The 72,089-nt window shown below is 35.1% G+C and overlaps 1 protein-coding gene and 1 pseudogene across 1 annotated transcript; both read left to right on the forward strand.

The window, feature by feature from the left end:
- Window positions 1–9,818: 9,818 nt before the first annotated feature.
- LOC149578331 (origin of replication complex subunit 6-like) lies at window positions 9,819–12,602 on the forward strand (annotated as a pseudogene).
- A 990-nt stretch (window positions 12,603–13,592) lies between these two features.
- Window positions 13,593–14,015, forward strand: LOC149578332 (6-phosphogluconate dehydrogenase, decarboxylating 1-like). Its single transcript, XM_089800096.1, has one exon. The coding sequence runs from the start codon at window positions 13,593–13,595 to the stop codon at window positions 14,013–14,015; it is 423 nt and encodes a 140-aa protein (XP_089656222.1).
- The last annotated feature ends 58,074 nt before the right edge of the window (window positions 14,016–72,089 follow it).

A 72,089-nucleotide genomic window follows, 5' to 3' on the forward strand; every position in this document is an offset into this window, starting at 1 on the left:
ACATGTATTAAACCATTTCGAGTGTTGACAAATTAATAGATGACGAACCAAGGAGAAAATGTTCCAACTGGAGAACAATATCACAGAAAGAAAATGTTTTTCTAAACCTAAATAAATGAAACTCTTGAATCCAAACAGCTATACACAGTTTCAAAACATGACCCAAGTAAGACAAACCAATGAAAATAGTAACACACTCAACTCCTCTAATTCATTAATTCACAAAAACTGCTCCAAACTCTCACATAGTGATGCATTAACAGATGTTGTCCATACATCTAAGTATCCAACCCTTGAACTAGATTGAGAGATGTTTAAATTGTCTCCCCCCTCCTTCTTGGTCATTTAACTAATCCATAACTACTCCAAGTAGTTCACTTCCAAAAACTGCCTGAAAAGTTTTAAGCAACTTTGCAAAATTGAAAAGTTATCAATGAGCAACTTTTTGACAACTTTTACAATTATTCCAAACCAAGACTTCAACCTTGACTAGTTTGGTTCTAAATCTCTCCACATGGATTCATATCATAAAATGACCATTTTTCACCTAGGTTTAACCACTCATTGGGTCTTTTCACCTTATTTTTTTTGTTTAAGCACTTTGATCAATTTTTGCTTCCTAGGACCTACTTGACAACTTCTAGCTCCTATATTCAAATCAACCAAATTAACTTTCCTACACTCACCTTGGGACTCTAAAAGTGGTCCTTATTGCTTCCGTGGATGGTTAGACCATGTACAAACCAAAATGCTTTTAGGGTTTGACCTTACCCCTAGGTGCTCCTACAATAAGTAAAAGGGTAGTGGGAAGATGAAGATATAGGATGATAAGGATATATGAGGTGATAAATAGAGCTAAAAATAGAAGAAAAGAAAGAAGGGTAAGGTAAGATGAAGATATAGAATGATAAAGATAAATGAGGTTATTGAAAAATAGATAGATTGAGAAGATCAAAGAGAAATAGAGAGTACAATAATGTCAATTGAGATGAACTTTGCAGATTAGTCATGCTTAAAATATTATTTCTTAAAATAAAAAATAAACATAATTTTCACACATAGAGAGTAACATACATATAGAATAATAAAGATGAAATTTTCTAACCAAATATTTTACTATATACCAAAAAAAAAATGTGACAAGTAAATCCATAAACAAATCTAGTGACACAATTTAACATCTACAAAACTATAGGCTTAACCCTTATAGCTCTCAAAGATGCAAGTGCTAGTATAAGAAAAATCAAGAACATTTTGTAGGGACAATATACCCTATCCAAACAAAGCGTGTGTTGCTTTAGTTCGGCACAACCACTCCTACACTGCACATTATACGGTGGGGTTTTTGTCCTTAGTCCAAGAAAACAAATGACCACAAGTAGAATGAAATTGGAGAAAAACAAGTAGAATGATAGTATCTTATGCTTCAAATGTGGTGGAAGCTATCCCAAGCTATAGAATAAACTACACTTAATTCAACTTATGGCACTTTCATGAAGAAAAATAACAAGAAATTTATTTTAAAACCCTTATGCAACATAATAAACTATGCTGTTGAACTCTTTCAAGAATTTTGGGATATTATCAATCATGATCTTTTGGATGTGGTTCAGGAGTCCTATTCCAACAAAGAAATACTTCAGGCCTTGAATGCTACTTTCTTAGTCCTTATTTTGAAGAAGGAAGAGACTAATCAGTTGGACTTTTATAGGCCCATTTCTCTTTGTAATGTGGTCTATAAAATCATCACTAAGCTCCTAGCAGAGAGGATTAAAGTTTTCCTTCCCATGGTTATCTTTGAGGAACAAGGGGGTTTTGTGGCAAGAAAACAAATTTTGGATGGGGTTGTTATTGCTTCTGAAGCTATTCACTCTATGTGTACTTCTAGGGAATGTGCTATGTTTATTAAGCTTGATATGGCTAAGGCTTATGACAGAGTCAATTGGGATTTCTTGCAGAAAGTTCTTCTTGCTTTTGGCTTCAATCAAGAATGGTTTAGATGGGTTCTTAGTTGTGCTACTACTCCTTCCTTCTTGGTCCTTCTTAATGGTGAACTAATGGAGCTTTTTGGGGCTTCTAGAGGTCTTCGTCAGGGAGATCCCATCTCTCCTTATTTGTTTACATTATGGCTGAGGGACTTGGTAGACTTATCAAGTTTCAAGTTTCCTAAAATTTGATTCAAGGATGGCAATAGAGAAATGGTTTGCCCACTCTTTCTCACCTCTAGTTTGTTGATGATACTACCCTTGCTGGGAGAGCTCAGATTCGGGAAGCTAAAGCCTTTTAGCTCACCTTGGATACCTATTTGGCTGTCTTTGGATAGAAAATTAATGACCACAAGTCCTCTATTTTTTTCTTCAACACTCCTGAGCTGATCCAACAGAGGATTGCTAATATCCTAAGATTTCAGATTGTGTCTCTCCCTCTAACTTACTTGGGGGTCCCTATTATGGTGGGTAGATAGCCTAGGCTTTTCTAGCAAAGCTTTCTTGACAAACTTTGATAAAGGGTCAATCATTGGACTCATAGGTGGCTCTCTACTGGTGGTAGGGTAACACTCCTTCAATCTATAATTTAGGCTCTTCCCATATATAGAAGCATGGTTTAGGCTGCCCCAGTTATTTTCTTAAGGAATTTGATGCCCTCTCCCACCAATTTCCTTGAAGTGGAAATTTGCAACATACCAAATGGAGCCTCATCAATTGGGATACTATTTGCAGGCCAAAAAGGAAGGAGGATTGGCCTTTGGTCTACTATCTTATGCAGTCAAGCTCTATTGGCATTGGTGTACTAGTCAGTCTAAGCTTTGGGCCTGTATCCTATCACACAAGTATTTACCTAGTGTTGAACCTTCAGATATTTCTAGGTTTTATCTTGAGGGAAGGGGCTCTATGGTGTGGAATACCCTGAAGATTGGTGCTCACCTAGTGAAGAAAAGTTTATTTTGGATCTACAACAGAGGCACCGAGGCTCTATTTTGGAGTGATTTTTGGAATGAGCATCCTCCTCTCCTATCCTCTCATCCTCACTTGCAGGCTCTTTGTGATTCTTTCCTTTCTTTTGGATCGAATAAGGTGGCTCATTATAAGGAGGCTTTTAACTTGGGCCTTTCTATGGGTTATAGATAGAAGAATTCTTCTGATTGGTCGCTGGGTGGCTCACTGGGAGATCGGTTGGAACTATCTTAGATATTGGCTTCTAGGGAGTGCAACTCATTGTAGGAACCTAATGTTTTGGTTTGGGGAGGAGCTTCTTCTAGAAAGTATTCTATTTCTTCTGGGTACCTTGTGTCAACGAAGCAACTTTTTGGTGAGGTGGAGGTCTCTTAGTGGAAGAAAGTTTGGAACAATTTTTCATGGCCTAAGCGTAACTTTTTCCTCTAGATTCTGGTTTACAATCATTGTCTTACTTGGGATAATCTCTACAAGTGAGGCTTCCAGGGGCCTTCCATCTGTGTTCTCTATCGCAACAGTGAAGAGACTGTACACTAGTACATTTGACCCTATTTTTTGACCAAAATTTTTGACCATCTATTAGAATGTTTTAGATTGGTCAAAAATATGGAAGGAAAAATATGTTTTTTTAAAAGTCCATGCCTGTGCTGGTCAAAATTTTGACCAACACGAGCTTAACATGTCAAAATGAAAAAGGTTTCCCATTTCATTGTTATGTTTTGTGCGCACGGGAGCTACACAAGCATTCACTTTGGTTTAGAAATGAGGGCTAAAATTCCTCCCATGATATGCAACAAGTCCCCCATGCTTGCGGGGAACAAAGAGAATGAGGGCAACAAGATCAATGGTGAGAGTGTGGAGGGGCTTCATATCTCTACAACGCAACGGTGAGGGCGAGCTGCAACTCCCCCTTCAACAATGGGCAATGACAGAGGACGAAGGCCTCTTAACGATCTCCTGTCCACTTCCAACTCTAATCCCAACCCCAAGCAAGGGAGAGGGAGAGGGATTGAGCAACATCCATCACCTCTACTCGACCATAGGTGTAGTCCTTCTCCCACTCCGAGCACCAGAACTCCAAGGAGCACCAGCTGCACTCGGAGCTCTAAAATCAACAAGTTGAAGGAGTTACATAGATCCAAAGGCTTCGTACAATCTGAAGTGAAGGGCAAGGTGCTTTATTAGACATTCTTTCAACTTGGAAAAATGCCATCTCAGAATGGGAATGGGATGAAGAAGAATTATGGTCTAAACACTGGGAATCTGCCTAGGAGCTGTAGCGAAAGTTTTGGATCGGCTAGCCAAAAGCGGCTTGATGATCACAAGGAAGGACATGATGGCCTATGTGGAAGATCTTAAGAAACTGGACTTTGTTTGCCAATGGTTGGATCGCCTAGGCCCACGTCAAGTGCTACTCTCCAGAGAGTTGACATCTCTCCTATACAAAAGGTACATTTTAATAGTTGTTATGCAATCCCTTCTCAAAAATTGCTTGAGAAAGTCAATAATTATCATTATGTGACTCCTGCAACTAGATATAAAGGAAGGTACCAAGATTCCATTCCTACACATGTATTAGTGGGAAGAGAAGATGCAGTTTTTACCCCTCCCACAATTGGAAATGGGTGTGATAACACTTTTGCGATTTTACCCCTACTTCCAATCTAGATGGAAAAGGGAGAGCTACTCCTACAACTATATTCAAAAGAAGGTAACAAGATTTTGCCCCTACACATGTATCAATGGGAAGAGAAAATGCAGTTTTAATCCCTCCCACAATTGGAAATAGGTGTGATTTCACTCCTCCCACCATATTGAGGAAATGAAAAGATTTTACCCCTGTGATTTGGCATTTGATCTAGGTTTAGAAACTATAGTGAATGTCTGGCCGATTATCATATTCAAGGAATATGTTAATTATAGATTTCATTTGAATGTTGAAGATCATTGTATTGCATTTCAGGGTTAATTAAGAATGTTGCCAGCATGGTTTATAGAGTTCTCATCTGTGAAATGCATTGATGATTTTAAGACCACTGGTTATGTGTTTGTGATATTGTCATGGGGAGTTATTTCATTTTGACTCTACTTATGGATAAGGGATTTGTCTGATCTTTTTTCTTGTGCAAATTTTGGAAAGGCCCAAACCATAAATCTGAAATATAGTTTACTTTTAGGCATGGGCTTGAGTATTGTTTTACTTCTTGACTCTTATTAATACTAATAATTTGTAATCAGAGTAGTCCAATTTTGAAGTAATTCTTAACTGGAATACCATCTTTCCCATGTCTAAAAATTGCATTTCCAAGTGAGGGTTGCTTCTTGGATATGACTACAATAAATGACTGATTTTCTATTTTGAACTCCTCTTCCATTAACTATTCATCAAACAAGTAAGATTTCAGGTTCCCTTCACATTGCTTGAAAACATTGTATACCAAGTTATAGTAGTTGTAGGAATAATTTGTATTTGGTTTTGAACAGCCAATAACAAAGATATGATAGGCTAGGAAATAACATCCCTTTCAGTAATAATTGAAGCCAGAACGATCCTCCTGTAATCATGAATGTATTTGTCATGATCCTCCTGATAGCAATGAGGAAATTATGAAACATCTGATGTCACCTAACAAATAAAAAATTTTGACAATCAATTGAAAGATCTCCCTTATTTTATCATCCTTCTCAGGAACCCATGGAGTTGTAGTTCTTATAAACTCACTCATTCAGTGAGTAAAAACAAGTCCCACCTTCTTATCTTTGTGATTTAGCAACCTATTCTCACCCAAGAAGGTCAGTATTGGAACCATTGTTGTTTGAATCACTTTGGAAGGTGATTGATCCACTATATGCAAATAGTTCACTAGATCCACCACCGATGTAAGTAAAACATCTTTTGAAAAAGACATGTCACCAAGTTTATCTCCTACAGTGGAGAGCTCTTTACTCCACTTTCTGTCATTTTCCAAACTTGTAAAATGATTCATCTTAGTATTTGTTCTTTTTTCTTCTTTCATTAACATTTCTTCAAGGCTAACTTCTAATTCTTCTTTCATTATTCTTTTGATGTACTGCATCAAGTTCATTTATGATGCCTCAAGATTACGACCACACTTAAGAATTTGTGAAAGGGAATTTGTTTCTTAAACCCCTCTTGCTTTCTTTTTGGTACTCTTCAAAGATTTGAATAGCTTCATATTTGTAACTTCTCTTTTCATTTGTCTTTGGTTTTAACATTTTAATTTTAGACTCTAATGTACTCTTCAATGCTTCAAGTCCCATTATCTTGGGTTCTTTCTCTTTCAAGAACGAGTCTTTTGACTCTGATTAAGTGTCTGATTCAAGATCCATTTCCTTTCTCCTTTTTCTTATGTAGTACAGTGGTACCTATCAAAAGATTTAGTAGCCTTGACCTTCTCTGGTTCATTTGTGTACTCATCAAAGACTGCGATGACCTCATGCATAGGTATAGTATTACCTGACAAACATAAATATTTGGCAAAAGTTAACAAAAGTTAAAATATTTTTCATCTTTTGATATTTGTTATACCATCTAGCAATTTTAGAGGCTGCTATTTCATTATCCTTTTCTTCCATTTCTATAATCATCCTTCACATCCTAGACTGGTAGGATTTTGTCTTTGGTACCACTATAAAGACCTTAAGGTCTATATGATTTGAAATTTTTTTTTCTAAACTATTTAAACCTCAAAACAAATAACTATACATAACATCGATTCAAGAAAAGAAACAGTCAATTATGCTTATGCAGTCTCAAAGAATCCCATTTTTAGCGAACATCTATAAATTTAAGAATATATTTACTCTTGAAATTGATATAGAATTTCTTTACAATGCTAATTTAAGCTTTCAAATTACACAAAACTCAATAGAGAGAGTTTGAATAGTAATGCACAATAGATGAGAACTCTCAAGGGTTTCATCCCAAGACCATGTAGAGCTCAAACAACAACATACAATAGAAAAGATGATCTCCTAGGAGTTTCGTCCCAAGATCCAAATTGTGCATAGATAATAAAAAATAAAACAAAATAAAATAAAGAATAATTATAACTTTTTTCAAGAAGAAAAAATTGCATAGTTGGCAGCAATCTGTTGTTTGCTTCTCGGAGACATCTGTCACTACAAGACAAAATTGGGCTTCTTCAAGAAGTCAGTGGTTCGTACTAGAAGATTCAAGACTAAAATCTATTTCTTTACTTGCTACACTAGATAAGACCACATGGCTAGTAGCAATCTAATCTTTTCCTACTTTTTCTAGAAGGAGATGAAACTTCATAGTTGGCAAACAACGCTGCCATCTATGCCAGGTGCTTGCCAGCACTGCCATCAAGGCCAGGTGGACTAAACTTTATGGGTTCATCACATACAAGTTTGAGCACACAATATAAATGGGAAGATTCTCAGTTCCAAATCTACAAGTTTGTCAAGCTTGGCTAACTCGGCTAAGTTTGGGTCCTGCTAGAGCCGAACCGACTCTACACTAACAAAGTTTAGAGAAGATTCTATGAGTCTTAGAATGTTGGGATTTAATAAATGGTTATAAGAAGGTATTAATGGCTATGGATGAACTACCCACCAAATAGCATTGTCATTGTCATATTGTGGTGAGCATTCATATCTGTAAACAAATTGGGCACCAAGATTAGTAGGAATGATCATGAGGGAGTCCCATTATTTAGCATGCTCTAGCAAAAATACTTTTTGGATGGTTGGACTCTCGAGAAGACTTGGTTTACCTTATTGTGCTGATTGATACTAAGTGGTGTTTATTTTTTGCCATTTTAATTCCACTACATCACTGATATGATCATATCCTAATGCAGTCAATGACAAGTAGAACATTCAACCTCACAAGAGATGGTCTCTTGTGAATCATTCCGTGTGAAACTATGCATCATATAGATTGATTTAATTCCATAAACATGTAGTTGATTCCCAAAAAATTGACATATATATCTTTCAAAAGTTATGCTACTAAATGTTGGGCTCGATCTGGCATAATGAGCTGCTTTACATTCCTCCTATGACCTTATTCTAAATCTCTCTAGGATAGATGTTTATTATTAAATCCATTCTCTACTTTGCATGTTATATAGCAGCTTGAGGTGTCCCTTATTACTTGCATTGTGGTAATAGCTAGTGTTTGTTTGTAGAAAAAGAGTGAAGTTGAATTCCTTTTTCTAAAGAGATGAGCTACTTACTACAAACTCTCACAAGGAAACAAGAAGTTGACAAGCACATTAGGGATACATTGGACAAAGTTCTGGTTCTTCATTTTGGAAGGGCCACAAATATTGTCTGCATGTAGCTTGATGAAATTGTAATGTTTCCTCTCTAATGGCTACCCTATTTTTTAATTATAAGGAGTTTTTGATGGATTATGGACTTGTTGACATTAATTTTATTATTTTCTATACAAGCTCACTGTGTCTATAGCTTGCAAAATGTGCACGTGAAGTGTCAAAGTTTGCATCAATAGCTTTAGTGGATGTGGATGCTAAGGAAATCTAAGTTTATATCAAGTATTTTGACATTACTTTGATACCTGCTACAATCTTCTTCTTTAATGCACAACACATGAAGATGGATTCTTGGTATTTCATACATCCTATTTGAAATCAATTTTGAAATCAAGTAAGAATTATAGTAAAATTATGTTGCACATGTTGGTGGGAATAAATTTTATATTTTGGACTGAAAAACATATTTATTATTAGTAATTGCACTATAAACTTTAGAATTCTGCTTTGGGAAAATCTCATTATAAAATTCATCTACAACCTAGTTATTAAATTCATTAATATAAATATTGACTGTAAGGTACACAGGAGCTATGTAAGTATACCCTCTACCATGCTTTCTTTGTCTAGTTTCTCTTCAAGCAAGGTAGGCATTGTTTTATTAAAATTTTAAAATGAGATGATTTTTATTAGAATATAAATTCAGAGTGATGTAATTGAAGTATTCAATGGTTGTTAGCTTTGTCACATATGACATAAATTGCATCAATTATTTTCCAAATGGGAAATATGCTATGACATGGAGGGAATAACCAACTATGCATAATGTTCAGCTAACAAATTTTTCAGACCCCAAATGTTTGCACACTTTGTAGTTTCTTTAATGTTTAATACTATTTAGAACACAAGTCAGCTTGTGTAAGATATGTGAAGTTAGTACACCAAAACGGTAGGTTTTTAAATTTACTATGGAAGTTCATAAGAAACTTAATATCATAAAAAAAATATCCGGTTGTAAGTTACTAAATAAATGGTTCTAAGCATAGTTTAAAAACTTTATGTGGAGATGAAGTGGATTTTAAATGCTCGTGTTGGTGTGTATGGAAGACAAGCTACTTATGATATTCAACATTCTCAATTGTTGAAGTCAACCCATAGATATTGTAGGCACATTATTAAATAACACATTGATATGTTAGGATTGTGATTTTTCCCATTTGTTTACTTCTTAAGTTTATGATTTTTGGACCATTCCTTAATCTTGTGCCCAAAGACTACGTACTCTTAGGCATTGCCTTCATAGATGACTATTCTAATGATGTACTCTATAAAGTGGCCACTTTTATGTGTTCTATCAAAGATTTGGTGCCTCATGTAGCTGCTTTATCTAGAAATTTTAATTAAGAGTGTGAAAATTGGGGATAGAATTAAAAAAAAATTCATGGTCAAATTAGTGAACAACAAATGGATTTGATGGGGGTTGCATTGTTTGGTAGAATGTAGAGGATGGTCTCGTGGGCTGCAGAGGGTGAGAAGTCCTTTGGTTGGAGTGGCCGAAGGAGGGTAACATTCATTTCCCAGCCATACATTGCAAAGAAACATGGACATCGATGGGCTAGCAAGAAAATTGGGCCTTATAGAAGACAACAAGGTTATCGAGAAAGCCAAGGATCTGAGACGTAATGTGCATTTTAATTCTTCCACTTTTGGTGTGGTATGTTTATCTAAGCAATATGTCAAATTTAGTGCAATTTTGATCATCTGGAAAGCAATTTATTGGGAATATTCATCATTGAGTCCTTTTTTAACCCCTTTCATCCACAGTACGAGGTTTGCAAATTGGTTCTCTACTTTGAACTCGGTGCTACAAAGTAATTTTTATTGAACCTTATTCTGATGGGTTCATCTGATTTTACATTGAAAAGGATCGGGTCATTTCTCAAATTTATAGTATAATCCTTACAACAAAGATCATGCCACATGCCGACAGTGAGATAATATAACACTGGGTCGAATCTTATTAATGTCATCTATCCTTGCCATTACACTACATTCCTCAGGACTAGATCTATGTTGCCCAAGAAGAAATAATTTAACAAGAGGAGAAATTATTCCTTGAACATTAGATGATTCCCATTGCTTACACTTCATGGATTTCTAGTTCTCATTCTTTATGATTTTATTAGAAAAATTGCAACAATGATATTTAATTTGCAATGATTGAATGCATTGTTTATATAGATTACAAGTTCCCTTTGATAGACAGAAGGCCATTAGGCTAAGTGGCATGTCTGAGAAGGCATATACCAGATCCTTGAATGCAATGCAAAATGCACTTGGAGTCAGGTAGGTTAATTATCTAAATTGAATCAGTTGCAATTCTTTGTCTATTTGCTCTTTTGACATTAATGGATTATATTCAAAAATGATGATGAGTCTGCACTTTTAATTTGCCTTGCAGGAAAAGGCTGGACATCCGAGAACTTGGAATCTAGTTTGGATTTCTTAGATTGATTGGGTTTGCCCAAAGAGTCTTGTCTTTGTAAGTTCCATTTTCCTTGACTCAGTTTTCAGCTCTCAAATGGTCTATTTACTTAAACTTTGGATCTTTTTCAACTTACTGGTCAAATATTTATATAGTGCTCTATGGAACTTGAGAAACCAAGTTTCCTTAGTTCAAATTTCAGGACCCAAATGGTTTGTTTTCTTGGATTTCCAATCTTTTGAAATTTATGGCTCAAAGGCTTACAGTATGCTCTGTGCTTGGGGAAATTATTAGGGTGGGTATAATAATTTCATCGGAGTATGCCTAAGGGCATACCAAATGAAATCCTATGCTCTTATACTTTGACCTTGAGCTCTCTGATAAGTGTGGGGTTAGCATATGATCTCCAAGTCTTGTCGGCCCAAAATCATGATCGAATATGCAATTCTAATATTAACCTTATACAGATACAAAGAAAGATTTATAGCTGCTCTACCAGAGTCCCAGAGATCAAGTGCTGATTTTGGTCATCCAGTGTTCACTGTAGTAGCTTTTTACCTATGTGCAAGAAGAAATAAGGTTTGTTTGTACTTGCATATTTCAAGCTTGTTATTAGGCCACTAATAATCCTTTGATTCGGTAGTCAATATGAATGAAGGATATAACCTAGGAGCAGTTTTTTTCTCTTTTTTCTTTTTCTTTTGGGTGAACAACTTAAACAAAATTCAAACCCTTAATCTTGTGTTCCTTTTTATCATCACACATATGACAATGCTACAATAATGGCCTCAAGTTAGTCTTCTCTAAACTTTGGTTTCTTGTTTATCCATATACCCACCCTAAGTTCTGGAACTTGTTGTGCAAAAAACTAACTTATTTATCTGGATGCAGTTAAAAGTTGATAGGATGAAACTGATCTAGATATGTGGTACATCAGACTTTGAGTTTTCAAATGTGAGTGTTCTTTTTGGGTGCATAGAAATCTTGAAGGTTTTGTAATATTATTCACATTGTCAATTTATAGATGCTAACTAAATCAAACAAGGAAACCCTCTCGATGATTTATGTTTGTTCCTAACTACACACACACACACACACACACACACACACACACACACACACACACACACACACACACACACACACACACACACACACACACACATCTAATTGTTTGTGCTAGGTTGCAACATCTATGAATGATCTCTGTTTTGATGTTATGGGAATTGCCAAAGAAAAGAAGGATCCAAAATCTATGAAAAACAATAGAGGTGTGTTTTTGTTAGAGACTATTTTGTTTATGTGATGACATTGATTTTTTAACCTTTGCATATTTTTTATATGGAAAGTTCTTTTCATTAATTATAGTCAAGTTTAGACTAAGTTCATTCTTGTTACTTAATAGACACATTCTTATATTTTTGTGCTTGCTTGGTACTGAAAAGTTTGAAAGATTATTTCAGGCTTGTTTACATTGTAGTGATTGTGGCCTTTACAAATTTTTTCTATATAAAATTCATATGGGCTGGCACAGCTCAAATCCTTATTGTTAAAGATTTCAAAGTGCATTGTACTCTTATGTCTTAAATTGGTTTGACAGACTAGCTACATAATCATTTTTTTGTTCTTTACATAGTTGAATTTATTTTCACACCATCTTTAACTATTTCTTAGGTTCACATTGATTTAGTATGGAAAATTAGAACAAAAGCTTGGTCTAAATTCTAGTTGTTATGATTGTTGTAGGCAACTAAGTGTATTGGGTGTGTATGGACATAACTTTTAGATGCATTGCCAAGCAAGAGAATGCGTGAAGACGAGGCAAAATATGACAATAGTGGTGAATTAATTGATGATGAATATGAACTTGAGGTAACTCGGTTCATATATTATACCTAAAAGTTTACGAAGTTATTTTTATATATTTTATGTTATTCCAATGTGGATAGACATGCACTGCATTTCTCATATAATAATTAATAAATAAGGATGCAAAATCAACTTAGCTGCATTGTTTTATGTGAAAGAACGTGTTTCTTAGTTAAGCATTGGTACTTGAGTGTTTCTTTTATTGATGATTGGAAGCACAAGCTTATATTTTTGCATGGTTGAAGGATGTTGTAGTTAAACATAATAATATTTTATTGTGACTATAGTAACATTCCATTTGCATGGTAGTGAAATGGTGTAGGAAAAGTGTAAATGGAATTCAAATATTCACATCCAATTAAAACACAAGGCAAAAACTTCAGGGTTAACTAAATAAAACACTAGCTCTTATAAAAAAGCTACATTATGTTCTGAGAGCTTGAGAGAGCTGATCTAACTGCAGTGTTTATATCCCTTGCCTACCTAGTTTCCTAGTTTAAATTGCAATCTGGATCACTATGAAATTTTCATATGTTGCCTTTATTGTGAAAACCTTGCTCTTGGATGGTTTAGCCTTTTTGAAGATGACACCAAAATAGTCTGGTTCAATAGTTGATGCTGAAACAGTTAAACTTAGAGCTCTATACAATGACATTGCTGCAAAAATCCAAGGAAATTTGTTTCAAATGTCCTTTGTAAGCTAAAATTTCTAAGCCTCCCTTGGATGTTAACCTTACTCTTGATTTTGATTATGTGAATACAAGAAAAAGAGATGGCTGAATTGTCAAGAATAGGATTGGCTGGATTGGCTGTGATGGGGTAGAATCTAGCTCTCAACATTGTAGAAAAAGGCTTCCCCATCTCAGTCTACAATCAAAGCCCAGAAAAGGTAGATGAGATGGTAGATAGAGCCAAGTTGGAAGGCAATCTACCAGTAAAAGGCTTCCATGATGCCAAGGAATTTGTACTCTCAATCTAGAAGCCCAGAGTCATAATCCTTCTAATCAAAGCAGAGCCCCCATGGAAAAATCAATTGAGACTCTGGCTGCCCATATGGAAGAAGGGGACTGTATTGTGGATGGTGGGAATGAATGGTATGAAAACATGGAGAGAAGGCAGGAGGAGGCAAAGAAGAGGGGGCTTCTATATTTGGGCATGGGGGTTTCAGGGGGTGAAGAGGGTGCCAGGAATGGCCCTTCTCTTATGCCTGGAGGGTCATATGAGGCTTACAAGTATATTGAGGATAAAATTGTTAAGATCATTGCACAGGTGGATAGTGGCCCTTTTGTTACCTATATTGAAAAGGGTGGATCTAGAAATTTCGTCAAGATGGTGCAAAATGGGATCGAGTATGGTGACATGCAGCTTATTGCAGAGGCTTATGATGTGCTAAATTCTGTAGGTAAGGAAATTCAAGATTCAATTATTTCTCACTTTCTATGAGTGCTTTTTCTTGGTGGGTGATATGATCTGCTGAAGTCTGTAGGTAAAGAAAATTAAGAGTCAATTTGGTTTCAATTTTGCAATCCTCTCATTTGTAGTCATTATTTCTGACAATTTGGAGTTGTAACTTTCCAACCCATCATCCTAGGTAGAAGATGATTAGGATCATCCTTCATATTTAGATGAATTTATAAAATGTAAATCCCAATTATCAAGGAACTCCTGTCTAAAATTTCATCGAATTGAACTGATGCACGCAATTCCTCACAAATAATAAAAAATAGTTACAAAAGTACCCAAGAATCTGAGTAGATTTGGATCAAACTTTGATATAGTTAAATTCAATATTCTGCCTTAACATTCACCACTTTCTTCTCTTATTATAAGATTCAAAAAGGCATCCTTTGTGTGGTTGCAAATTTTTTACATACAAGACAAGTGGAACCTACTTTATGATAGCAGCTATACAATCTCCATGAAATAAAAACTGTATTGCAATCTTATCAAAATAAAAATGTTATTCCAATCTCAATTATCTAGAAGTAGTTTTTACAACTTGAACCCAATTTCTAACTAAATTCGCCTTTAGAAACACCATATTATGATCTTCAAAACTCTGCATTGGATAACTGCTACCAACCTTAATTGTGACTGAAAGGAGATAGATGCTTCTATATCGAATCCTCAAAATCTTGAAGTATTGAACTGCTTGGTTTAAGATACAATTATTTTTTGTTTAAGATGTGCCAACTTGACTAATTACTGTTTCTTGAATCCATGCCAAGATAGCCAAACTTAAACTCTTTTATATTCTAGTATTTTTTCACTTTCTTTATTTTGAATTTTTTTGGACATTTGGGTGGTCCAACTCAAAAGTTGGATTAGCTGCCTTGCTACATGATTATATCATGCTTTTGTCCTCTTTCTATTCATACATATCAACAGTTTTAAGATGTAGAAGATCTTTTGGCAAATCTAGAGGAAATAAGTATATTGATCGATTTTCGTGGAATCTTGTATTGACAAGCATTCTTCATTGTAATTTGTTACATTGGCCTTTTTCAAATCAATCCTTTTGCACATACACTATAGTAGATCACCAACTATGTTCAGCCTTTTTAAGCATCCTCCTATGAGCCTTCTCTTCACAGGTTTCAGTATTTGGTCACTTCTAAATATCTCTTTTCATGGTTTCAAAGAAATTCTTCATCCCTTAAAAAATAGTTCTACTGTGTGAACTCTTTACAAGAGTGGGTATACACCATTTTCAAAGGGACATACTTAGTGAAGAAATTAACTAAATTGTTAAAGCAAATTATGCATACAACCATTGCCACAGTCTTCATTTGTATCTGAGGAAATAGTGTAACAACTTTCCTAGCATTCAATGAATTAGTTTTCATTTCTCTTAAGCTTGAGAATAACATCCACAACTGCACTGTGGTCATGCTCATGGCTTCTTCCATAAATTATACCAAGCATGACTCAGAATTTCATTTCTCCTTATAAGATGAATCTTTGTGGTAATCAAAAGCTATAGTGTGAGCAATCTTGGAAAATTGATCCATGACAATGACCAAAATATACCATCAAAACCTCTGTTTATGACTCAATATAAAATCCATGCTAATACATTGCTTATTTTAAAAAATTTCCAAGATACTAAGTATCAATATTTTGCCTAGTTTTAGTTGCCTAAGCTTGGAAAGTTTTCAAATGTAACATCTATTCACTCAGATCACAATATCTCAAGTCTTAGAAGACAAATATTTACACTCTTCTAGTTGTTGCAGGATTTTATTTCTCCCATATTATTCTGATAGCTAACTAGCATGTGCTTCACATAATATGGTCTTCCTTGTGGTAGCTTGAGGATAGCACAATTTCTTTTCTCTAAAATAAAATTGATCATGCATCATGAAGTCCAAATGGGAACTCATAATGCCTATATTTGATTCTTTACAAGGATTATTAGTGGCTTGAAGGGCTGGATTTTAGTGTAATACATCCTTGAGATGCTTCAAATCTGCCACCTCATTAGTCATAGCTATAAATGAAATCCTTTGAGAACTAGAGAACTGGTAACCACATTTATCTTCCCTACCTTATACTTGATTATAAATGTGAAAGTCTACAAATAACTAGACCATTTAATATGGGAGCATGTAGTTGTTCTTGAGTTTGAAAGCATTGTAAAGCTTGATTATCCATATTTAATGTGAATATAAATGTATATTGATGCCTGAAAGTTGGATTTGTTGGCCTCGCTTGCAAATGATTGATATAGCTTATGTTCATTGGGTTCTTTGTTAGGAGGACATCACTTGGAAATGTTCAATATTTGGATCTATATTGTGTGGTCCTCTCATGGGATTTAAGTTAAAATGTGTTTTTTAGAACTTAACAAAAGCTTTAGCTTAATCACTTTATAATAGTCAATCATAGATTTTCTTAGTTATGGCCCTTATTATGTCCACAAATTTTTTATTGCTTGGACAAATGATTTTTTGGTCTCTGATCTGTAAGCATGAAATGCCAATTTTGACTTGAATTTTTACACCAGCCACTAGTAAATAGGCCATTCCTATCTGCAATGCCACCTCTTTTGGTTATGTGGTGTAGGTCAAAGTGGATAAATTTTAATTAACTTGTTCTTATTGCCAAGTTTACATAGAGCTTTATATTTCATAGGATCTCAAAGACTTCAGTAATATGTAAATTGATGGTAGATACCATATTAGAGGGCTTTGGATATCCATATTATGTGGCAATGAACTCAAAGCTTAATTGTATATTTGCTCAACTTAAAGCAGTCTCCTTCCACAAGGTTTCACAACTCTCAATGCAAGTTGTTGATCCTTATGTTGCTAAAGGGCTCAAGTCAAAGTCAAACATAATCGGTTGAATATGGTGGTATAACCTCTGGTGAAGTTTTTGAAGCCATGCAAACTTGATGTTTTGTGCAACATCAAGGCAATTTAGGAGTCAAATTTTGACCATATAGAACTTCTTAGTGTTATGCATGCTTTTCTGCAACAACATGAGAAAAATGTTTTCAAAATTTAGGGAACCCTCTTAGGATTAGATGTTTCAACATAAACTAGTATAAGTAATGCATGTCTTAAATTTTCTAAATTTCCAATTCTTAGGTTCCAACATCTCCACATATTTATATTCATCTTATTTCACTCATTATAAAATGGATAAAACATGAATTTTTTAGCATCTGTACATGAAAGATTTTGTCATTTGTTGAAAGTCCAATAGTTGGTGGTCCAATGTGCTAGAAAAACAAAATATTGTGAATTTCTATTTTAGAATTCATTGGTTTGTAAATGATAAATTCATAGATTAGCAAAGATTTCTTTGGGGCAAGTGTAAATATAGCCTCAAGATGTTTTCACCAATTTTAGTCAACCAACACGATTTTACATGCACCCAGTGATTGTAAGTGAAGTCTTTTGAACATTACAATATCAAAATTTTATTGCATATAGAAATAAAATATTGAGGCTATAATATATGTTTGAAAAAATGCTTGTTAGCTGGATAGATAGTGGCCCTAGAACCCTTCCTAAAGGCTGTAAATAGAAGGAACCTCTGTGGATTGTTTTTGAAGTGTCAGGAATGATTAATCTTTTGTCTTATTTGAGAGTTTCCTCATAGAAGACAATTGATGGACATGGGCATCGAATAAAGCTGGTGGGCAATGGCTTACAGTTAAAAGAGTGTGAACATATCATTATAAACAATTTAGGATTTGAAGGTGGCCGAGGGCCTGATGTTGATGGAATTCAAATAAAGCCAAATTTATGTCATATATGGATAGATCGCTGCAACCTTAGTGATTATGATGATGGACTTATTGATATCACACGCCAAAGTACTGATATAACTATCTCAAGGTAAAGTAACATTTTTTTAGTTTAGTCTGATTCAAGTAGTGCTTTAAAGAGCTATTAGCTGCCATAGGACCTTGAAAATAACATATATATTAATAGTCTTAATTATGTAACAAGCATATATAACTACATTTCTACTATGCTTCTAGTTAATTCGTAGATGCTTGTCTTGGACTGGACAAACCTATAACTGGATCTTTGTTTGAGAAAATATTTTCTCTTATCATGATCTAGCTTGCTTCCAAAATACCCTGGGATATAATTATCATTCAATCTTCTTACAATCATAATTGATTCCTACTTTTAGTAGCCTATATGCTATATGCTGGTATGATTAGTATAGAAAAAAATAAGGCCTTAGAAAAAAATATTTGCCTACTTGGCCTAGTTGTGGCTTGTGGCTATACACTTATGATACTATTCAATTAAGTTTCACAACTTTCATGGAATCATGTCTAGAATCATGAAGGCATTGGCTAGTTGCCCTAGAGCAGCACAAAGTCTAATTGAAGATGATTCACTTCAACTTTTATTTCAAATGGTTGCAAAAGGGGAAAATATTGGTACACTTCCTTTGCACATAATTCAACTTCACTAACATGCTGTGCAAGTTAGATATAGCCATAATTTATGCCAATTCTAGGAATAATATGAGGGTTTCCTTTGAAATTTTGAGCTCTCTTAATTATAAGATTTTAACTGCCATTTCAGTTGTAATGCAGATACGTGGTCTCCTTTTGGTCAATGATAATGGAAGCACAGCCAAGTACATTCACACTCGGCATTTGGTGTGTTTTTTGATGACTAATTAGGCTTATTAATTCAATGTATTGAGCAGTCAAATAATGATTCAGTGGATGAATGGCCTTGAACTTATTATGGTTTTATAACTTGTTAAATATTTGATTTGTATGGATTTTAATTTTCTAAGCTAAAGTGCATGTTGATCTTTGTTACTATTAGAGTTGTTTCTTTATTTAGGGGCAAAGATAAAATGATTGTTTTTTATTTCAAGTTTCAAAATTATTTTTATTAGTCTTTTACTTCCTAGCTAGATTTTTCTTTGTTGGTTCTTGGTCATTGCTGTCTCGAAACCATTCCATTAATTCTCAAAATACATATAATCAAATGTCTAATGTAGATAGTGAAAGAAGAGAAAGGTCTCTATATTGTTGCAAATATTATGAATTTGAGGTATACTTTGATTGTTATTCAGGCATTTGATGCTAAATTTGGCTCATTCATAATATTTCTCCATCAAAACTATTCCACTTTTTGCTATGCCATATTTTAGATTCATAAAGATGGATACAGTTTCTAGCTCAAGTGATTTATCTTTAATACACATGCTATTCTTATTCATTACTAGCAGAGTGACATGGATCAAGCATCTAATTGGATGGGGCTAGGCCAAGTTAAAAATATTGGTATTGTTGAAAATAAAAGATACAATCAAAATAAGCTTGCTAGAGATCAAGTCCACCTATAGTAGGGGATAAAAATGACCTGGAGAGTTGACCTAGGGGGTAGACTTGGTGAAAAAACTTAAAGAGTCAACTTGGTGAGTGTACTTGAATTTTTAGCTTGGAGAGTTGACTTGGGCAGCTGGATTGGTGATCTGACATGGTCAGTGGGCTTAAAGTGGCAACTTGGTGGGGCAAGTTAGTGAGATAACTTAGCAAGGCCAGTTGGAGAGGCAACTTGGCGAGCTGACTTGGTGAGCGAACTCAAAGACTGACCTTGATGAGGCACTTTGGTGGGGTGACTTGATGAGCAAACTCAAAGTCAACTTGGTGAGCGTACTTGAATAGTCGACTTGGTGACATGATTTGGTGGAGTGACTTGGTGAGCCCACCTAGCGAGCATACTTGAATAGTTGACTTGGTGAGTTGACATGGTGAGTGGGCTTAGAGAAGCAACTCAGTGGGGCAACTTGACAATCACACATAACGAGCCAACTTGTCAAGGCAAGGTGGTAAAACCATTGGGTGAGCCAACTTGGTGAGTTGACTTAAAGAGTCAACTCATTGAGGTGACTAGGTGGGGGTGACTTGGTAAGCTGACCTAGGGGGTGGACTTGGTGAGTGAACATAAATAGTCAACTTAAAATGGTGAGTTGGTGGGGCAAGTGGGGGTGACTTGGTGAGTTGACCTGGAGAGTTGGCCTAGGGGGTGGACTTGGTGAGCAAACTTAGAGAGTCAACTTGGTGAGCGTACTTCAATTGTTAGCTTGGCAAGCTAACTAGGGGACCTAGCCTGATGATCTAACATGGTGAGTGGGCTTAAAGTGGTAACTTGGTGGGGCAAGTTGGCGAGCTAACTTAGCAAGGCCACTTAGAGTGTGACATGGTGAGTTGACTTGGTGAGAAAGCTTGATGAGCGAACCTAAAGAATGACCTTGATGAGGCACTTTTGTGGGGTGGCTTGATGACTAAACTCAAAGAGTCAACTTGGTGAGCATACTTGAATAGTCAACTTGGTGGGGCAAGTTGGTGAGCTAACTTAGCAAGTCCACTTGATGAGGCGAGATGGTGAGTCAACTTGGTGCGGTGACTTGGTAAGCTGACTTGGTGAGCACACTTAAAGACTGACCTTGATGAGGCACTTTGGTGGGGTGACTTGATGAGCAAACTTAAAGAGTCAACTTTTTGAGCATACTCAACAATCAACTTGGTGACATGACTTGGTGGGATGGCTTGTCGATCTGACCTGGTGTGTGTACTTGAACAGTAGACTTGGTGAGCTACCTAAAAGAGTCAACTCATTGAGGTCACTGGGTGGGAGTGACTTGGCGAGATGACCTAGAGAGTTGACCTAGAGGATGGGCTTGGTGAGAAAACTTAAAGAGTCAACTTGGTGAGCACACTTGAATTGTCGGCTTGGCAAGCGAACTTGGGGATTTGGTGGGACATGTGGGACTTGAATTAAAGAAACTAGAAAGAAACTGTGTACAGATGAAGGCATGAAATGGATAGTTTTGGAGCACTCAGCATAGACACTCAACATTCAGTACATATCATCATTCAAGATCAAATGGGTGTATGGGATTATATGCATAGTGAATAATAAAGGAGGGAATTGAACCCTCCCTAAGGCTCATAGTTGTTGAGGTCCACTTCAGAAATGGCCCTTCCTGTGGAATAACCACCTAAAACCTTTCTAATGAGATAATGTGTTATGAGCTCTTCATCAGTGGGATGGAACGTGAATCCAGGAGGTAGTTGTGCATCACCCATATCATGAACCATGATATGGGTGATGCACAACTGCCTCCTATGGGTGATGCACAATTGCCTCCTAGATTCACGTTCCATCTCGCTGATGAAGAGCTCATAACATATTATCTCATTAGAAAGGTTTTAGGCAAAAATTCCACAGGAAGGGCCATTGCTGAAGTGGACCTCAATAACTATGAGCCTCAAAAAAAATTTGACCAAGCATTGGTCAAAATTTTGACCAATGCCCTATAGTTTTCTACCAAGCATTGGTCGAAATTTTGACCAATGCCCTGCAATTTTCTACCAAGCATTGGTCAAAATTTTGACCAATGTCAGTAGTTTTCTACTAAGCATTGGTCAAAATTTTGACCAATGCCCTGTAGTTTTCTACTAAGCATTGGTCAAAATTTTGACCAATGCTTGGCAGAAAATGTGCTGCCAATTTCAAAAGTTTTTGAACAACATATTGTTCCAAATTTTGACCAATTTTTTTTTGACAAATGTGTTGGTCGAATTTGGTCAAAGTTTGGTCAAAAAATGGGTCAAAATTTTGACCAATAAAGGTCAAAAAATGAGCCCAAATGTACTAGTGGTATCTCACATTTTTTTCCAATGCCCCTTTGCCAAACAAATTTGGCACTTCTGGTGGAGTGTGTGGGGATGCACGTGCTGGCATGTTTCCTCTTTGTCTAAATTCTGGGACTATTTGGGACATTCCCCTTCCAAGACTTCTTTTCTTTAGGTTGCTTGGACTATTGACCCTTCCTTTATTTTATGGCATGTTTGGCTTGAGAGGAATAGGAGGATCTTTCATGATTTTTAGTTTTAGATCAAGTACCTGTGGGGGAAAATTGTTAATTCTCTTTAGGAAACACTCCTAGCTAAATGTGACATCGATGGGGGTTTGGATCCTATGGATGTTGTTATTTACTCTCGCTTCTCCTTTCCTCTTAAGGGTTGCATTCCCTCGATCCCCCACACCCGCTCTAGGAATAGAGCTAAGCAACACTCTTAGTGTGTTAATCATTAGAGACATTGGTCTCCTCCTGACGTGGGCACTCTTAAAAACAACATTGATGATTCTTCTTGGTGAAATCCTTGTCTGGTTGGTATTTGGGGAGTTGGGCGTGATAGTTCTGGTGATATTCAGTTTTTATTTACAATATACAAGGGTTACCATACTAATAACCTCATGGAAGCCTTGGCTATCTTGGTTGTAGTGGATTAGTGTTGTCAATGTGGCTAGAAAAGAATCATTTGTGAGGTTGACTCGTAGGTGGTTGTGAACTTATTGCATAATAGGAACCTTGTGCATGTGGATTGGCATTTGGCTTTGGTTATTCAATAGATCATTCAGTTATGCAATTCTCTAGATTTTGTGTCTTTTATGCATATCCCTCATGAGTGGAACAGTGTGGCTGATTGTCTAGCTAAATAAGCCTCTGAGTAGGGGCTGACTTGGAATATTCTTGATCATAGGATGCTTCCCCTTGATTTATCTTAGATGTTGGTTCAACTTGTGGACTTGGATAAAGCTATGTAGTTCTCTTTATTTCTTGTGTTGTTTAGCTCTCTTTGATATTCAATAATTTTTTTACCCCTCTTTTAGTAAGAAAAAACATAATAAACTATGCTAAGTTTAGTTCTTCGCCCTTTGTAGTATGAAACCAAATGACATTCCAATTGAAAACCTCATAATTATATTTTTTACTTCAACTAGTAAAATGTTCAAACACAACTCTTTTCCAATGCTCCATGAGACTAGATTATACCCACATAATTCTTGACCTTTCTAACAGGAAAGAACAAATTAAACATAACCAAAAAACAATCAAACCTATCAAACCAACTAGAACAAAAAAAAAAACAATCAAATCTATCAAGAAAATTTTAGAACTATGGCTGTAACAAATTTAGATTTGTCAATAGCAAACATAATTTAATTGAGGAAAATAAATTTTTAGAATTTCAAGTTCAATGGTCTACTGGATAGACTTTGCTGAGGAAAGGTACTTGAGGGGTAGAGGTAGGGGTTTCTCTATGACAGTTTGCAACTGATGTATATTCTGACACATTGGCTATTGCTTAGCATCAAATGACATGAAATAATGGGTCAAAGGATGAGATTTTAGCTAATAAGAAGTGGGATTGATTTGTTGTATCAGACAAAGTAATGAGTTCATAGAGCATTATCATTAGAGAATTATTAGTGTTTATACATAAAGATTTCATTGTTGGTTGATGATTTGTAGGGCCAACACTTGCAACTATTACTATCATATAACCTTACTTAGCCTGGGCCTTAGGTATGCACCCTGCTACTTTTGCTCTACAAAACTTAGAGATAGGAATGATTTAGGAAAACAAATTTAGGGGTTTTGAAAGAACAAAAGGTGTGAAATAGATGAAATAAACAAGATAATACCATAGGAAACTCTCAAGTATGAAGGGAGCATTCAAATTTTTACTTGTTCAAAACACTTCCCCTCTATGAAATCTCAACTGTTATTTCTGTTTGTACAAAAAAATTGGATTTCTTCATGTATGCCAAATGCCAGTCAATTGTGAACACTTTCTTTCTCAGCTCTCTAAACACCATCACTCTATCCCTTGCAACTTTTACAATCAACTTTACCTTCAACTTCGCATAATAAATTCATCTCTATCTACCTACAATCTATGTGCAATCAACGCTACTTTATCTAAATGTCCTTGTCTTTTCTAAATATCATTTAATTTTTTATTTCTGACAAAGCTCAAAATTCTAGTAAACTACGATTTAGCCAATCAAAAATTAAGATTATTCATTAGAAATTAATTTTTGAAATATTGTTGTATCAAACTTTATAGTATATCATCTGGTGAGATTTAAAATTAATTAAAAAAGGGCCACCAAAAAAATTAGTTCCCTATAGGGACTAATAAAAATAGAAAAACCATTAAAAACAACAAGTGGAATATTAGATGTGCAAAAAATAAGAAGAGGATTGGATATACATATTGCTACCCATCTAAGGGGAAGTCACAACGAATAAAGTAGATTTAAAGGTAAATAAGGATTGGATAGAAAGGTAAATGAGAATGAGAAATATATTCAAGCCACTAACAAGAAGAAAATAATAGGATCAAATAAAATAGAAGGGGATATGATCATGTTGGAGTACACAATCAATTGTGGATGTCATGTGAGTTACTATATGACACTAAAAAATCATTGGAAGTGATGATTTGTCATTGATGTTTGTTTATGGTTATTATAGTAAAGTAACGATCTTACACCAAACATTCTAAATGTTGGTTGCTTTAAAAACAATACAATGATAAAGGTTTTAAGATAAAAATGTACAATCTCACACAAAAAAATATACATTAATGACGCATGGTTTTTTGTATGTGGAAACCCTTGATGAGGACATGAAACCACAACCACAATGAGAGTAATATATTCACTAGCCTTTTATTGCATATAAAGGGTTTCTTGGTTAGAAGCAACAACTATTATTTCTTGGAGCACATCTAATTATAAATAATAGTGACCTAATAGGATTACAGAAGATTTTAAAAGCTACCTTGTTAGAGGATTTACAACACTCCTTCTAGGAGGTACTTGGTTAGAGGGCTTATAATATGCTTGCTAATGAAGCATGCCCAATCAAGAGCTTACAAAATAGTTGCGATGATAAGAAAAGAATCAAAATGGTTGATCTAATTAGTGGAACACCTTTCCTTGTAGATCTTTTGAGTATACCTTGAAGATCCCTTGATCTTCCCTCTCTATCTTGCTTTCTTTGTAATCATTGTTGTATCACCTTACTCTCTTCCTTTTTAACTTTGTCTATAGCTACCAGTCTGTTGCACTCTAGTTCTCTACTCTAGAACTGTATTCTTCTTCAATCTCTCACTCTCTAATATTTTTAGAATAACACCCAAAAATGAAGTTTATACACTATATACATTCTCAATTGTATGGGTGTCAAAACCCTAAAAAATATCCTGCTCAAAATTGATACATTCAAATTTTGATTCACATGGATGGGCTAGTCACTAATACCCATGACACCTATGACTAGGGGTCTAGAGTAGTAGGCCTACTAGTCACCCTATATACCTATTCATAACATGATTCATTTGTCTTGTGTAAGATCAAGAATGTCTTCTTTATCTTGTCAAGGTGCAATATACACATGCCTCTGCTATGTTGCATTAATGGTGATTCATTATACTTGTTCATTGCCTATCATTAGTCACACTTATTTTCCTATAATTACCTAACCTCAATTCTTTCTTGATCTGATAGTTGTAGGAATCTACTGATGGTTATTTAGGCTTCATAACCTTATTTTCCTTTGTTCACTATTTGTCAATTAATGACAATACCAAGGTATGTTAAATGTTAGGATCACTAGTCACCATTCATCATGTCAATGAGACTTGTAAGTCCAATAATCTCCCCCTTTGGTATTGATGGAAAAACCTTTAATCATCCTTTGATCATTCCATTAGGACCCTTTGGCTTCAAATTGTTCCTCCTTTATTCCTTCTACTATACCAATAGAAGAGTCGTACACCAATGTAGACTTAGTAAAACATTTGTTAGGAATCCTCCTTCACACAGTCTCTTTTACCTCATTTCTTTTCTTCTTGTTTTCCTTCTCCCTTGTAAGATGGATTCTTCCTTTATTTGTTTACCCACTTTGTGCCTTTCATTACCTTTACTTGTGCTTGTAGTCTCTTTTATTTTCCCCTTAAATTTATTTTTCCTTCTCTTATTCTACCCTTGGATTCTTCTATTTATTCTCTTTCTTTTTTATTATTCTCCCCCTTTTTTCATTAATGAGAAAAGGTATGGCTAAAGTGGTCACAACTTGTCAAGGAACCCTTTATATTCATCTTGAGCATTGTCAAGTTGTTCTTTCCAAGATTCTTTGAGGTACCTTAGAGAAAGTTTCTTACGTATGATGTCTACCATGTGTTCTTCAACACTATCCACTGTGCTCATGGGTTCCACGTGACAATCTTTATGTTTTAGATTAAGGTAAAAATAGGTTTTGAGGGGACCCAAAACCCCTTTACATCATAGACCCAAAAGATATTCAAAGAAAGCCCAAACATTCCAAAGGGATCCAAACTAGAAGCATGCCGCAACAGAACAACATTATATGTCTAACAACACCAACAAAAAGACTAGAAAAGAAACCAATAGGAACTTCTTAACTAGCCAAGGGGACTACAAATTCATTTCACTCCCTTTTTGTGAGAGCATAAATTCATATCAAATTGAGGAAGGGCCTCTTTAGATCCTTTCCTAGTCATAGGTGTCCACCCCTCCTAAACCATCACAGCCTTGGACTACCAATTTTGAGAATCCAAAATAGAGGGAAACTCGTCCAAATTTTGACAAGCACCATTTGTCATTACTTCTTCCATCAGACTGGAACTAATACCAATAGTCTGATTACCAATTCCAACATCAGCAATAGAGAGAAACTCATCCTTTTGACAAGGACTATTTGTCATCATTTCTTCCATCAGATTGGAACAAATACCAGTAGTCTGAAACTCATCCTTTTGATAAGGACTATCTATCATCACTTCTTCCATTAGATTAGAACTAATACTAGCAGTTTGATTACCAATTCCAATAGCAACAAGATTAGAACTAGAAGAAATATTACCAAAGCTAGCAGATATACAATGACCAACTCCAACAGTCATAGCACAATGCAACTTACCTTGTCTAGAATTAGCGGTCTTAACACCAAAACCACTTGAATTATCTCAGCCAGAGTCTACACCAAGAACACCACATTTAACACCTTGACTAGAAATAGTCTCAACCTCCTTTTGAAAGAATCTAAGACTACCAGCAGACAAAGGACCAACCCCATAAGAAACTTGGGCATCCATCTTGGAATCAGAAGCATTCACCATCTAAGAAGGAATAATTTTCAATACAGAGGATGAAGCCCCCTGCTCAACAGATCCAAAAACCTCATCCACCAAAATAGATGATTTGACTACTAAATAATGCTACTCCAATACACCCTTCCACTAGGAGCAGGGTCATTTATTTCTAGTTTTTCCAGTCTCACACTTAGCAGCCATATGTCTAGTATTGAAACATTTTTTACACCTAAAAGGGAGGTCCTCATAATCAAGCAACTGAGTCCAAAAACCCTTTGAATAACTTAAAATAATTTTACTTGGGAGACCCTTTGAAACATCAATATCCACTAGAATCCTAGCATAAGTAAAATGGAAATGCTCAAAAGATTGGGAATCAACCATACATAAATCCCCTAAAGCCTTCCCAATTTCCATAAAAATAGAATTCACCCAAAAATGAAGAGGAAGATTAGGAAGCCTTACCCGAGTTGGGATTTTGAAAGACTCTATTTGAGGGTTAAAATCTGGATGCCATGGTTTAACCATTAAAGGAAAGTGGTTCTCCCAATAAAAGACTTGATCATAGAGAATAGCTTTCCTATCCTTAGAATTGACAAAAGTAACAATGAAGAAACCTTTAACCAAAGGGAAAATCTCAATAGTAGCTGTAATATATAGATCCCAATGCTTCAAAATCCAAGCATGGAGCTCTGAGAGAGTGGGCCAAAAACCTTTAAAGTGACAAATAATAGAATCCTTAGATAGATCCCTAGAACGCTCTTCAATTCTAAAAGTGACTCATCCCCCAGATTAAGAAAATTGGCTTATAGGTGGGGATCAAAAGAGATACAAAAGGTTTAGTAGCCTTTTCCAAACCCTTGCCCTTGCACAAGGACTCAACATATGAAAAACCTTTCTTAAAATCTATTGCATGGGAAACCACCACATCATTCCCAAAAACCTTAGCATCAACACCAACACCCTTTCTAGATTCAGAAGCCACAAAACCAAAGCTAGCGCCCAACACACCCTTACCAGAAACCTTGGCACCAGCACTAGCATCACTACCAAAACTAGCAACCATCATACTAATTGTAGAAATCCTAGCACTAGAACAGGTATCCTTGCTAGATTCTAAACTAGAATTGACAAACACCACACTAGAATTGGTGTCAAAAGCCACCTTAATAATACCACAAACCCTAGCACCAACATAACCAATTATGACCACACCATTTCCAAAAGCCCTAGCACCATTTTTACCATTTCTACAATCAGTACCCTTGCTAGATTCAGAAGCCATCACACCATCGAAACCAGTTACAATCATACCATTGCTAGATCTAGCAAACACCACACCATTGCTAGAAGCCCTAACACCATTTTTCCCACTTTCATAGCCAGTGCCCTTGCTAGATTTAGAAGCCATCACATCACCAAAACCAATTACGAGCATACCATTGCCAGATCTAGCAACCATCGCACCATTGCTAGAATCCCTAGCACCATTTTTACCACTTCCATAGCTAGCACCCTTGCTAGATTCAAAAGCAATCACACCACCATTGCCAGATCCAACAACCACTGCACCATTGCCAGAAGCCCTAGCACAATTTTTCCTACTTTTGAAGCTAGTGCCCTTGCCAAATTCAAAAGCCATCAAACTACCAAAACTAGTTACAACCATACCATTTCCAAATCCAATAACCACTACACCATTGCCAAAAGCCCTAGCACCATTTTTCCCACTTTTGCAGCCAATGCCCTTGCCAAATTCAGAAGCCATCACACCACTAGAACTAGTTATGATCATACCATTGCTAGATCCAACAACCACCACATGATTAGATTGACTTGAAAATATTTATGTTATTTTCCTATATGTGATCTTGAATAATTCCTATCAAGGGTGATAAGAAACACTATACTTCTACGAGCTTAAGTGTTCTTTCATCATGTTCACCTTTTTATCCTATTTATAAGATGAATTTTCTCTTGAATTTTCAATTTGTATTCTATTTCTAAGCTTGCCATGCCATCAAATGTGCTTTGCATTAGTTTAGGATTCTATTGAGCTTTCTACATGGTGTTAGTGAAATAAGGAATGATTGAGGATGGATCTAACACTTTCTACAATATTGATGTAATTTCCTTTGGTGCTTTGACCATTGTATCTTTGGTTATTGTCAGTGACACCTTTCTCTTCTCAAGAAGGTTCATGAGATTCTCCATATGAATATAGAATAACTCCTCGTCCTTAGTCCAAAAGAGGGAGAAAAAATATCTATATAGTCATATGTTATGCGGGAGGTTAGCAATAAGTTGAAAAATCAATGGGGGAGTATGTTATGTACAGAGAGATATATTGTATGTAGCAAGAAGATGTATAGTATACTATATGAAGGAGCCTCACCATGTACAGATATATCCCATACAAAATCAATTTTGAAAAATCTCAAAAATAGTATACTCTACCGAGTTAGTATTACAAGGTGATGGTATTCAAGAAACTTTTTGAATTTAGTTTTGGCTAATAAGTGTTTTTGTCACTAATGCCAAAGGGGGAGATTGTTGACATATTAGTCAAGTTTGTTATTAGTGACACACACTTATCTAGATTGTATATAGCTACCAAGCTCATTGTATAGTTCATAATGTTTTCCATGTATTTCAGTTGTCACCAAGTTCTATTGTTGCTACCAAGTCCTTTGGAAAAATTTTAGTGGTTACTGAGCAGTCACAATTACAGTGAAGATCAACAATGTAAACTATACATCTCAGTGTATGTCAAGTTTACTAGTATAAGCTAAGTTGTGTAGTGTTCACTGAGTTTGTAGTGCATGTCATGTGAGTCTAGTCTTAATTGAGCTTCCCAGTGTTAACCAAGTGACTTAGTTTATATCGAGCTTGAAGTGATAGCGTTTATTGAGTCATACAATGTAAATCAAGAGACTCCATTTATATGATGAGTTTCACAGTATCTATTGGGTCAGCAGTGTAGACCGAGTTCAAGACTACTTGGAAGTGATCAGTATGGGCTGAGCTTCTATGTCTACCAAGTGCATGATGATGCCAAGCATTGACAGTGGATGTCAAGTATCAAAACCTCACCGAGTCAATCTTCAAAACCCAAGTGTCTTCATGTGGGCCAACTTTATAATATTTGTGGTAACTTGTGTCATGGTTGACTTTGTAATTTGTATAATTGGATTGATATATATGTTATGCATTGTATCATATCCAAAGAGTATAAATGAGTATGAGAATGTGAAGATGTAAATGCAAACAAAGTCAGAGAAAAGTATAAGTGAATTACAAAGGCTACAACAGTATACGGAGCAGCAAAGTCATATCTATCATAGCAAGGTGATTAGTACTTAAAGGAATCTCATTCAGAAAACAAAGTTGTAGATTAGAGATCTTCTACTGTTTCATCCTAATAGGTGGATCAGTCAAATTCTTTCACAAGGTAGACCTAACAGCCTTTTGTAAATCTCTTTATCGTGTGCATACTTAATTGTATGTTTGTAAATCCTTTCACAAGGTGGACCTAGCAATCCTTATTGCTCCTAACAGGGTAGATCATCAGAAGTGATAATGTAAGCTTTAATAGGTTATCTTTATACTGCAATACTAAATTTGTGGGCATCATATCCACCCTAGTTTTACTTTCTTTTTGGAAGGTTTTTGGGTCACCAAATCTTTGTGTCATAGTGTTATTAATTCTTTCATATTTTTAATTTCTTATGCATGCAATTAGATTAGAGTTTACATGATGATTTATGTTCTAATTGAATGATTGGATTAAGAGTTGAAATTTTTGAAGTTTTAGAGGTTACTGATTCACCCCTCCCCTCTTAGTAACTTAGCTTAGTCTTGAATATTTCCAACAATTGGTATCAAAGCATTGTGGTTCTCAGGAGAAAGCTTAGTAGCTTGAGCAAATATTAAGGCTATGGACATATTCAAACTTGACAAAGCTATTGATAATGAGAAGCTATACATAGAAATGGCCATTGCTCAACTCAAGAAAGCAAAGGAGCAACTCTCTCAATCCTTGAAAAGAAGAAAATAACTTGCAATTCAAATGAATGATCATCTCTAGATTGAAGACCTTCATTCAAGCAATTCAGATGAAGCCAATGAAGCAATCAAAGAACTCCTAGAAAAGAATGGTTCCCTGCAAGAAAAAGTAAGAAAATTAAGAAGAGAACAAAAAATTTAGTCAGTAAGGTTATGTGAAGTCATGGAATAGAGAAAATAGATAAAAGAGGAGATTCAAAAGCTATTAATTCCAGAGCCAATAGGGTTTTTCTCTACTTTGAGGACAACCTTGGATTGCCCCCTAGTGACAACATTGAGTGTCTCACCATGAAAAGAGGAAGATTCTACCCCCTTATGAGATACCATAGTCCTAGTATTTCTATAATTTTTCTGAATGTTGTGTGTGTTCAAGACTACCTTAGGCATCTCATCATCCATGCCCTAGTTGGCTTCCTTGTCAAATTTGGGACCCATCATGCAAATATGTTCAACATGCTCCAACATGTTTATGATGTTGTATGTATTAGTGTAAGTGTAGTTCATCTTGGAATCATGATTTTTCTTGTTAGCATGGGATGATTCCCCTTTTTCTTATTTGCATAAGGGTGGCTTAAAGGCTTTATGATTAGAATTTTTAACTAGGTCATCTATAAAAGCCTTGCCTCCATCAATGAGGTCTTGAATAATATCGTTAAGTTTGAAACAATTCTCAGTGCTATGTCCTTTACTCCTATGATAGTTGTAAAAATGATCATTCCTCCACCAAGTAGGCTTGATGGGTGGTTCATAGGATCAAGATTTGTGTGGAAACATGACAATAGTATTTACAAAGAAAGGTCTTTAGGACCACCTCATAAGATTCTACCATTGGTGTATAGACACATTTTGGTTTAGAAGACTTCTTGGTTTTGTCAAAGGTTTGAGACTTTGAAGTCTCTTATTATTTTGCAGGATAGATGGTATTAGAGAGGTTGAAGGTTGATTCCTTGGTCTTAGGAGTGTTCACCACTCCATCATTGAGGACATACTTATTTTTGTTCCAAGGTTTGGTTTTGTCCTTGTCATTCCATTGTCATTCTTGTCTTTGTTTAGCACAATATCACCCTTCTTAACAACAACATCCTTCATGTCATTGAAGGATGGGAACAATTATTTTCTAAGGACATTGTATAGTTTAGGTACAAGTGTCTTGACAAAAATGACAATTTTCTCGATCTCAAGAATTTGGTGAGGGTACCTGTAGTGTAAAGATCTCCAATGTTAGAGGTATGTAGCAAAAGGTTCGCCTTGTTTTTACCTTATATTTTACAAGTCTAGAATAGTGATATGATGTTGAATTTGTTAAGAATATTGTTGAATGAATTTTTGTGCAAGTTAGTCAAATGACTAAGTGTTTGACACTAATAGACAACAATAGTTAGAGATACCAATAATATCCCACTTTGACATTAGTGAAAATAAAATACTTTGTCATATTTATTTCATTACAAATGTAATATGATATTGATTTCTCCCCCTAAGTCTTATGACTTATGCAAAGAATAATGAATAAACAATGTAAAATGAATACTTATCCTTATACTCTACTCCATGGCAAAAAAATAATTTCTCCTTTAAATACAAATTCATTTCCCCCTTGTTTTTTAACACATATGTTACAACTACTAGGATTGAATGGGTGGAAGCAAACCATAGTTATCAATGAATGGCTAATAAACTTGTGTAATTAGGGATAATGCATGATCTCATTTGGTTCTTAAGGTCTCCAAAATGTGATTCTACAACTGTAATCTTGCAGCTAAGTCAATTAAGCTATCAACCACCAAAACATTGTGATATTTTGTGATAAGATCCTAGTTTGATTGCATCTCCCTTTGCATGACCTCTAACTGAGGTATCAACATTTCTTGAATAGAGATCAATTTGGATCTCATGTTTTTTTCAACTATCTAAAGCTTAGCCAATGTGCCTTGAGCATTCAATATCTTACTGTAGGGGTGCATACTAGATGTTGCTGACTGTGAAATAATATTGTTGGATCTCTTCATCTTAGCTTCAATTTGATGTATTTTTGCTTGAATATCATTTTTGAATCTTGACACATCTAACAAAATGTTGTATAAATGATGTACTTAATGTATGAATTCTGTCATAGCCTATACACACTCTTGTAATTGCACTTTTTTCTTGACAATAGTTATGGAAACCTTATCCACAACCTTATTCTTGAATCTTCTTATTGACCAATCCATCAATTTCTCATTGGATTTCATATTACTAACATTTACTTGTCCAACAATATTTACAAGCTAGGTAATAATTGGGGATTCCTTGTCAAAACTTTAAATATCAAAAGAATCAACAAAAATGTTTTTCACATCATAATTTACCTGCTTTTGTTTGAGCTCTCTTCTTATCTCTTCTTGCCTATTCTTTTTCACCAAAATTTCTTGTAACAAAATTGTTTGCTCCAAGGTAAGATTTGCCAAATCTGACCATGACATCTTAATTACTTCATCCAGACTCCAATATTTGGTGAGATGTCTTTCATTACTTTCCTTTTACTTGGTGAATGAGTACTATGATTCAACACTACTTTAGGAGTTGGTGTGGCAGTTTCACCACTCAGTTGTGTTGGTTCATTAGTGCTCGAGACAATATTGGTTGGTTAGTGTTTTAAAACAATACGTCTCAAAAAAATGCCAGGATGCAAAATGAAACTGGATGCCTAGGGCTATCTATTTCCCATATTTAGCAAGAACCCATCCAGATCAAGACCAACTTAACAAAACACAATGGTTTTCAAAAATTTAGGCTTTGCAAGGCCAAGGGGGGTGTACCTAGGGATTAGATTTCTTATTTTCTTATCTCCTTTCTTTAGTACTTATCCCTTATAGAAGAGAAATGGTCAAAAATCTTCTTGAAATTGTAATCAAATTACTAATTTATAGAAACCAACTATAAACTCAAAGAAAGCTATTACAATAAGGGAATGACCAACATGTAGTTCTTTGTTACAAAAATTAGACACTTGATTTTGATTTAAGTGTGAATTATGAAACCAAATGACTATATCAACTTGCATCACAATTGATGATCAATACCTTATCCATTGCTTATTCAATCTCAATGTTACAAATATATGAAAAAGGAGACAAGATTTTAGAGACACAGATACTCAGAACTTCCTCTTGTATTCATCTTCCTTGAAAATAATACATTACTAATATAAAACTTAGGATATAACTCAGAATATGGAAATTTTTGACATCCAATATCCATTATATTCTCAAAGTACAAAATTAAAACAACATACAATTGACATTAAAAAAAGGACCGACTATAATAGCATCAGCACTAAAAATAATACAGAACTTGGACCCTCACTCTACATCTTGGAAATCCTTTTATAGACAAGGATTGAAACAAGATTCAAATGAGAGGACACTTGTCAAAATTTGATTCAAAAATAAATTCTAAGATATTTCAAATACTAGAATTATACAACTACAACTAGTACTCTTGTTTATTTTATTTAATCATATGCATTTAAGACTATTATTTTTCTTAAAATTAGATTGTATATTTTTTATCACTAAAACAAAAATATAGATATCTGATTGTTGTCTTTTTTAATTTTAAGATCTTCATATTTAACGTGAAGAGTTTCCACTACTAGATAGTAGAATAGCCACAATTTGGAGCCACATAGGTCATGGATTTTTTCACCAAATTATATTTTTATTATATTTTTGTCCTTCAAAAATATTATAGGTGAATGCTCTTCTAATTTTCCATACATTTAATAATTTGTCTCTTGTCATTTGAAGTAATATTTTATTTTGAGATAGAGACATCTATCATAAGGATGGACATGCCAATTTTGATCATCTCACTTTCAGAGTTGATTCCCTTATCAAATTAATGAAACTACTTGCAAATGACACCCTAATTTTTTGCAACTTTCCCAATCATCCATTCATAGAACCATCTTCCTCCTACACCACCATAGCATGCAACGCTTGTTTGAGCTTTATATCTTAGTCTCTCCTAGGTTTTGAACCTCATCAAACCTATTTCAAAATGGTTACATTGGTTCAAGGAGGTTCATATGTTGATAAGTTTAGTGTCCTAGGTAGTTTAGTAGTTTAAATGTTTAGAAGGCTCTTGGCTTAGATTAGAGTACTAAGATTCAAAGACTCTATAATTTAGACTAAATGTTTCATATCAACTTCTATAGATGCTTTCAAATGTCTCCAAGTATATTTAGGTATATTTTGGTTCATAATAGTCCATGGACCACAAATCAAAATCAAATTTCACATTTCAAAGGCCAAAGGTTCTAAACATGAAACTAGTAATTCAAAGATTTGGTTTAGTACAACTCAACGATTCAATTTTGACAATTCCAAGTAACCCATACCATTTCAGAAGCCCAAGTCTGGTGATTTGTATCTAGCAATTTGATGATATAGAAATTCAATATGGAGGAGGATATATTGGCATCACAAAAAAATCATCTATATCCATAAAAAACATCTAATCTTCTATAAGTTTCTCTCCTCTAAAGACCCAATATAATGAATTGTAATGATCATAAGGGCACAAAAAAAATCGTAGATCTCTAGCAAGGGCACAAGAATGAAATGCAGAGATCATAAGAGAATGAAAATGAAATGTAGGGATCAAAAGGGCACGACAATGAAATCTCCACCAAAATTTAGAACTCAGAGGTCTCCACCAATGTTAAGAGATCTCCACCCTCGTTCGGAGCTCTCCACAATCAAAACAAAAGGGGAATTATTTACGTTGTGTTTTTTTTTTGTTTATATTTAAAATCAACTTTACATTGTGTTGTAACTCTAGCATAGGTGTTTGATCCTCGATATCTTTAATTTCAACATTTCAACATTCAAGATTCCAAGTTTCCTCTTCATTATATAGTCCTTTCCACCATAAAAACCACTTTTTTACTTCATTAAAATCAGGATTTGAACAAATCCAATGATACAAAACCTGTTGCCACTTTGGAAAAAATGTTTCCTCCAAATTAAAACCATATGGTAAATGGGAATATCACATGCTTGATCCATAACCTAGTTAAATTGGTCTAGTTGTTGATTAGCTAGGTTGATTAAAAATTCTTGTAGAACTGTCATTATATTAGGTACGATAAAATGAACAATTAGTTATTCCTAGCTAGCAAGATCAAATACAGTTTCCAAGCTAATAAAATTGCATATGTAGATGCATCATTTGCATGCCAGGCATGAAACACATTTCCCAATTTATAAAGAATGGTTAAATATAAAGGCTTCATATAATGGCCCAGCAATGAAAGCCAAGGATGTGACAATGCATGTATTGAAATTAATTTGGGCATCACTATATGATCCATAAAGTTATGAAGTACTGAAGTTGGTAGTAATTTCTCTCATGTTTCTAGAAAATATAGCATAGGTTTAGGGTCCCTTGGTTCCCATGAATTTGAAGCATAGGTTCAAGGTAGTAACTCCTTATACTCAAATCTTCATTGAAGTTATTCTCACTTCCACAATGACATTACCTCTAAACCATGCAAAGGATGTTAAAGTGCTTTCCAACCTTGAAACACTCTTATAAGAAACGACAAAGAAAATGTAGATACAATACATGACAAATTGCATAACTTGTAGTCTTTATATATGCAGAGAGAATTTTTTTAATGTGCTTATTACATATTAGCATAATAGAAAAATTGTTCTAGCTGCATACATATTCCATAATCCAAATAATAAAACAATAAAACTCACTCAGTCCATGCTAAGTGACATAGCTCAAGATCCTGCACAAAAATAATGCAGTCCAAGAAAAATGGGTAGAGTAAGCAAGAAATTTTAGAAAAACATACCATAGCAGATATTTTTAGAAAGAAACAAGCCATACCCTAGTTAAATTGGTCTAGTTGCTGATTAGATGGGTTGATTACAAATTCTTGTAGAACAATCATCAAATTAGGTACAATAAAATGAACAAGATTAGCTTTTCCCAGCTAGCAAGATCAAATATAATTTTTCAAGGTGACAAAATTGTATATGCATATGTATGTATGTATATATATATGTATGCATGTATGTGTATATATGTATGTATGTATATGTATGCATTTGTATATATGTATATATATATATATATACATATATATATATATATGTGTGTGTGTGTGTGTGTGTGCATATACATACATACACACACACATATGTTTGTGTCTATGTATGTATGTATGCATATATAGAGAGATCTTGTGGATTATAGAGATCAATGGAGATCTAAGATTTTGTTGTTGTGTGATTTTGGTAGCTACATTTTGTTGTCGTGCCTTTGTGATCTCTACATCTCATTGTCGTGCCCTTGTGATCTTTGCATCTCATTGTCATGCCCTTGTGATTTCTATATATGTATGTATGTATATGTGTGTGTGTGTGTATATGCACACACATGTATATGTATATATAGGTGTATATATATACATACACACAAATGTGTATGTCTATGTATGTATGCATGTATATAAATAGAGAGATCTTGGCACAACAAAAAAATAATAAAACTTACTCAATAGGTAGCATGGCCACAAATGTAATGGTAACGCCTATTGGTAAGTAGATTCCTCTTTTTCTCTCATTTTTCATGTGTTTATTTCACTTGAACTATTATTTCTCAGGGGGCATTTTTTAATATTAGATTCATTTTATGTAGGAGGCAATGAGGACATTCTTGGATGTACCTGTGTGATGAAATGCTCATGAGTAATGAAGATGGACTTCCCTTAAGAGCAACAGGAGGCAATGAGGATATTCTAGGTACTTTAAAGATTGATCTCATGACATTCTAGGTAACTTACCATTCTTATACATGTATGGATATTCATGTAATCAACCTTACATTTAATAAAAAGAATATGTGCTTCAAAACCAACTTTCCATTAAACAAAAGAATCATGCATGTGTAACTAGTTTTACATTTGAATAAAGGGTCCCCTTATAGGATGAAGAATCTATACTTGTGGTCTATCTTAAGATATTTCAACATATGCAACCTAGTCTACCTAGATTTTGAAAATAGAAGGCTAAACTCTATTTTTCAACATTAACTTGACTGGTCTGTAATGTCCCCTTTTTAGCATTCATAGCATGATGTTTTTGTTAGCCTATTTCCCCATGGTCTCGTAGGCTAACCAGGACATTAAAGGGACTTAGAGGCCATTTGGCCTAGATAGTTTCAGTTTCAGGTCTTTCTAAGCGGTTTTGAGGCAACTTTGGGCATACTTACTATTTGTAGTAAGTCATCTTGGACATGGTCGAACATCCAGGGGCAGCGGTATGTCGATGGTAATTGTTTAAAATTGACAAGAAGACTTGTTTATCATTGATAAGATTTTTTATGCATTGATAAAGTTATTTTATAAAGTTAAATTTAAATATTTAACTTTATTAATGCATAGACTATAGTTTGTGGGAAATATTTAAATTAAAATAGTCCCCTTTATTTTATAACACATTGGAGACATAAGTTACATAAAGGGAGTTATGTTTTATCCCACATTGAGAAAACGAAGGATGGAGCTCTTGTGAGAACACTATAAAAGAAATGGAAGAGCTTCTTTTATGCATGGTTGGAAATATCAAAGAAATTGGAGAATTTTCTAGAGATTATGTCTCAATAGTTTGAAGGACGAAATCCCTTCAAGTTGAAAATCTTGACGCCATTGAAAGATATGGTCTTGAGATTCAACATAGTAGCAATCCAAAAAAGAAGATACAAAAAAATAGTCCAAAAAAGCGGACCTGGAAAAAGCAGGTTGAAAAAAGTAGTTCGAAAAGTGGAACCGACAAAGTAGGCTGAAAAAAGCAGTTCGAAAAGAAAAACCAAAAAGCAGGCCAAAAAAGTAGAATAAAAAAAGCAGGCCAAAAAAGAAGAACTGAAAAAGCAGGCCGAAAAAGAAGTTCGAAAAAGCAAGGCCAAAAAAGTAGAATCGAAAAAGAAGGTGGAAAAAGCAGATCGGAAAAAAGCAAAGCAGAAGGGGCAACATTGAAGAAAATTATTACAGCCATCTACAACCAGGTTCCTTTGTTAGTATTGTTTTTTTTAGGGTGTGATAAGTTTCAGCTGTAGGTGTGCATTATACCAGCATTATCATTTTTTGTAATCCATGTAAATGCCAAAAAAAGTCTTGGCCATATTTTATGAGCATTGGAAATTTCATTGCAATTAAGGAGATAATAGTTGCTGGTGTCATTTGAGCAATTCAATATTATTATTTATCAGCTAGTTAGTTTACATACCAACTATTTGTAAAAATGCCAGTTGGCTGTAGGTGTTCATTTTTCATGCTTAGATCATATATATGCACTGAATATTGTCAAAATTAGTAGCACACTCATGTTAGGCCATTGTGTAGTCCATTGTAGTCTTCTAGAACAAGATTCTCATTGATGAAAATTGAAAAAAAAGTCATTTGAAGCTCGCTAAAATACTATATTAGTCATATGTCCCTTGCATGTGAATTGTTTGATAAAATTCCTTAAGCTTCATCAGCATTTTTTTGAGGGCAGATTTGAGGAGAGTTATTACATGGTCTATTTAGACCCATTGATTATTGTCACAAGATTTTAAACATAACTTTATAAGGAGTGAGGTAGGATGTATATAGGTTAACCTTACATTAACTATAAACTATAACATAAAGGTTGCAGCAGGGTATTATAGTATTGTAATTATAGAAAACTGCCCGATTCACCCGAGTGGGTGTATGATAGCAAAGAGTTGTATTAGGTGAGTAAAGCTCACCAATGGTTATAGGAATACAACTACATCAAAAAATTAGAAACTAGAACTACATGTTAATTAGAGTGATTAGTTCAAGGTCTTGATATAGGTATGTAGGTAGCCTAGTAGGCAGAGTACACCTCTAATGTGCAGATACCTTGGACATATTTAGGTAGAACTTAACTATTTTAAGACATTATATGTTAACTCACGAGGGTCACTCCCTTGTAGAAGCCTCTGCCACAATGACATTACCTCTAAACCATGCAAATGATGTTGAAGTGGTTCCCAACCTTGAAACACTCTTATAAGCAATGGCAAAGCAAATGCAGATGCAATACATATATTACTATTATTTATATGTATATATGTATGTATGTATGTATGTATACATATGTATATGTATATATACATTCATACACACACATATATGTGCTCCTATGTATGTATATATACAAAGAGATCTTGGCACAATAGAAAAAATGATCTAGTTGCATACATACTCCAAAATTCAAATAATAAAACAATAAAAATCACTCAACACATACTAGGTGACTTCCCTCAAGATCCTACAAAAAATATCACCATGCTCAAATTGCTCTATCCATTGGCACCATTATTCCTTGTAATGCCTACCCCTAGTTTACTTTTTAGTTATTATTGCCGAACTCTTTTAGGCCAACTTTATGAATATGTTTGATGATTAGTGACATTTGTTTTCCAAAAGTTTGGATATTATTTTCATACTTAATTGATTATATGATGAGTAACCTTGGTACTAGTTATTTCATGTATGCATGATTATTCTTTTGATGATGATGCTAGTATACAGTATTTTCAATTATCTCATGATGTTAGTTAGATGGATTATTTATATGCATTTTCTATGGATACTTACCTAATATTTGCATGTGTATGGTGTACATGTATATTTTAATTTATGTATGATGTTTCTAATATTGTTGAGGGAGGGAGTCGTAGTCCCCTGCTAGTTGGGATCTACATGGTGCACCACTCCCTACCATTGTCTACTTAGTTTAGATTATATGTGTATGTACATGCATAGATTTTATACAAATTGCAGATACCAGGTATCAACTTCCTTGAATTGCTAGGATGAGTGTACCCTATCATAGCATCTCAATGGTAAAAGAGGGGAGATATTTCTTGAGTCCAAATCCTAACCTTAAGCCATTTTTCCTAAAAAGTAGGACAAGTATCTAAGTTGTTTACCCTTCCAGATTCGTCAAGTGACGTAAATTTGTGATTATGACCTTTGAGTTTGACCTAATATGAGTTTTTGTAGTTCATCTTGTGGGTCTATGGCGATTTTTTGTTATAATTAAATCAAATTAAAAGAGTATTTAATTATTTAATTTAATGGAAACTTTATAAAGAAAATTGATATTTATTTATATTTAATTAATTGGGGAATTAGTTGAATAAAGGAATTAAATTTAAAGATATAGCTAAATTTCTAATTTTGATGTAATCATATTTATTTTATTTAATAATAGCATATTTAGGAGTTTCATTTTATTATAAACTCTATATATTATTATTATTTAAATTAATAAATATTTTGTCAAAAATGTCTCATGAATTAATTAAAGAGAAAGAAATTGATTTAATAAAGATATTTTAATTAAATTACAAAAAGGTTGTACATGAAAATTAAAATATAATAAAATAATAAAAGAAAAATGGTTTTCGTGTGATTGCACAATTGAAGCCCTAATTTTGGAAAAAACTCTTTATTAGGAAATCAAAGTTCATTTCTCCATATCGGGATTTGGAGGAGCAATTTTTTGAGAAGAAGATTTTGAGAAGAAGGGGGATTACTTGCATGCTCTGTGCAATTGTCATTTTAGCATCAGATTCAGTGAGAATCTTGTGGGTTTATTTGCACAATAGTTTTTAGTTCTTTGAATTCTCTGTCTTGTTTGTGTCTTGATGACTCTATTTTCAAAGTTTTAAGTTGGATTTAAACCATTGTTGTAAATTTACTGTTCTTCATTTTGGAGTTATGTGTATTTGAATTTTGAATTAGAAACCCTCATTTTTGTAAATCTTTAATTTATGGAATTTTAATCAAGTAGGGTTTGGAAAAGAAATCAACTTTTAAAATGAAAAATTTGATTGGTTATTCAAGTTTCCTATAAGATCTAATTCATAATTTTATGGAAATGTTTTTTTAAAAAATATGTTAATAAAAATTACCATAGTAAATATTTTACTGTGATAATTTTTATCACATATAATATTTTATTGAAAATCATGAAATTGAAATTGAATTGGTGCGGGGGGGGGAGGATTTTTTTGTTTTATTATACAAAAAAATCATGAGTGGGAGGCAGGCCACCATACCACAACTCCCCTCTTCTCCTTTATGTCGATGGTACTATGTTGCGCAGGTAGCATAACGACTATGGTAGCAATAGATACTGTTGTTGACACAATAGTACTCTGTTGTGACCATAACAGACTATTGCAACAACCCTTTTCAGGCTAGACAACCTTAAAAAATTTATTTAATAATTACTTTTTAAAAAGTTTTTAGAATAATTTTAAAAAAATTGTATTAAGTTTTTCAAGATTAATAAATATTTTAATATAGTTTTAAATTGTTATATTATTTAATGTGATTAATAATGTTTTAAATTATATTTAATTACTTAATTAATATTAGATATTATTTAATGAATTTTAAATAAAATGTATATTATATTATTATTTAATAACTATGGTTATTAATGATCATTATTAAATTACGAATTTGGAAATGGTTTTATGTTTTAGACCAACAAGATTATATTTACATTATTTATTTTAAATCTAATGTTGATTTAATTAAATAAATCGTTGATTTGTTAAAAGGGATGTAAACTTTATCAAATCAAAAACTTACAACAAAAATGTAAACTTGAACCTTACTATCATATCAAACTAGATATTTTAAAAACCAAACAAAACTATGAAACTACACTGTCACTTGTATGTTTTCTTGTGTGTTGGGATTGGGGTGGATTTAGAGTGTTAGCCAGTTTTTGGATGTCTACTAGACACGAGGAGTTATTATTTTTGGTGATGTCATGGTTTGGTATAGGTGTACTTGATTTTGGATCAGCCCTATTAGGATGATTGTATTGGTGAAATCTGTGATTTTGAATTAGTTATATTTCAATGCTTTCTAGTTGCTTGTTTGAGAATTGATGTGTATTTTATGATCTTATGAGATCTTTTTCTTTTAATGAACTTACGGTAAGTTATCTTTATGTCATGTTGGGAAGTTGCTTGCAATGGAGGCCAGAACCCTAAAGTGGTTGCCTGGTGTTGAGTTGTCATTTTGCATGATGCTTAATGGCAGGAATCCTTTCGGACTCCTCTCTTGGAAAGCCAATCCGAGGATCAACTCTAAGGTTTTGGGTGATCTTGCAACCTACTAGAATCCACTCAGTTGAAGATGAATATGAATGTTCACAAGGAGGCCTTTTTTGGTTTTGAAATGATTCAGATAAGAGGTATGATCTGCTTGTTGTCTCAAAAAGGAATAACCACACAAAAAGTTTTTTTTTTTTTTTTTTTTTTGTATTTTTTTTTTTTATGATGAATGCAATCTAGGAATTCAACCAATAGGAATTCCTAATTTAACGAGGGGTTAGTAAAAAAAATAACAAAGATAGGGTGACAAGAAGTTTAAGCAAATAACATGAAAAGTAAATCCTAACAGACATAAGCTACCAAAATAACACGTCTGCGAGTTAAGCTTTTGGAAAGATCGGTGGGTAACCAATGAAAATAGGAGCAACACTTCCTTAATTCCATTGATGCAATCATCAATGTTAATTTAGTAACCATAAGATGTTTCACTTTTCATCAAATCGCAAGGCCACAAAAAGTGCACTCATACAAAATGAAAAGCTATGTAGGAACAATATGATGATCTCTTCTTGAACTAAGTACATCAGCAGAATTTGTAAACCTGTAGCAAAGACTAGAATTAAAAGGTCGCACAAATAGAAATAATGCAATAAACATTTGGCTCAATTATAGTCTAGGAACATACATTAAAAAAATATAACAAACTTAGGCAAGAATCACTACACTCCAAATGTGAGCACCAAAAGCATATATTATTGCAAAATAATAGTGCCCTTGATTTTATATTACAATCTAGTATTTATAAGATATCTTCTCCTCGATTTGTGTTGAGAGTAAGAGATATCTTTATGCAATCATATGCTTCTAAACTAATAAAGCAAATCTATTTATGTACAAACTAACTATCTAACTGGTGCTAAGTAGGACTCCATCCATTTTATATCATTAATTGGATGCATGAGCCTTTACATGTCATAAAACAAAGAAAGTATGAGAGAATAAGAAATATAAAGTCTTCAGTTGATGTAGAAGTGTTTGGAAGTGCCTAAAATAGAAGCTCCACCTTCACTAGGCATCCATAGGAGTTAAACTATTGTTAGAATGTGTTTCCAATGCATGAAAAGCTCTAAATTTAGAACTAGTAGTTAATTGTCAATGTACCTATAAATTCCTCAAAATCTTCTATGACACTACTAAAAAAGTGCACCAGTGCACTTGGTTCACTTGTGTAGTAGTGTACCTCAGAAGTAGGCTCCAAAATTTCAAAATTTCACTAAGTGTCAAAATTGAAATTCTGGCTTCTGGGTTTTGTTCCCCTTTATACCAGAGCTATGTCTAGATATTTTTCCTTGAATTTATCAATGATATTAGTGAATTGAGCCACATCTAGAAAATATAAGGCTTCATATTTTTCTTTCACCTTCTACTTGCAGTTGCCTACTTCGATACAAGTCTTAGCAAAATCTCCAAGTTTAACATCTAACTATAATAAAGCCTCTTTCATCCTAAAAGCCTACCTAATATCATCATCATTAGTAGCCTCCTCAAAATTTATCCACTACTACCTTTACTGGTATTAACTTTCCCTACATATCATCCTCAAGAATATCTAAACAAGCATCATTATAATGCTTCTAAACTTCCAAAATTTGCTCTTGGGCTTGATCCTTGAGCCTGTGAATCTGTGTGTGTAATGTCTCCATTACTTTATTACCATCTACAATCTTTCAATCCAATCATTTATCTTGTCTAACTCCTCAGCTATATATACAACCATCAACATTTGATACCTTTGGCCTTTAATTTCCTATAATGCTTACAAATTCTTTCCCCAGGTATGGATCTCATCCATTAGACCAAAATCTTGATTCAAAATGGCTACTAGCCTATCCATATTCTCCTACAAAATGTGTAATAGCTTCAAATTTCCTTGAATGATCTATACACCCTTTTTCCTCAAAACTTTCTCATCATTGTTGATAAGCTCTCAAAAATGGGTCCAACTATATTGTCCCCTTACCTCTTCTTTCGATTTCTACAATCAAAGTTTCCTCAGGGTTTGTGGGATCCAAGGATCCAACAACTTTTCTTAAATATCCCTTTAGGATTTCATTTTTCTGCCAAAGTGTTATTAGTTCTGCCCCATCTCGTTCCAAGCTCCTAAATACCTCCTTCATACCTATTGTAACCATTAGCTTAGCGATATCCAAGGTAGGCTTCCCAAGCATGACCTCCTTGATCTAATAATCTTGTGGCATCAATTCTTCAATATTTGAATACAGAGGAGTGATAGCCACATGCACAAATAAATCCTAGCTCTGGTCACTCATAATGAAGGCTAATACCTATGAATATTTTGGAGGTGATTTAGGCTTTGTCACAATTTCAATCAATTTCATTCTATCCTCCTCCTAAGTGGTGAATTGTTGTTTCTTATTCCTTATTACTTCTTTTCACAGCCACCTTGGGATATGCTCCAATAGAGATTTTCCTTTCAAGGATAAAGGAGTATTCTCAGCTATACTCTTCCCCTTATCACTCCTTTTTGGAGTCTTCTCCTTCTGTGAAAGATCTACACTAGGAATCTCTTTATTTGTAAAGTCCATAGTCTTCACCTTGGTGTTTTAGGAAGTTTTCTGAGACTACTCACTTATATGCCCTTCTTCTGACACTTCCTTGGTGGATACTTATTGTGGATCTTTTTTTTTTTTTTCTTGAACTTGTTCTTATTCATTATTAGGAGGCAAAGGGGTAGTTGATCCCTTGTCTACACAAAATATGACTTGTACTGAGGATGATGGAACTACCTCAATTCCTTGTGGTTTGGGTGGCAGCTAAATCTAATGCTCTTGTTGAGGTTGACTAGTTGGAGTTTTCCTTATCTTATCTCCAATCAATTCAATATGCACGGGCATTATACCAAAATATGACATCTGAAAGACATTAGTGCCCTCCACATGTTACTCATCTATCCACTATTGCATTTCATCTTCTAATTTTTGTAGTCAAGATGGGTTGCTTAGGAATAGATGGAGGTTTGATGGTGGAGCTTCTCCTCCTTTTCAACTTTATAGATATTTCGAGACAAGTCCTCCAGTTCAAAGGTATATTATCCTCTTCATCCTCATCATCCTCTTCTTCTACTTCTTCTAGAATAGCTTTGGGGACTGATGGGAAATGAATCACTTTCTTAATCTCCTTTTTTCTCCTTTACACCAGAGTCTAAATCTTTCTTCTCTTCTTATGCATGGAGGGGGAGGCTTGTACCTACTATTGAGGTATTTCTTGTACTTTAGTTTCATCTCCTCCTTGTCCTTGTTTAGCTGGTGGCACTTGAGGATTGTCTTGGGTCTTTGTAGCTTCAACATTTTTTGACCCTTGTATATTTTCTTCTCCAATCTATGTAGGTGCCTGAATTTCTCCCTCTTCTAGCTCAACTTTTTGAGGAGAATTCCTCTTACTTTTCCCTTTACCTTTACCTTTCTAAGCCCTATAATATCCAACTAGCTTATCAAGTTGATGTAAAATTTCTAGTCTTACTGGTGACTGGACCATGTATGTAGGCACTATGACTTTTGCTCCTCAACCTTTAGCTAGATAGGCTTGAGCATGGAAGATCATTGTTTCAAGAATTGGATCAAGTTTGAAAGGTCTCTTGATACAATCAGTTGTCAATTTAATGACATTTTTTGCCCTATGATGAATATCTGAGTTCTCTTCTTTGTCAATCTTGACATTCGTGATAGGTCAATCACCAATCTTATCCCTATTGAACAATGGGTTGAGAAGATCCTCTATATCTTGCTACACAATCTTCAATGGAATCTTTGTCTTCAAAGCTTTCTCTACAAGATACAAAGTCATCCTACAATAATCCCTTATGTAAGCATCAAATTCATTTGTTGCAGTCATCTACTGATCTTCAATGGAATCTTCATGGTTAAATGTTTTACTTGCTAAGTATTGCACTCCCCTGATGTTATCAAAATAGGGCCTAGTGGAATTATACTCATCCAATGGATATTGATCCCATTCACACTCAAAAGATGGAATATGTTGTCTCTGATCCACCCTGAAAGGTCCTACAGTCACAGGCCATGTCCAACATATTTTATGTTTCTTTCTAACTCTATCATATGCATAAAAGAGTTGTCGAGAGATCTCCAAGAGAATAAGTATGTCACTGGAATACATCAAGAGCTTCTTAGGGTTGAGATTTGTACCCACTAGTTTTAAATATGTAAATGTTCAGAACTGGATATAGTAAGCTTTGACTTTTGATATCTGTCCAGCTGCCTCTTCGAATATCCTCTTTGCATAATCTCCCTCTATAAATTGGATTATAGCAAATATGAAAGCATCATTTACAATCCTATATTCTTTGCTTTGCTTTGAAAGATTCTTCTTTACCAACTGAGGATATACAATGTAAGGCCATGCATTTGCATCATGTATGCTACCTTTTATATAGAGCCCAAGGTAATTTTTCACCCTTGTGGCTAACAAGTACACCAAGTATGATGTCATGTAGAACCTTCTATTATTCTTTATTGCCACTAGTTGCTTTCCTAAATTCTCACTAAGAATGGAGGCCTAGTCAATTGGCATCTTTGCCATCTTGATAGTCTCAATGAAATTGGTCATCCATATAGTCAAATGTTTAGAAGCAGGAAAACCCATGACTCTACTCAAGAGTATGATTGAGTAACCAATATCTTCCTTTATGTAGCCTCGTGTCATATCTACCTTTCCTACCTTTCACCCTAGAGGAGTCTTCTCAATGAGGTATGAAGATTGTATGATTTCAGAGGCTTCCTCAACATGTTCCCTATACTATCTCTCAGCTTGGTGGTAGGTTAATTTGATAAATTGATCTGCCCTTGGTAGATGAAATACCTTCTCTATGTTGTCAGGTCAAAGATCCAAGATGATCTCTCTAGTTATTCTTCTCACGACCCTTTCTTCCAGAACATATTTATCTACAAGAATCATGATTAACTCTGAGGACTGCATTGAAATTGGATGTGACACTACATTAACAAGCCCTAATCAAATCAATGTAGAAATCATTGGAGACCTTTATGTCAGTTTGTTGCATAGTGTCAAGAATGCTCCCAAATCAGTGTGACCTAGTTTAGTATCCCAAACCTTTGAGTACTCATCTTGAAATCTTGATTTTGTCTAGTTTAGTATCCTAGACCTTTGAGTACTCATCCTGAAATCTTGATTTTGTTGATACAACCTAGAACTTGAATACTACTAGCTTTGGAACCATCTTGTCAGCAAAGGAGCTTGATGAAGATGCCATAGAATCTACACAAAAATGATGTCCATTTGTTTGGAGTTGTAGTAAAATCAATTAATCGTCCCCTAGTACTAAGATGAACAAGACCAAAAAAAAACCTAGCTATTTAAAACCTCTAAAAACCCTAATTTTATCCTAGAAAGCAAAAAAAATGCATAGCAGGTGCACCTAAGAGGTGCACTTGGTGTGCATTCTCTTAACAAACATCCTAAAATATGAGGTGCACATCAACAAACCTCATGGGGTGTACTGATGCACACCTCATGTTTTAGACTTAGGCACAAATAGTTAGGTTTTTATAAGTGTGTGTAGTAGTGCACCTAGCTAGGTGTGCTACCACACACCCTCAATATGGCTTTGGCATTGTTTTTAAAGTTTTTTGTGTTTTGATAAGACAAAGGTGTGTAGTAGCGCACCTAATTAGGTGTGCTATTGTGCACCTTAGTTCATATTTTTTAAAACATTTTCTTGTGATCTTTAGTTTATAGGTGGGGGAAAGTAGAAGATGTGCACCAAATAAGGTACAATGTTGCATGAAGAGGAGCTCTAGAGAAGGAATGAAAACAAAGTAGGAAGGAGAAGATAGGAGGGGGTTATATAGACACCATACAACTTTGGTGTTGTGCAAGTGCCCAGCTATGCTCCTACGCATATGCACATTACCAAAGGTTAAATGCCCTTCTAAAGCACTTGGTGCATTAGCGTACCTGGGGAGGTGTGCTAGTGTGCCATTTTACTTTGCAAAATGACTAATCTCTGTGAAACTTTAATTTTGGAGAACAAGGTTTCCAAGTTAGGACTTGGACATGAACTAGGACACTAGATAGAACCTCAAAAAGACTCGAACCCTAGACTAGGGTTCTGGAAAGCCAAAAAAGAAGTAGGGCGTCTCTATTTCCCAGTGAAATGGGGCTTGCATTGTGGAACCAAAACACTTGGGTAACCCATTGTAGGTTACTTTAATAAGTGATAACATTTCATTAAATGAGAGTAAAATAAATTAATAAGAGTCATTGTTTTTTCTATGCGTTGAGTGCTAGAAGAGGCTAGGATGGGAGTAGAGAGGATACTTGGTTGCGACCTTTCTTCATTAGTATGCCTTGTCAGTACAAAATTATACTAGTGCTGCATAGAGTCACTAGGGGGCCAAAGTCTAGTGAGGCTAGTAGGCTAACCTTAGAGTTGACTCATGTGATGACACTTGCCCACTTACATAGTAGATTTCTTACATGTCATTGTTGCCTATGGGTTTAGATGTCATTTGTGTCTTGGTACCTTGGAGATAGATTACTTTTAGGTTTTCCTTGACCTAGATGTTGGATTTGACTATTAGTATTGTTATCTTGTTTGGGACTTGAAACTATTACTTCAATGTGATGAGAGTGGACCATTTAGGTTACCATGAGGTTAGGTGGTAGTTCTTTTTACTTTTACCATTGAGATATGATAGTTCAATGCTGTGGCTAGAGTTCCCTATTTTGTATTACTTGTCATTTTGTTCTTATGTAATATGATGGATGGTTATACTCTAATTGTATTATATTAGATTTAATAGATCTTATGAGATGATGTAATCTATTTTATGATGTACATTCTTTCAGCCCTTCATAGGATGTGACTAGTATAGTGGATGATTGTGCATTTTGATTATTGACAAGTGGCATTCGAGATTGTTGGTGTAAATAAGTATTTACTTATTACACTTACTTAAGTTTACTTAGGTTAATGCATTATTTAATTATTTTGCATTATTTTATTATTATTTTAGGAGAGACACTTAGGAGTTTGTGTACTCTCATTGAGTTACTCAACTCTAATTATGCACATGGTGTCTACAACACAAGAGTATGCATCATTCATTGAGTTGTCATGTTGACAACATAGTTATCCACACTCCTCATTTAGCACATTTTGTCTACACCACTAATTTTCATGCTACACCATTGTAGGCTTATCCTCACATCATCGCACTTAATCCCATACTCAATGGAGGATAACCCATATTTGATGGACATGTGCCTAGTTGTATGACATATCATGATGCTGACTTCTATGCATTCTAGAAGCTCTTCTAAGGCCTTTATATATAGGCACTCCTAGTGTACTCCAAAGTTGGCTAAGCTGGCATATTGAATGAATATCATCATCCTGATCATACTTTGTCTATTTTGGTCTATTATGTATTTGTGTTCAGTTCTTTAGTTCTTAGGTGAATTCTAGCCTAAGCCAAATTCTTACATGGTATTAGAGCTGAGGGAGATTTTTTGCCCATAGCCATTCGAGACCATTCATGCTTCAGCATCTTGACACAAATCCAAAGGATCCACAAAAATTGGGAGCATTTAGAGCCAGATCTGACCTCACTGTTGTGTTTGAAGCATTGATTTGGTGAAGATCAACTATAAATTTGCCTATATTGGGTGAAAGTTGATCGTGAGGAAATTTTTTTTTGCAAATCAAAACTCGAAGGCCCCAATTTGTTGTTCGAGTATGACCATTTCATTGATTTGATTGTTTAATGTTTGGATCTAAATTTCTCTATTATTTTCAAAATTATTTTCCTGTCACTTGTACAGGCAAAGAAAAAGAGAATTTATTTTTTGCCAAATTGGGTAGTGACACCCCAGCTCGGCTCTATAATTGGTGGATTATTATTTATTTTCACAGGGCTTATTTTATTTATATCAGGCAAGTTAATTAAACTTGCGGGCCATACATAGTCAATTTTTATCTCATCATTAATCAACCAACCGAATACTACATTTTTGGCATCTAAGAATATCTGGCAACGAGCTCTTCGCTGGTGCTGTCACTTGTTTATTTAAATACGGTAGAGGGTTCAATTTATACAATAGATTTTTTGCTTCCCACTACATGTGGGACAAAAACCCACAACTTTGGTAAGCCTCTAAATATTTTGATGGCTTGAAAGCTTTCCAGAAATGGAAGTCTGTCGGCAATGCAAAATTTAAACTCCCGCCCGCGTGAAAGCCATGTCCACCTGCAATGACCACCATGCAACAGATTTTCATCTGCACTAGCTATAATATGCAACAATAAGTCTTCCTCATCTCTCCACCATGCGGATAAATCTACAACAAACACTTGGCACTCAGTTAGCATTGTCGCTTGACACGCAGCGTATTGGAACAACCATTAAACATCTGACACATGATATTGCAATCAGCTGCACGCAGGATGCCACATCATCCTGCAATTGCCAAATCATTGCCTATGTAAGAGTCCAATTAGAAAATTCATATGACAGGTCAGAGGACACATGTCTTTTTTGTACTGCTGACATCATATACGTACGGATGACATCATGCTAACATCATCAGAAGCTTGAAAGTGTGCTGACACCATCAATTTATGTGCCTAAATTTGACACCTATTAAGGCATCATTCAGGGAAAATTATAACACCTCTAATGGCCATATGATCATCAAATTTAACTTTGTCATTCGCTGATGCAACCCCTCTCCAAATTGATTTTCAATTTTGCAGTCCGACTTTGGGAGGCCATAACTTGGAAATTTGGACTCCAAATCAAGTGCAATATTTTTTGAAATTGGGTAAAATTTTCTAAAAATTTTAGTGGTGCAGCTATTTTTGAGTTTTGGTTTGAGGATTGTTCAAAAATTGCATTTTTTGGTGACTGTACCTACATAATCCTACATTTTGCAACTTCAAATGCTCCATACGGGCACATCTGCAGTCGAAAACAGGTTTCATTTTTTTTGAAAGTGTGTTATTTTTTGTCTACTTTGGTGTGGAGAGAAGTTTCACTTTCAATAATACGGCCTTTCTTTGCTTTGTAATGCTTCAGAATTGTAGCACATTGTAAAGCTTCAGATTTGTACTCCATATATAAGTTGTAACAAGAAAAATCAGAAGTCCACAAAGGCCAAAATTGGCAAGTGTCCCATTGTAATCGCACTACTAATAAAATTCCCACAACATCTATTTTGGGGGGGTTTCTTGATTTAGTGAAAAGGGGGGGTGTTCTTGGTGTTGTGTTCTCTCTTTTCTACACTTTTCTTTGATTTTCTGTATTATGGGCAACTTTAAGTTTCCTAAATTAACTCCTCATAACTATGCTTCATGGTCAATCAAAATGTGGTATCACTTAATGCATAATGGAGTTTCACAATATGCAGATGGTACTCTTCCTAAACCAGTAGGTGATAAAGCATTAGAAAGTGAAATTTCAGCTTGGGTAGCAATGGATAGGAAAGCCCTAGGTGATATTTGTTTGGGGCTAGATGATAAGATCATGTATCAAATCAAGAAATGTACCACATCTAAGGAAGCTTGGGATACCATCAAAAGCCTTTATGGTTAAAGTGTCTAAAGAGGATGTGTTCAAAATTGAAGATGAGCTTGTATCATTAGATCCTAAGTCATATGACTCAATATAGGATTTCATCATCAAGGTGAATTAACTAAGGATGAAACTTCATGATTGTGGGAGTTCTATAAAAGATGACAGACTAATCTATCTCATACATAACAAACTACCATCAAAATATTCCACATTTTTATCTTCTTTTAATACCTCAAGGACTACCTTAGGGTTTGCCTACAAGAAAGTCATTTTTGATGAATATGCTAAACTGTTGGATGATGAAGAAAAGAAGTTGAAATCAATGGGGATTCTAAAATCACCTCAGTCCAAAGCATTGGTGGCCAATGAGGGTTCTCAAAATTCAGCCAAACAGTCTTCAAATAAAGGAAAGGGTAAGAAGAAATGAAAGAAGGACAAATTTGAGGATGCAGAAAAGACAACACCACAATCCAATCAACAAGGTAGTCCTCAAATTCAAAAAAGAAGGACAACAACAATAAGGAGAAGAAAAAGTGTTCTTATTGTGAGAAATCAGGTCATGAAGAGCATGAATGTTATCTTAAGAAGATTGATGAGTTGACCAACATCATGAAGAAACATAATGTTCCATTGCCTAATACTTACAAGGATAAAGGGTCATCTTTAGATTCAAAATACAAAGGGCAAGCATTGATGGCAAATGCAAACTCTTCAAAGGAATGGATATTTGACTCAGGTGCCTCATATCACATGGGTTCTTCAAAAGAGGATTTTTCTTCATTGAATCACTCAAAGGTATTGTACATCTTCATGGGGAATGATCGCAAAAAGGCAGTTGAAGGAAAAGGAAACATGGAGATGGAAAATGGAGAGTTTCAAGATGTTCTCTATGTTCCAAACCTAAGTTCAAATCTCCTATCAATCTACCAAATTAGTCACCTTGGAGATGGACATAGAGTTGAATTCCTTTCAGACTTAGTAAAAGTGTACAGTCTCAAAGATAATTCTTTGGTTGCAGTGGGGAAAGTGAATGATAACAAAAGATTGTACTCTTTCTCTCATTTTGTGCCCAAGTCTCCTTCAAAGGCCTTGTTATCACAATCCAATTCAAACATGCAATTATGGCATGAGCAGTATGGTCATCTTGACTACCACTATCTTTAGTAACTTTTCACATACCGAATGGTGAAAGGTCTACCTCAAATCAACTTTTCTAAAGGTGAGTGTTCAACAGATTCAGTGGATATGTATCCAAAGGGAAAGTTACAAAGAGGGAAGTCTTCTAGAGAAATAGGTGTTCTCCAGATGATTCACATGGTATTAGAAGGTCCTTTTGCATTTAGCCAGGGTCACTAAATACTCACTTTTGTTGATGACTTTTCAAGGTTCACTTGGGTCTACTTTCTACATAACAAGAATGAAGTGTTGGACAAGTTTCTAAACTTCAAGGCTCATGTAGAACAAAAATCAAGAAAGGACATCAGAGTACTCCGCATGGACATTGGAAACATGGATGTGAATAGAAGACTTCAGGACTTTTATAGACATGAGGGCATTGATCTTCAAACTCTGTCAGCATTCAGTCTACATAAGATAGATGTTGCAGCTTTGAGGATTCACACTCTTAAGTTTATGACAAGTTGCATGATTCATGCCAAGTCTCTAGATCCATCATTAGAAGTTGAAGCAATCTCTAGTGCCACTCACATTCTTAATCGTTCTCATCATCTAGCCTTAGATGGAAAAACTTCTTTTGAGGCATGGTGTGGCAGAAAACCTATTGTGACACACTTCAGAGTCTTCAGTTGTCTTGCATGGGAAAAGAGATCTTCCAGTGGATGCAAGGCACAAACATCTCGACCTTGTACCTTAATTGGTTATGAAGATAGTGTGAAGGAATATAGACTTCTAGATCCTAAGACACATCAAATTTTTGTGGAGAAGGATGTACATTTTGAGGAAAGTTCACCCAGCTTATCCTCTACTCCTCTCCACACATCATACAATGTGGAAACTGATAATGCTTCAATAGATTTAGACACATGGGGTTCTATCGACAGTTGCAGTGAGAGGTCACTTCATCAGTTCAGTCCACATGCATACATCACCATAGTGATAGGTCCAGAACATTAGGGTACATCCAATCTTCCAAATACAAGTTCAGTGATAGATTTGGGGGATAGTATTCATGATCTACCTCTTCTTCTTGATGCAAAAGTACGTTCTTCAATTGTCACGAGGGTTCCATCTGACTCTCTTGTTCATTCTCTACGTGATCAATCCTCACAGGTTGAAGTGATTGTGGATACTTATGATCAACAGTTGCAACAGGGTTCTTCATCAGTTGTAGAGACATATAGTTCTTTGGGACAGGTTCTTCAGCTAGTTGAGTAGGTTTCAGAGACATCACTTATCCATGGCATTCTTTCCACATAAAGCAAAAGCATCTCATTTGTAACTTTGGCATTGTTTCTTCCTAAGGGGAGGAACACCATTCTGCAGTCTTGGATTAGCTTCTTCATCAAAGTAGTCACCGTTCAACATTCTTCTTTGGTGGGGGGGGGGGGGGGGGGGGGGGGTGGAGTCTATCCTGTCTCTCTTCCTCTTCTCATCATTCTCTTATGTATATACTAGATGTATGTCGTAATGGGGGGGTCTTGATTACTCCATCCATCCATGCATCCCTATTTATCTCTCTTTTTGGGGGAGGGTTTTTCCCATGAGGTTTTCCCTCTTTCCTTGCTTTATGGGAGATTGCATATCATTATGTACATGGGTACCTAACATGGCCTAGTAGCCGAGACCCATCCTGCATTGCATCCTAGATTTTGTACCCTTAAGGGCATTCCCCTAAGTTGCACTTAAGGGGGGGTGTTGGTGTAAATAAGTATTTACTTATTACACTTACTTAAGTTTACTCAGGTTAATGCATTATTTCATTATTTTATATTATTTTATTATTATTTTAGGTGAGACACTTAGGAGTTTGTGTACTCTCATTGAGTTATGCAACTCTAATTATGCACATGGTGTCTACAACATAGGAGTATGCATCATTCACTGAGTTGTCATGTTGACAACACAGTTATCCACACTCCTCATTTAGCACATATTGTCTACACCACTAATTTGTGTGCTACACCATTGTAGGCTTATCCTCACATCATCACACTTCATCCCATGCTCAATGGAGGATAACCCATATCTGGTGGACATGTGCCTGGTTGTATGACATATCATGATGCTAACTTCTATGCATTCCAGAAGTTCTCCTAAGGCCTTTATATACAGGCACTCCTAGTGTACTCTCAAGTTGGCTAAGCTAGCATATTGAATGAATATCATCATTCTGACCATACTCTATCTATTTTGGTCTAATGTGTGCTTGTGTTGAGTTCTTTAGTTCTTGGGTGAATTCTAGCCTAAGCCAAATTCTTACAGAGATAATTGTATATTATTTAAATTGATTCTTAATTGTAGTTATTCTTTGATGTGGATTTGTTATACATTGGATTTAGTACTAGTTAAAATTAAATGTGATTCAATGTAATGTAATCTTCAAGAGATGCAATCTATTTATGTGATTACTTATGTATGTGTGTATGCTATTGCTTCCACTATATTATATATGTTGTTAAATTATTATCTTTCAAAAAAAATGTTTGACAAACTTAGTGAAACTTTAGATTAGTTTCTTTTGGGTTCCCTGGTAGGGCATTACATTTGGTATCAAAGCTCCAGTTTCTATATTGGGAGCTCTGAGTATATTGGAATGCCACTAGTTGTTAACTAGTTAATTGAAAACAAAACTTAAATTGTTATATGTATTTATTAAAAACTTGAAACACTTGAACTTCAAATTGAAATGTACTTAAACCTAGAAATAGGTAAAACTAAATTGGAATCTTGTACTATATTCAAAACATGTTTCTTATGTATATGCTTTATAGTAGTATGTTCTTATGGTTATTATAGCATCTTTTTGTTCTTGGATATTATTGTAGGATGGTATCTAGGATGATATCTTTAGTGAGAGGTCATAGCTTAGGCCTTGGTAGAGGTTGTGGGTGAGGTAGGGACATTAGTGTGCATGTGTCTACCCATGAAGGTCCTATTCAAGAGGAGAATAGGGAAGCGCACCATAGTGAGCATCAATTCAATTCAAAGGAGGTTGATCTAAGTCAGATGATGAGGACCATTAATTATTGCCTACCTCCTCCTTGGGGTGTAGATAGTGAGGGGTCACACTGTGTAGGGAATGAGGAGAGGCATAGGTCAAGGAGTCCTTAGAGAGACAATCATAGTGACACACATAGGCCAGTTTAGAATGCTTAGATGAAGGATCTTCAGAGGGCCAAGATCAAACACTTGATCAAACACTTCAATGGGTTGTGTTTAGGATATGTATCTGAGCAATGGCTAACTGCTATAGACAGGTGTTTTTCCATACAAGACTTTGATTCTAACATCAAAGTGAGGTTTTCTATCACCCATATGGAGCTCTTTGGGGCAACATGGTGGAACATCGAAGAGAAGAATCTAGGAGTAGATATGATTGCTGTCACACGGGAGTTATTTCTAGAGAACTTTTGTGAGAATTTCTTACTAGAGGAATGACAACAACATAGAGCAGATGAATTTTACAACTTGAGATTGTACACTATGGTCATAGCAGAGTATGAGAGGAAATTATATGAGCCTATAGCTTATGCTAGGATTAGTGATAGCTCTCCACTGATGACACAACATTTTATTTAGGGCCTTAATTGTCTCATTAGGAGTGTTAAGGTTTTTTAGCCAAAAACCCTCAAGGAAGTAGTACATCAGGCTATATTGGTAGATAAGAGTGTCACCTTAGGACATGGTGGCTTTGTGGGAGCACTTCCAATATCAGGGTCCAAGGGTAATTAGAACACAAGTGGCAATAGGAAACCTCCTTATCCTAAGGGAAATCAGTACCAAAAACAACCATAATAGCAACAAAAAAAAGGATCATACCCTTCGACATAGAGTAGTGGTGGTGGTTCCAACTCTAGGAATTACTATAACTCATAGTACAATAGGTGAAATTAGATCACTCAGCCTGTACAAAGCGACTAGTCTTTTTCTAGTAGGGATATCTACCAACAGTTGAGTGCACCTCTAGTAGGGAGAGGGTTTGGCAGAGGCACGAGATGCTATTGTTGCGTACATGTTAGTGAATAGATTGTCCTCCAAAGAAAACCATACAAATTAACCCCAAAAGCCCAAATAAGAAGACTGAATATGCACTAATAGCTGGATCACTTTGCTATTGAAAAGTGTAAATGCCCTCTGAATTTATTTGGGTATAGCTCCCCATGTATAATTTATAATGAATTCATAGAAATAAGAATACGGATGATTTTAACCATAAAGCATAAAATTTATACAAACATCCACTTGTAAACATAATGTAGATGTGAGGAAACTAATTAACTACAAGAAAACAAAAAAGAAAATGATACAAAGCTCATTTACCCGATCCTTAAATTAAAGAAGGAATGCATAAAGAAAGATGAATTATCCTCTCTAAACACATGAATAATATAGATCAAAGTCTCAATAATAATCATGGAAATAATTGTATGCATCAAGATTAAATTTAGAGACAATTAAGCTAACTCATAGATTAACCATAACTAGAAAGCTAATACACAAACCCAAAGTTATGGTCTACTAAGAATCTCATCCTCTAAAAACAATAGATCAAAGAAAAATTTTCCCCTTGATAGAAACTGATTATTTATTCAAAGAATTATATATCCTCCTATAGAACAAAGTCCACAGAAAAATACATTTTCCCTTGCTCTCTTTCTTTTATTTCTGACTCTTTGTTCATAGCACCAAGTCTGTCTTCGAAAGCCCAAAAGACTGGAACCCCCCTTACCTTTGCTGAGGCATATTTAACATCTATCACCCCCCCATGACATTTTGGTTATTAGCATAACCATTTCTTGGTAAGGTCTTCTTTTATCTCCTTTTAACTTTTCACTCCTTTCAGGTGATTATGTTCCTCAAACTTAACTACTTTACAAAAATTAAAATAGAAAGGAATTAAAACATGTCCCCTTGGTCAAGTACATCACATATTATTTTGTGAACTTACACCTCTAAGGTATGAGTTATTGCTACATGTATTTTGTGGAGATTTAGATTTTAGTTAATCACAACTCTAAACTGCAGGGTCATTTTGTCAAATTGACATTAAGAGCTAATTCACAGAACTTGAAATACTCTTGACACCTATGCTTATATACCTCTTGATAACTTTTAAATGGTGATGGTGCAGACAAGCATTTTTCAAACATTTAATCAGGATTCTACATGGTCATATGTGTGGCTCAGACTCCTATAGAAAGGATTAGCATAAACCTAATCCCTTCATAAGCCAAGCTCTCATTTTTACATGCCAAACAATGCAAATGTGGATGATCTGCATTTGTATATTTACCCATGCCTTCCCCTAAGAGACCTAAGCTCTATGAAGTGGAAACTTGAAACTCACCAAGGAAATACTTTCATGAAATTTTTATTATATCAAATAGTTTGTGATTGATCTCTGCAATTAACGAAGATTCCTTGTCTTTGAAGTCCAATGTCCTCCAGTGAATGTTGTTTCATTTGACTTTGCATTGGGTTTATACATGATCCAACCATCCCTGTCACCGTTGATCTCCAAGTTCAAACTAGATTTCTTATTTGTCTTATTATCATGCATGGATTTTTTTTTTAGTTGAGGCCATTGGATATCCATTGAGGCATGGTCTTTGTCAAAAGATATTGTCGCCTTCTATCTGGATGTCCTGGGCTTTGACTCTCCATGTGTGTGATCCATGTGAGCTTCTAAACAATCTGAATGCATATACAACCATCTCATTCAAACAATCATCTAACCACATAAGATCTTGCTATCCTCCTATCGGGTGGGAACATTGAACATCTGTCATTAATTTTCTAACAGTTACCATATGGCTTCATTTCAAACTCGCAGGTACTCATAAACATTTTAATGAATATTTCACATGACTCCTTCTTTTGAAGTTAATGTGGAATAGTTAGTATATTCCCTTTGTCAGACATATTACAAACATACTTCATGCATATATATGAGAGTATGGAATCCTTATGCACTGAGCCACTGTCATTGTCAGATTTGTTGGAATATTTAATGTAGTGGTTGTCTTGCCCCTGGAGCCAAATGCCCACCTACCACCTGACGACTAGCAGAACAGATAGAAACATAAATACAGTGGGTGAGATTTTTGAAATAAAAAATGAGGGGGAAAATGGAATGTGACAAAAAGGGAATGTTTCTGCATTCATTTTAATCTAGTCAGATTATTCAGAGATTCAGTTCAGCAGAGCAGAGAAAAGGAAGAAGAAGAATGTGGTCAACAGATCCACTTGTTGCAGAGATAGAAGGAAGTATGTTCAGTGTCTCCAGTTGCACATGACTCCTCTATTCATTCTGTGAGTTGGTTGTTGTTTTGTTTTGTCCTATTGAAGTAGTGATTTCTCCAGGCACCTTTGTATGCAGCCATTAGGGCTGCAAGTTTAAAATTTTATTGAAGTTTGAAGTATTATCAGTTTAGGGTTTTCTGGTTGAAGCTGAATGCTCCCAGATTTTGTAATGGTTTAATCAAGTTGAATAGTAAAGCAAGTAGGCATACTTGAATCTATCTTCCTCTTCTATTCATTGCATTTGACAAGTTTGTTTGAAAGGTTAAAGCTTTGGCTTTCTGGTTTTAATGGTGAAAGCATTCACGTTGAATTTCTCTAAGTTATATATATTTTAGTTTGGAACAGAACACTCGGCATCCTCTTTCTCAGTTGGAGGCAAGCTCACTTAGCATCTATTGTTGCCGAGCTTTTACTTTGTGTGCCAAGCTAACTCGGTACCTACTACATTCTTCTTCAAGTGTCGAGCATCCTATCACTCGACACCTGTTGATTGTCACTTGGCACCATCAAGTGCTGAGCAATCTATGACTTGGCATGTTCAAGTGCCGAGAAAAATTGGCACTTGGCACCTTCAAGTGCCGAGCAAAATTTTTAGGTTTAGGGTTGTGAGTATTGATTTTAATTTATATTTCTCACATGGTATCAGAGCTTTGAGGCCCCACATCCAAAGTGAGTTAGGGAATTTTTTTTTGGGATATTTGACATGGCAAGAGATGCAAGAAAGATATGGCAGAAGCCACCACCATTCAATGGAAAAAATTATGATACATGGGCAAAGAAGATGAAGACCATAATGGTTGCAAATGACTTGTGGGAGTTTGTAGTTAATGGGTTCAATGATGTGACTGACCCAACTCAGTATGCTGCTCTCACAAATGCACAAAAGACTCATTTGAAAGAGTCAAGGAGGAAGGATGCTAAGGCATTAAGTCTTATTGAAGTAGCAATGACAGAGATAGTATTCCTAAAGATTGTAGTAGAAAATTATGCAAAGGAAGCATGGGATATCCTTGAGACAAACTTCAAGGGGACTGATAAAGTCCGTAATATAAAGCTACAGAATATAAGGAGGGAGTTTGAGAACCTTCAAATGAAGGAAAATGAATCAGTTGTAGACTTCAATTCAAGGACCTCCAATGTGATTAATCAACTAAAGTCAAATGGAAAAGACTATCAAGAGCAGAGGATAGTGGAAAAGATATTGAGGAGTTTACCTCATAAATATGACAATTTGGTCATGACCATAGAAGAGGCAAAAGACCTCACTATTTTGACAATGGATGAGTTAATGGGTACACTTCAAACCCATGAGCATAGGATCAATAGATCTGTATCTTCTTCTTCCCAAGAGAAAGCATTCAAGGCTTAGTCAAATCCAAGAGGAAGGGGGAGAGGAAGAATTGGCTCAGGAGAAAACTCTAGAGGTAGAGATTGAGGAAATGGAGGACAAAGAAATGCTGCAGCAGAAAGCTCAGGAAGAGCAGATGGAGCAAGTAGATCACCAAATATTTCAAGAGGTGGTAAAAAAAACTACAACTCAAATAAGAGTAATGTAGAATGCTACTACTATCATAAATATGGGCATTATGCAAGTGAATTCCGGAAGAAGCAAAATGATCAGTCAGGACAAGCAAATGTGGCTGATGTGAACATGGGAAGTGGAAACAATGCCACTGCCTTCATCATGTGTAATGTTGGTGAAGAAGGAAGCCTTGAGGTTTGGTACCTCGACAGTGGATGTAGCAACCACATGAGTGGTAATGAAACCTTATTTTAATTCATTGACAAGAGTTTCAAATCTGAGATTAAAATGGGTAACAATGGAACCCTACCAGTAGAGGGCAAAGGATCAATTATGGTCTGCACCAAGAAAGGTGAGAAGAAGAAAATACAAAATGTGTATTTCACCCCTGGTATGAAGCACAATTTGATGAGCATTGGTCAGCTCATTCAAAATGGATACAAAGTGTTGATGAAGAATGACACGTGTGTCATTCATGAAAAAGATGGGAGCAAGAACTTACTTGCAGCAGTTCAAATGACAAAGAACAAAATGTTTTATTTGAGGATAGAGACATGTTTCTCATCTCAAGTTGGTGCTGCACATCCCACACAATCACTTCTAAGGAGTGTGATTGAAGACCCCTCATGGCTATGGCACCTCAAGTATGGTCATCTAGGCTATGCTGGTTTAAATTTGTTATCAAATAAAAGAATGGTAGAAGGTTTGCCACATATAGGAAATTCATGTGACAAGTGTGAGGCTTGTATTTTGGGTAAGCAACATAGGCTTCCCTTTAATTCTAGAAATTTTATGAGGGCTAGATATCCATTAGAGTTAGTGCATACCGACCTAGTTGGTCCTATGCAAGTTACTTCCATTGGGGGGAGTACTTATTTTATGATATTTATAGATGATTTCAATCGTAGGACATGAGTGTATTTCTTAGAGAATAAATCTGAAGCATTTGATAAATTTGTAGAATTTAAAGCCCAGGCTGAAAGAGAATGTGGACACTATATCAAAGTCCTAAGATTAGATAGAGGAGGGGAGTATACCTCCAATTCTTTTGTAAATTTTTGCAGGAAACATGGTATAAAGAAAGAGCTCACAGCCAGCTATACACTACAACAGAATGGAGTGGCTGAAAGAAAGAACAGGACCATTGTTGAAATGGCAAGGAGCATGATGAAAGAGAAAGGTCTCCCAATTGAATTTTGGGGAGAGGCTGTAGCAACAACAATTTACCTAATTAATAGGTGTCCTACAAAGGCAGTCCATGATAGAATTCCAATGGAAGCATGGTCATGAGGAAGATGGATAGTTGAACACCTAAGGGTGTTTGGATGTGTTGCATATGCACATGTGCCTAAAAAGCAAAGGAAAAAATTGGATGAAAAAGGTGTGAAGTGCATCTTCACAGGGTACAACTCAGAATCAAAGGCATACAGATTGTATGACCCATTGAGCAACAAGATGACTCTTTCAAGAGATGTGGAATTTCTTGAAAATTAGTCTTGGTATGGTTCAATTGATGAGTCACCAAGCACTTCTAGTAAAGTGCCAATTATGAGTGAAGAAGATGTTGATGAAAAACAACAAGAAGAAGCAAATAGAAGGAAAGGCAAGCAAGTTTAGTCATTTTTGAGCTCCTCTAGGCATGACCGAGTGTCAGTACTGAGTACTAGTGAAGACCAAGCTAGTCAACAATGCAGTAGTAGTGAAGATTATGATCCCACACTCTCCTCCCTGTTACCAAGAAAGACCAAGAGTCTTAGGGAGATATACCAAGATGAAAGGTATGAAGATTATGATGAGAGTGTTAATTTTGCATTATTTTTTCATAGTGATCCAATATATTTTGAAGAAGCTATTGAGGAGAAGAAATGGTGTAATGCCATGAATGAGGAAATAGATGCTATAGAAAGGAATGCGACATGGGAGCTAACTAAATGGCCTCCCAAGAAGTAAGTGATTGGAGTAAAATGGGTCTATAAGACCAAATGCAATGCTGAAGACAAAATTTATAGGCATAAGGCAAGGCTGGTAGTCAAGGGCTATAAACAATAGTATGGCAGAGACTATGATGAGACATATGCCCCTGTTGCAAGAATGGAAACTATGCATGCTATCATAGCAATTGCAGCTCAGAACAAATGGAAGGTATTCCAAATGGATGTGAAATCCACCTTCCTAAATGGTGTATTGAAAGAAGAAGTATATGTGGAGCAACCAAGAAGTTGCAGGTGAAGAACACAAAGTATATAGATTGAAGAGAGCTCTTTATGGGCTCAAGCAAGCTCCACGAGCATGGTATAATAGGATAAACTCATATTTGATGAGCAATGGCTTTAGCAAAAGCAATGGTGAGCCCACTCTTTACATCAAGGTAACATATGGTAATGTATTGATTGTTGTCTTGTATGTAGATGATTTAATTTTTATAGGTAACGACAAGACTCTAATTGGTGAGTTCAAAGAGGCCATGAAAAATGAATTTGAGATGACAGACCTGGGTCTCTTGAAATACTTTCTAGGCATAGAAGTAAAACAAATGTATAATGGCATCTTTATCTCTCAAGAAAAGTATGCAGGGAAAATCTTGGAGAGATTCAAAATGCAGAACAGTAAGGAAACCCCCACACCAATAGCAGTAGGTCTAAAGTTGAGCAAAGAGGACAACATAAAAAGAGTGGATCCAACACTATACAAGAGTATGGTTGGAAGTTTAATGTATTTGACTGCAACTTGGCCAGACCTAATGCATGTAGTAAGTTTAATTTCTAGATTTATGGAAACACCAAAGGATTCCCATTGGCAAGTGGGAAAGAGGATCCTAAGGTATGTGAAAGGTACCAAGGGATTTGGAATTTTGTATACTATAGCAAATGAATTCAAGTTGATTGGTTACACTGATAGTGATTGGGCTGGAAGTATAGATGATAGGAAGAGCACTTTTGGATACATGTTTCATATGGGATAGGGTGCAATTTCATGGCCATCCAAGAAGCAACCTATTGTTGCTTAATCTACAACAGAGGTTGAATACATAGTAGCAAATGTAATAGCATGTCAAGCTATTTGGTTAAGGAGGATCTTGACAGATTTGAATGAAAGGCAAGAGGATGGAACCACAATTTATTGTGACAACATCTCATCGCTTGCATTGTCCAAGAATCCAATCTTCCATGGGAGAAGCAAACACATAGAGATCAGATATCACTTCATCAGAGAGTTGGTGGAGAATGGGGATATCAATATAAAATTTTGCAAGTCTGAGCAGCAGCTAGCAGACATATTTACTAAGCCATTAGGCATTGGAACTTTTGTACACTTAAGAGAGAGCCTTGGTGTAGTTGATTTGGATCAGTAGTGATCCTTGTTTGTTTGGCTCAGGACAAAGGGGGAGTGTTGTAATATTTAATGTGATGGTTGTCTTGCCCCTGGAGCCAAACGCCCACCTACCACTTGAGGACCAACAGAACAGATAGAAACATAAATACGGTGGGTGAGATTTTTGAAATCAGAAATGAGGGGGAAATGGAATGTGACAAAAAGGGAATGTTTCTACATTCATTTTAATCCAGTCAAATTATTCAGAGATCCAGTTCAGCAAAGCAGAGAAAAGGAAGAAGAAGAAAGTGGTCAGAAAATCCACTTGTTGCAGAGATAGACGGAAGTATGTTCAATGTCTCTAGTTGCACATGACTCCTTTATTCATTCTGTGAGTTGGTCGTTGTTTTGTTTTGTCCTGTTGAAGCAGTGATTGCTCTAGGCACCTTTGTATGCAGCCATTAGGGCTGCAAGTTTAAAAGTAGCTATAGTGTTCTCCAAGATTAATGTAAAGTTAGGATACCATTAGCTTCACATTCAAGATGCTGACATTTACAAGATCATCTTTCGCACTCACTATGGGCACTACGAGTTTATTATGGTCCTATTTGGGTTGAAAAATGCTCCATTGATTTTTATGTGTCTAATGAATGGGGTGTTCCATTCTTATCTTGATCGATTTGTGCTTGTGTTCTTGGATTATATTTTGATATATTCCAAATCTTAGAAGGAACATGAGGAGCATCTATGATTGGTTTTGTAGTGCTTGAGAGATAATCAACTTTATGCCAACTCAAAAAAGTGTGATTTCTTTCAATCTGAGATACAATATTTAGGGTATATCATATCAAGGGATGGTATCTTAGTAGACCCTACAAAGATCCAAGCAATGGTAGATTGTCCTGCACCCACTACTGTGCCAAAGATTCGTAGCTTCATTGGTCTAGCTGGTTATTATTGCAGGTTCATTCAGAACTTTTCTAGAGTGACATACCCTATCACTTCCCTTTAGAGGAAAGGAAAGAAGTTTATATGGACAAAGAAATGTAAGGAAGCATTTCAGAATCTCAAAGATCTTTTGACCAGTGCACTAACATTATCAGTACTTGATCCAATAGGGGACTTTATGGTGTGTATAGTTTCTTCCCTAGAGGGAATTGGAGCAATATTAATGGAGGATGGACAAGTGATTGCTTATGAATCATGCAAACTCAATGATCATGAGTTGAATTACCCTATGCATGATCTCAAGTTAGTTGCAATAGTTCATGCCCTAGTGAGATAGAGACACTTCTTGTTGGGACACCATTTTGAGCTTCATAGCGATCATTATAGTCTATAGTACATATTTACATAGCCTAATTTAAATGCTAAGAAAAGGCATTGGGGAAAAACTCTTTGTCGGGAAATTAGAGTTCACTTCTCCATACTACAATTTGGAGGAGCAATTTTCTGAGAAGAAGGTTTTCAGAGGAAGGGAGATTACTTGTGTGCTCCATGCATTTGTCATTTTAGTATCAAATTCAGCTAGAATCTTGTGGGTTTATTCGCATAGTAGTTTATCATTCTTTGAATTCTCCATCTTGTTTGTGTTTGGATGATTTTGTTTTCAGAGTTTTAAATTGGATTGAAACCCTTGTTGTAAATTTATTGTTCTTCATTTTTGAGATTATTTGTACACAAATTCTGAATTAGAAACCCTCATTTTTGTAAATCTTTAGAGTATGGTATTTTAATTGAGTAGGGTTTGGAAAAGAAATTGATTTTTAAAATGAAAATTTTGATTGGTTATTCAGGTTTTCCCTATAGAATCTAATTCATAATTTTATAGAAAATTATATATATATTTATATATTTATATTATATAATATATAATATATATATGTTAATAAAAATTACGATGTTAAATATTTTACTGTGATAATTTTTATCACATATAATATTTTATCAAAAATTGTAAAATTGAAATTGAATGGGGGAGGGGGGGACTTGTTTGTTTATTATACAAAAAAATAAAAATAAAATCGTGAGTGGGAGGCGGGCCCCTACATCCCACCTCCCCTCCTCTTCTCCATGTTGGCAATACTCTATTGCACATGCAACAAAACTATTGCTCTACTGTTGTAGTAGGAATATATACTATTGTTGATGCAGAAAATATTATTGATGATGCATTAGAGTCATTAGCAGTATCTATTGCAACTGCAACAAACTACTGTGGTAGTCCTTTTCAAAGTGACGAGCCTTAAAAAATGTATTTTATAGTTGGTTTTTAAAAACTTTAATAATATTATTAAAATTATATTAATTTTTTAAAAATTAATAAATATTTTAATATAATTTAAAATTGTTATGTTATTCAATGTAATTAATAATGTTTTAAATTATATTAATTAAATTAATATTAGATATTATTAATGAATTTTGAATAAAATTTGTATTATATTATTATTTAATGACTATGGTTATTAATGATTGTTATCAAATTATGCATTTGGAAATGGTTTTATGTTTTAGACCAGCAAGATTATATTTGAATTATTAATTTTAAATCTGATGTTGATTTAATTAAATAAATCATTGATTTATTAAAAGGGGTTCAACTATAAGGAATAAATCTATAAACTTTATCAAGTTGAAAACTAACAATGAAATGTAAACTTGAACCTTGCTATTATATCAAATTGAATGTTTTCAAAACCAAACAAAAATATGAAACTAGAATCTCAATCTTATGTTTTCTTGTGTGTTGGGTTTGGGGTTGACTTAGAGTGTTGAGTAGTTTTGAGATGTCTACCAGAGGCTGAGAGTTATTGTTTTTGGTAATGTCATGTGATGTCGTGGTTTGGTATATGTGTACTTAATTTTGGATCAGTCCTATTAGGATGATTGTATTGGTGAAATCTATGATTTTTGATCAATGATATCTCAATGCTTTCTAGTTGCTTGTTTAAGAACTAATGTATATTTTATGATTATATGAGATCTTCTACTTTTACTGAGCTTAGGGTAGGTTATCTTTATGTCATGTTGGGAAGTGGATTGCAATGGAGGCTAGAGCCCTAAAGTGGTTGCTTGAGTAACCCATTGTAGGTTATTTTAATAAGTGATAACATTTCATTAAATGAGAGTAAAATTAATTAATAAGAGTGATTTTTTTTCCTTGCCCATGCCTCAAGTGCTAGTATAGGCTAGGATGGGAGTATAAATGATGCTTAGTTACATGTTAGTATGCCTTATCAGTACGAAAGGATACTAGTGCCTCATAGCATCACTAGGGAGCCAAAGTCTAGTGAGGTTGCCAAGGTAACCTTAGAGTTGACTCATGTGATGACACTTGCCCACTTGCATAGTAGATTTCTTGCGTGTCATTGTTGTGTCTGGTTTTAGATGTCATTTGTGTCTTGGTACCTCTAAGATAGATTGTTTTTAGGTTTTCCTTGACCTAGATGTTGGATTTGACTATTAGTATTGTTATCATATTTGGGACTTGAGACTATCTCCTTAGCACGTGGGAGTGGACCATTTAGGTTACCATGAAGTCGGGTGGTAGTACTTTTACTTTTATCATTGGGATTCAATAGTTTGATATTGTGGCTGGAGTTCCCTATTATGTATTACCTTTCATTATATTCTTGTGTACTATGATGGATGGTTATACTCCAATTGTATTGTATTTAATTTCATAGATCTTATGAGATGGTATAATCTATTTTAAGATATATATTCTTTCAGCCTTTCATACCCTTTGACTTGTATAGTGGATGATTGTGCATTTTGATTATTGACAACTGGCATTTTAAATAATTGTATATTATTTAAATGGATTCTTACTTGTAGTTATTCTTTGATGTGGATTTTCTATATATTGGATTTAGTATTAATTGAACTTAAATGTGATTCAACGTCATGGAACCCTTAAGAGATGTAATATGTTTATGTGATTGCTTATGTATGTGTGTATGCTATTTCTTCTACTATATTATATCTAGTGTTGTTAAGTTATTATCTTTCAAAAATAAATGTTTGACAAACTTAGTGAATCTTTAGGTTAATTTATTTTGGGTTCCCTAGCTAGGAATTACATTCCTTATATCTGTGAAATAGTTTATGGCTTTATTTAACCTTTGTTTTCCTCTCACCAAATCACCCAAGATGACTAGAATATCTGGCTAAGAACTGCTTATTCTATCCAATGAGTGACATCTTCTCTTCTAATCCACTATATTCTTGTCACTTTCCACTCATCAATATCAACCCAAAAGGCTAGTAGGGTCAATACTCTAACACCACTAGAATATCCTAGAACGTCTAAGAGAAAATGATAGATAAACAGTTCCAATTTTGAGCAAAAAAAAGAAAATCAGATTATTATTATTTCAATATGAAATAGAAAACAATGCCAAAAGTTCAAGATATGTTTCACCTCATTCTATTAATGATGATTCCATGCTATGAATCACATAATAGATTGCTCAATGCTGCTTGGATTAAAGGGAAACTCCAAAATTCTTATCCCTATCAATATAAGGTATGTAGTGCCACAACATGCCAATGTAATGCTGAATATATCAAAACACAATGGTCATTGCCAAATATGATGACCACTATCAAATAGTATGACTACAACCTACTATGCTCGCAATTAGCAAATTGATCACTATCAAATATGATCTTCGTTAAACAATGAAATGATTCCTAACACAAAATATTGATGACACTGCTATGATATTCAAGATACTGATCGCAACCACCTAAACAATATAATTACAGCCAATTTATGATGTCTAATGATGATGGCATTTTCAGATATGTCAATGGGAACAACGCCTAAAAATGTTAGAATCTAAAAAAGATTAATAACCCAGAAAACTAGTGCAAAGAATAAATTTTTAAACTATGAATGCAAATGATACAAAATTAAAATAGCAACACAGAGTTAGTCTCCAAGAGAGTAGTGCAAATGCTAGAAAAAAAATAGCATTAAGAGGATGCAAAAAAGAGAGATGCAAATACAAGCCAGGTATCATGCTTATATAAGTTAGGAAGAGGGAGGAGGTGGCAACACCAACCAATGAGGAGCAACCATCTATTGGACTAAAGATAGCTAATGGATGCTCACATGTAGGAAGGTGACACCTCACAACCATTCACCTAATAAGACATGCTATATTAACCTAATCGAGGTTATTAAAAGTGTAGGAAAAACCTAGCAATATAGGAAAAGTAAAAAACTACACTAACACCCCCCCATAAGCAAAGCTTAGGTGGATGTAGAAATGGGTCTCGACGAGTCAAGCCTGATGAGGTACCCTATACATAAGATTTCCCAAAAGAGAGAGAAAATAGACCTCCCAAAAAAAATCAGGACTCCGAGTGAGAGGAAGAGGCCCCTCGAAAAGATGAAGCATCCTGCACCCCCCACAAAGATCGCACATGAAGGAACTTGCTCTCAGTGAAGGGTTTGGTGAAGATATCAGCAACTTGCTTGAAAGTTGAAAAATAGTGAAGGTCAATGACATGACCATGGATGCGCTCTCGGATTTAGTGCATGTGGACCTCTATGTGTTTGGTCCACTGATGATGAACCAGATTTTGTGAGATCTGAATGGTACTTTGGTTGTCACAAAATATGACTGATGACCATCTAATATGGATACCAAACTCAGTGAGAAAATGTTGAAGCCAAATGGCCTTAGTGGTAGCATTTATAGCCCCCTAATACTTAGCCTCAATAGAAGATAGAGCAATAGCAGATTAATTTTTGCTTGACCAACAAACAACACCTAACCCAAGTGAGAAGCTATAACCTAAAGTAGACTTGTGATCCTTAGAATCACCTGCCCAATCTAAATCTGTGTAGCCCACCAAATCAAGCTGAATACCTGTTGTGTAGTGAATCCCACAACTATGAGAACCCTGAATGTAGTGAAGGATTTGCTTGGCTGCTTTCTAGTGCAGCTCATGGGGCTCCTACATGAATCAAGAGACCATGCGTATAGCATAGGAGATGTCAAGTCTCATATGAGTCAAATAAATGAGACTCCCAACAAGTTGGCGGTACAAAGTGCCACCAACAAGTGGAGAAGAACATTGAGCCTCAAGTTTGACTCTAGAAAGGAAGGGAGTTGGAGCAAGCTTACAGTCAGCCATATGAAACCTTGAGAGTAAATCTAGAGCATACTTGGACTGTGTGATGGTGATTCCAGAAGGAGATTGAAGGATCTCAATCTTGAGAAAGTAATGCAACAAGCTCAAGTTAGTCATCAAAAAACTGTCCTGAAGGGCCACTTTGACAGCCTTAATGGTGGGTGAAGAACTTCATGTGATTAGCAAGTCATCAACATACAAAACCAAAAATAGAAGTGAATCACCCTATTGCAAAATATAGACATTAGGATCAGAATGGCACCGAGTGAACCCAACTAATAGAAGGAAGGAGTCCATCTTGGCATACCAAGCCCAAGGAGCCTATTTGAGGCCATATAGAGACATTCAAAGATGACACACAAGTGAAGAATCCTGAAGGAAGCCCTATGGTTGTTCCATGTAGATCTCCTCATGAAGGTCACCATGAAGAAAAACACTCTTCACATCCATCTGATGTACTTCCCAATGATTAGTTGTAGCAATGGTAAGAACAATTCAAATGGAATTCATTTGGGCAACTGGCGCAAAAATCTCAGAGTAGTCAATCCCAAAAACTTGGGAGAATCCTTTGGCAACCAAGCGAGCCTTGTGTTTTTCAACTGACCCATCTGCTGCAAATTTTTTTCAATAGATCCACTTACATTGAACAAGTTTTCTTCCTTTAGGAAGAAGGACAAGATCCCAAGTGCGGTTCCTCATCAAGGAACTATACTCTTCCTGCATAGTTGTATCCCACT

This window comes from Cupressus sempervirens, chromosome 1 (assembly GCF_028749045.1).
Source record: "Cupressus sempervirens isolate cs-2001-9-10 chromosome 1, ASM2874904v1, whole genome shotgun sequence".
NCBI lineage: Eukaryota > Viridiplantae > Streptophyta > Pinopsida > Cupressales > Cupressaceae > Cupressus > Cupressus sempervirens.

Excerpts from the sequence above, each read along its gene's own strand:
- LOC149578332 (XM_089800096.1), top strand. The coding sequence starts at position 13,593 with ATGGAAAAATCAATTGAGACTCTGGCTGCCCATATGGAAGAAGGGGAC.